The sequence below is a fragment of the Oncorhynchus nerka genome, linkage group LG11, assembly GCF_034236695.1.
Source record: "Oncorhynchus nerka isolate Pitt River linkage group LG11, Oner_Uvic_2.0, whole genome shotgun sequence".
NCBI lineage: Eukaryota > Metazoa > Chordata > Actinopteri > Salmoniformes > Salmonidae > Oncorhynchus > Oncorhynchus nerka.
In genome coordinates, this window is record NC_088406.1 from 11,799,092 (window position 1) to 11,870,921 (window position 71,830).

General features: G+C 44.8%; 3 protein-coding genes and 1 pseudogene across 3 annotated transcripts; all 4 read left to right on the top strand.

The window, feature by feature from the left end:
* Window positions 1-6,162: 6,162 nt before the first annotated feature.
* LOC115137576 (extracellular calcium-sensing receptor-like) lies at window positions 6,163-12,309 on the top strand. The gene is made up of 6 exons (XM_029673894.2): window positions 6,163-6,397; window positions 6,528-6,816; window positions 6,900-7,724; window positions 8,130-8,357; window positions 8,581-8,704; window positions 9,146-12,309. The coding sequence occupies exons 1-6, from the start codon at window positions 6,186-6,188 to the stop codon at window positions 10,054-10,056; spliced, it is 2,589 nt and encodes an 862-aa protein (XP_029529754.2). The 5' UTR covers window positions 6,163-6,185; the 3' UTR covers window positions 10,057-12,309.
* Window positions 12,310-26,985: 14,676 nt separating this feature from the next.
* On the top strand, window positions 26,986-31,240 carry LOC115136585 (extracellular calcium-sensing receptor-like). The gene is given in 7 exon segments (XM_029672123.2): window positions 26,986-27,198; window positions 27,414-27,702; window positions 27,785-28,609; window positions 29,058-29,285; window positions 29,510-29,588; window positions 29,591-29,632; window positions 30,096-31,240. Coding segments are annotated over 7 exon segments (2,586 nt in total). The 5' UTR covers window position 26,986; the 3' UTR covers window positions 31,007-31,240.
* Window positions 31,241-32,721: 1,481 nt separating this feature from the next.
* LOC115136587 (extracellular calcium-sensing receptor-like) lies at window positions 32,722-39,367 on the top strand (annotated as a pseudogene).
* Window positions 39,368-49,387: 10,020 nt separating this feature from the next.
* LOC115136586 (extracellular calcium-sensing receptor-like) lies at window positions 49,388-55,060 on the top strand. The gene is made up of 6 exons (XM_029672124.2): window positions 49,388-49,605; window positions 49,790-50,090; window positions 50,188-50,976; window positions 51,273-51,500; window positions 51,733-51,856; window positions 51,996-55,060. Exons 1-6 carry the CDS (start codon window positions 49,388-49,390, stop codon window positions 52,910-52,912), a joined length of 2,577 nt encoding a protein of 858 aa, XP_029527984.1. The 3' UTR covers window positions 52,913-55,060.
* The last annotated feature ends 16,770 nt before the right edge of the window (window positions 55,061-71,830 follow it).

The window sequence follows — 71,830 nt, forward strand, 5'->3', positions numbered from 1 at the left end:
CACAGAGAGATGGAGGCAAAGACTGACCATCCATGATAATAACATGATATTTTTAACCATGTTGTGAGACTACACAGTGTTTCTTCACATTTACTTTGGTTACAAATATTGGAGTAAAACAAGTCTATATTTTTTCTGATGTGGTAAGACTATATTCTTCAAGAATCAATTGGAATATATCATTATTTTATGACTCCAAAAATGGATGTAGCAATTGCAGATTTCGCCTGACCTTTTACTGCCGTGGGCTAAATCAGGGTCACAAAAGTATACGCCTCACACACATGTTTATGGGCTTAAAGAAAATTAGACACCTGCACCATATCAGATATCGAGTTGAAATGTATTACATTTTGAGTTTGCATCCCAATATTACACTTTAACTACATCACAGAAGACTGAAATATAACACAACTGTTTGACATAGAAACACCACGTTTATGCAGTTTCTTTTTAATAATAATGTTTATTAATTATGCAATGATTAAAAATATAAATAATATTCCACCCATGAGGCCACTAGAGGGCAATTTGGTCAGTTGACTGCAGGAAAGGGTTTTAATCGAGACTTGGTAAATAATGTTGAGGATGTTAATTCACCACAGACAGTCCATCCAGAGTAGACTGGGAGAACATCACATTTTGGTGTAATAATCAAGTTAATAATAGTGATTAAAAAACCTGTATTTCCCACCCGATTAGGAAACTACAACCCCTGCTAAATAACATGCCAGATATTATAACCTGCAGTCAACGTCCTGATTGATAGAGAGGATGCTTCTGCATGTTGTCATTGACTAATAGTGATCTATAGAGGCTGCTCTCAGTCAACACAGACAGTGGAGGGAGACAGAGTCCACGATAAGGCCCTCTATGCCTCTCGGTCACACTTAGATAGTAGTCAACACCTGTGTCTAGGCAGAGAGGCTCATACTCTGAAAACAACACCTAACCCCTAGCCCATGCCAGAATGGACATATGAAAGGATTAGATGGGTTGGGTTTAAACAATATGGTGGATACTCCATCTGGCCTGCTTCATGTTGCTTACATTCAATCTATTTTCCTTTCATAGAGTCTAGGGACAGTGGTAAGAAGTCTGACTGTCCCATTGTCTAACAGCTACCCGATACTGTCCCATTGTCTTACAGCAATCCCATGACACGGGGCGGCAGGGTAGCCTAGTGGTTAGAGTGTTGGACTAGTAACCGGAAGGTTGCAAGTTCAATCCCCCGAGCTGACAAGGTACAAATCTGTTGTTCTGCCCCTGAACAGGCAGTTAATCCACTATTCCTAGGCAGTCATTGAAAATAAGAATTTGTTATTTAACTGACTTGCCTAGTTAAACAAAGGTTAAAAAAAGACTGTCTTACAGCAGTCCAAGACTCCCATTGTCTTACAACAGTCCAAGACTGTCCCATTGTCTTACAACAGTCCAAAACTGTCCCATTGTCTTACAACAGTCCAAAACTGCCCCATTGTCTTACAACAGTCCAAGACTGTCCCATTGTCTTACAACAGTCCAAAACTGCCCCATTGTCTTACAACAGTCCAAGACTGTCCCATTGTCTTACAACAGTCCAAAACTGTCCCATTGTCTTACAACAGTCCAAAACTGTCCCATTGTCTTACAACAGTCCAAAACTGTCCCATTGTCTTACAACAGTCCAAGACTGTCCCATTGTATTTCAACAGTCCAAGAGTGTCCCATTGTTTTTCAACAGTCCAAGACTGTCCCATTGTATTTCAACAGTCCAAGACTGTGTCATTGGCATATCTGTTCACTATCCCACGTGAACCATAATGTGATCAATCACATAGCTACAGCACCCGATGACACAGGAAGGCCAAACATATCATCAAGAACATCAACCAGCTGAGCCACAGCCTGTTCACTCCACTATCATCCAGAAGGTGAGGTCAGTACAGGTGCATCAAAGCTGGGACCGAGAGACTAAAAAACAGCTTCTATCTCAAGGCTATGAGACTGTTAAATAGCCATCACTAGCCGGCTACCACCCGGTTACTCAACCCTGCACCTTAGAGGCTGCTGCCCCATATACATAGACATCACTGGCCACTGTAATAATGGAACACTGGCCACTGTAATAATGGAACACTGGCCACTGTAATAATGGAACACTGGCCACTGTAATAATGGAACACTGGCCACTGTAATAATGGAACACTGGCCACTGTAATAATGGAACACTGGTCACTGTAATAATGGAACACTGGCCACTGTAATAATGGAACACTAGTCACTTTAATAAAGTTTACAACCTGCTTCACTCATTTCAAATGTATATACTGTATTCTACTGTATTTTAGTCAATGCCACTCCAACATTGCTCATCCTAATGTTTATATAGTTCTTGATTCCATTATTTTACTATTAGATGTGTGTGTATTGTTGTAAATTGTTAGAAACTACTGCACTGTTGGATCTATGAACACAAGCGTTTCGCTACACTCGCCATAACATCTGCTATATATGTGTATGTGACCAATACAAATGGATTTGATTTAGCTACATTGTTGAGGATAGCATTCTGGAAAATGTGCATTACTTGAATAGGTATTGTAACTCTATGTATTGCAACTCTATGTATTCAAACTCTATGTATTCCAACTCTATGCATTGCAACTCTATGCATTGCAACTCTATGTATTCCAACTCTATGTATTCCAACTCTATGTATTCCAACTCTATGTATTGCAACATTATGTATTGCAACTCTATGTATTCAAACTCTATGTATTCCAACTCTATGTATTGCAACATTATGTATTGCAACTCTATGTATTCAAACTCTATGTATTACATCTCTATGTATTGCAACATTATGTATTGCAACTCTATGTATTCCAACTCTATGTATTCCAACTTTATGTATTGCAACATTTTGTATTGTAAATCTATGTATTGCAACTCTATGTATTGCAACTCTATGTATCCAACTATATGTATTCTAACTCTATGTATTGCAACTCTATGTATTGCAACTATATGTATTGCAACTCTATGTATTGCAACTCTATGTATTCCAACTCGATGTATTCCAACTCTATGCATTGCAACTCTATGTATCCAACTCTATGTATTCTAACTCTATGTATTGCAACTCTATGTATTGCAACTCTATGTATTCCAACTCTATGTATTCAACTCTATGCATTGCAACTCTATGTATCCAACTCTATGTATTCCAATTATATGTATTCCAACTCTATGTATTGTAACTCTATGTGAGCCTTACAATGCGCTCAGTGTTATTTAGCAGGGAGGCTGAAAGCTCAGTGTTATTTAGCAGGGAGGCTGAAAGCTCCATGTTATTTAGCAGGGAGGCTGAAAGCTCCATGTTATTTAGCAGGGAGGCTGAAAGCTCCATGTTATTTAGCAGGGAGGCTGAAAGCTCAGTGTTATTTAGCAGGGATGCTGAAAGCTCAGTGTTATTTAGTAGGGATGCTGAAAGCTCAGTGTTATTTAGTAGGGATGCTGAAAGCTCAGTGTTATTTAGCAGGGATGCTGAAAGCTCCATGTTATTTAGTAGGGAGGCTGAATGTTTGAAAGTTAGTATTGCGTTTGTGATTAGAAAGTGCTGTTTCTCTGTCCAGTCTGTAATGGCCACATAGTGTTGACCACTGTCAATGCCACCATGGTCCAGGAACAGGCCATGACATCCTCTGATGGAGCCAGGTGGGAGGCAGTGAAGGGGGACTCAGAGCCAAGGGGGAGTTCTGTCAGTAAGTCAGGGGGCTTGTCAGAAGGCGACGCCTACCTGGGGTATGAGGGGAACCAGAAGGAACCACGGGGGGGCATGGGGCAGGCCTCAGGCTCCTCCACCTCAACACATGTGTTCTTGAGCTCAGCTCTAACTCCCCTACGTACGGCCCTCAGAAGAGCACTCGCCTGGAAAACGATCTGACAGGCATCTGCACAAATACACAACACAAACAACCCAGGTTTTTAATTGAACCTGGCCTAAGAGCCATATCATAAGATCATTTAAACAACCACAGGGCTGTATAAAAAATAATTACAACAAATTGAACAGAGCACACTTCAATGCCTCGCTAAATCAGGCAGGCTGAATTAACTGTTCATTTAGTGTGCCTGTCAAAAGTATTATTTTAATATCCTTATCTAGATGACTATGATGGGCCTAAATTGCAAAAGAATGAGGTGATGTGAAGACTAATAATGGAAGTGAAAACATCGAATATAATTACTGCAATCGGCCAAAATTACACAAACATAAACAACTATACTGTCTGACAGATATGTGTACACACATGCAATGACTCACTGTTCGAGAGCATCAAAACTGTGATGTATCATGGGTAAATTATGACTGATCTACAAATAATATTCAATACATGTACTGTACTGTTTATAAGAATATGACAATGTGTGTGAATAGTATTTCTGTTGTCTCTTGGCGTCTTTCCTTTATATAACTGTTATTTTATATTGATGTTCAATTTAATGTCATATTTTAGGTTGTTCTTGTCTAGTACTACTGTGTACTTTGTCATGTATTTCTTTGTTTTTATGTGAAACCCAGGAAGAGGATCTGCCGCATGTGCAGTAGCTAATGCAGATCATACTTAACTTAACTCCTGAGCAGCACATTAGTGCAGACAGCATTCTAATCAGGAATATCACTCAGTAATCGTTAACGAGGACACCATCTCAACAGTCACAGGTACAGACAAATGTTACTGAAATACAGCCCCTGAACTTCACACCAAAGTTGACAGCAAAACAAAATGTATAGTCCAAAGCTATCTAACATCACAGTTATTCAACCATCAGCTCTGACAATCAGTTTTGAGACTCTGACCTGGCCCATCCCGAGCCTCAGGGCCCAAGGTCCCATGAGCCCTGACCCCACAGACTCTAGGCCTAAGGCAGACCACCCACTCAGCTCTACAGCTGACCACACAGACTCTAGGCCTAAGGCATGGTTGCCGTAACAGGAATGATGACTTCATGTTAAATCAGCCATGAGACCCCTTTTGACAGGGCGAATGGAAGCTTATAGTGTACAACAGGGAGGAGAAACTGAATGTAAACTTCACAAAATAAATGCTGTTGTCAAAACCTTTATAGCCTATCTATCTATGGGTAATAGGGTCGATGTGTAATGATTGACCCACTCAGTTTCTCACCACAAAACACCAGAATATGGCCAAAAACACAATAGTTTCCCCATGCTAAAACGAGAGTCCAGTTCATGCAACAGTGTTGACCTTACAATGAGGAAGTTTCCTTTTTCCTTAAAAATTCACTATTCACATGAAATAAATAATAATTATCAACAAAATAACAGGGGCTTTAAAATTATGGTGAACACTTGGAGACATTTTGGGGTTAAGTTGGTTGAAATCTTCCGAGAAGCCACAGTGTGCGCAGAGGGACATGTGAAAATGCTGAATTTGTACACTTCAACTAGTCTGACACATTAAAAAAATATAATGTTCATTTAATACAACAGGCTTTTGAAATGCAATATTGGGGGACAATTTCTACTTAAAATATTAAAGGGATGCAAATCGGACTCATTTCGTGGAACGACCCTACTGCTCATCAGAGACTCAACCTATACTAAACTAGTAAGTCAACATCAGACATATTTCCGTTTTAAGTTGGTTAGGAATGCACCCCCATATCCCATAAAAACTTGTGAGCAAGGTGTGTGAACATCTGTTTTCTATAAGGTTTGGTGATTAGGGTGTACACTGAGAGATTATATCTGGAGGCTAAGGTTTAGGAAAACATGCAGGGTTGAGAGGGAAGCACAACTATACACACAAAGGACTTGAATTTGACACCTTCATCCACCTGTATACTGTGTGCTGACATTAGCAGTCCTAAAACACACACAATCTGTATTCGTTATCACTCACTAAGAAAATGTGTATAACAACATTGGTCAAACTTAAATATGCAGGAGTTTGAATATATAATGTATGGTATTTGTTATAAAACTGTTGTGTTGTGTATTTTGGCAGTAGCACAGCCAAAACATAGCCCTTATGACCTCATCCTTCTCTGATTTGCTTAGAAGAAAGCGTCACAGTCTCCAGCATGCATAAAACCCAGACATTATAGGGGGTGGGGGTCAGGTCTTCCCTGATTCCTTTAGGAGGCCTCTTACAAAGTGTGTGTGAGAGAGTGTGATGCAGCTACTATGGGTGGTAGTGATGGGGGTGTTAGGAGCCTTTTGGGCAGAGGGAGAGGAGGCTCTCTGTCGGATACTGGGAAGACCAGAGTTCCCTATGCTGTCCAAGGAAGGAGAAGTGACTATCGGAGGAGCCTTCTCCATCCACACCAAAATCTCAGAGCCCCAACTCTCCTTCACAGACACACCACCTCCTCTCATCTGCTCCAGGTAAGCTCTTTCACAGTCACCCAGTCTCTGTGATGGATTTATGTGGTAATTTATGGTCATTTCTGCAGATTCACATCTTCTACCAGACGAACCTAATGCAATGCTTTTTGTTCCCCTTTTGTTTCCGCAGCATGAACCTCATAGATTTTCATTTAGCTCAGACCATGATCTTCGCCATCGAAGAGATCAATAACAGCAGTTCTCTGCTCCCCAACATCTCTATTGGCTACAGGATATATGATAGTTGTGGCTCGACTCTGTCCTCCATGCGTGCGGTTATGGCTCTGATGAACGGTCAGGAGAGGACGGTGGGAAAGACCTGCTCTGGCCAATCAGCAGTCCACGCTATCATCGGTGCCTCTGATTCTTCCTCCACTATTGTGATGTCACGATCCACAGGAGCTTTTCAAATACCAGTGGTAATGAAGTCACACATACAGTTGAACAATTCTGTCTGATGAAAAATGATTACTTATTGTCTTATTCCTCCTGTTCTATCTAGATCAGCCACTTTGCCACCTGTGCATGTCTGAGTAACAGAAAGGAGTTCCCCTCCTTCTTCAGAACCATCCCCAGTGACTTCTACCAGAGTAGAGCCCTGGCCCAACTGGTCAAATACTTTGGCTGGACCTGGGTGGGGGCTGTTAGAAGTGACAATGCTTACGGGAACAACGGCATGGCGACCTTCATGGAGGCTGCTGGTCTGGAGGGTGTGTGTATAGAGTACTCTGAGGCTATCTTATGGAACAACCCCAGGGAGCAGATAGCCAGGGTGGTTGAGGTGATTAGCAGGGCCAGCTCCAAGGTTGTGGTGGCCTTTCTGTCCCAGTGGGAGATGGATGTTCTGCTGGAAGAGGCACTGGCCCAGAACCTGACCGGGCTGCAGTGGGTAGGCAGTGAGTCCTGGATAACTATTGATCGCCTGTCCACTAGGAGGAGCTCTCCTGTCCTCAGCGGTACTCTGGGATTCACCATCAGTAAGTCTAAGATCCCAGGCCTCAGAGAGTTCCTGCTCCGGGTCGGTCCAGCCCAGGATCCCAACAACACCCTGCTCAGAGAGTTCTGGGAGACCACGTTCAGCTGCAGGTTTTCCCCTCAGCAGGAGAAAGACAGTGGGCCTAGGCAGAGGCAGTGCTCTGGGTCTGAGAGACTGGAGGAAATCAGTAACCCCTTTACTGACACTTCCGAGCTGAGGTTCTCTAATAATGTGTATAAGGCAGTGTATTCTGTGGCCCACTCCATACATGACCTGCTGACCTGCAGGCACGGTGAAGGCCAAGGTGGGAATAGGAACTGTGCACACAGAGACAGCATCGAGCCAGGACAGGTGAGTGGCTACCTCTTTCGGTCACCGAAAGTTCATTTTGTTCAACAGATTTGAAAATTGACAGACAGGTTTAAGAAATTGCCAAATATTTACAATCACACAATGTTATTTCTAAAGTACTTGAAATCTACAGTCTCAGAAAAAGGTGCTATCTAGAACATAAAGGGTTCTTCAGCTGTCCCCATAGGAGAACACTTTGAGGAACCCTTTTTGGTAGAAAAAACACTTTGAACACTTTGGGTTCCATATAAAACCTTTTCCATAGAGGGTTCTACCTGGAACCCAAAGGGTTCTACCTGGAACCAGAAATGATTCTACCTTGAGCCAAAAAGCGTTCTCCGATGGGGACAGTGATGTGTATGAATATTACACTATAATCCATGTTGATTATTTTAACTCTTGCAGGTGTTGAGATACCTGCGGGACTTAAACTTCATCATGAAGTCTGGGGAGAGAGTTTATTTTGATGAGAACGGAGACCCCACAGCCATCTATGAGCTGGTGAACTGGCAGAGAGACCAGGCAGGAGAGACTGTGTTTGTCACTGTGGGGAATTACAATGCCTCTCTCCCTAAAGGAGACCAGTTTGCCATGAATGGGATACAGATTGTATGGGCTGACAATCCCTTAAAGGTACACAGTTACACAGAAAACACATGGTAGCAGGTACAGGTACTTAAACAAAATACAGATTATTACATTAAATATATTTTGATTGATGGTAGAAATCTGTTGACACATACTGTGAGAATGAATTGAATGACTGTGTAACCAAAGGGTTTAATAATGTGAGTGAAGGAGTAAAGAGAGAGAGAGACAGGAAGAGGGAGTGAGCAGGTGTTATATTGTGTTTCAGAGGCCTCGGTCTGTGTGTAGTGACAGCTGCCTCCCAGGGTACCGCCAAGCAGAGATCAAAGGAATGCCAGTCTGCTGTTTTTCCTGTATCCCCTGTGCTGCTGGAGAGATCAGCAACCTAACAGGTGAGACAACTGATACCACAGCCGGCCCCATACTCTTAGAAAAAAGGGTTCCAAAAGGGTTCTTCGGGTGTCCCCATAGGATTAATATTTTTGGTTCCAGGTAGAACTATTTTGTGTTCCATGTAGAACCCTCTATGGAAAATGTTTTATATGGAACCCAAAATGGTCCTACCTGGAACCAAAAAGGGTTCTTGAAAGGGTTCTCCTATGGGGAGCGCCGAAAGAATCCCTTTAGGTTCTAGATAGCATGTTTTTTCTAAGAGTGTAGCCTTCTGGGAGCCCTAAGCAACATTTATTGTTGCTCTGGGGGCCACTAGCGGCCTCTGATGTCGCACTGAATGATACTAACCAAATCCACATAAAATGTAGAATGTGTTATCTTCTAGAATATAATACACAACGTGACTATAGATCAGATTGACTATAGCGTTTTCCTTGTAGACTCAGCTAAATGCACACAGTGTTCCCTGGAATACTGGTCCAACGGAGACAAGAGTCGTTGTGTCCCAAAGGTGGTGGAATTTCTCTCATTTGACGAAACCATGGGAATCCTCCTGGCTGCAATCTCATTGGTTGGAGCGTGTTTAACCATAGTGGTGTCATTGATCTTCTTTTGCTTCCGAGAGACTCCGATCGTCAAGGCCAGCAACTCTGAGCTGAGCTTCCTGCTGCTCTTCTCCTTGACTCTGTGTTTTCTGTGTTCTCTTACTTTCATTGGCCGGCCCTCTGAGTGGTCCTGTATGTTGCGCCACACAGCGTTTGGGATCACCTTTGCCCTGTGTATGTCCTGCGTCCTGGCAAAGACCATAGCGGTGGTGATAGCTTTCCAGGCCACAATGCCAGGCAATACAGTTCCCCAGTGCTCTATTCCTCTCCAGAGAATCAGTGTGTTCAGTTGTACCCTCCTACAAGTGGTTATATGTGTTCTCTGGTTAGCTCTAGCTCCTTCAGTCCCAGTCAAAAACACAGCCCACGCCACTGAAAAGGTCATTCTAGAGTGTGATGTGGGTTCAGCTATTGGTTTCTGGGCTGTGTTGGGGTATATAGGACTCCTGGCTCTCTTGTGCTTTGTGCTGGCTTTTCTAGCTCGAAAGCTGCCTGATAACTTCAGTGAGGCCAAATTCATCACCTTCAGCATGCTCATATTCTGTGCAGTCTGGATCACCTTCATACCAGCTTATGTCAGCTCTCCTGGGAAGTTCACTGTAGCTGTGGAGATATTTGCCATTTTGGCCTCCAGTTTTGGGTTGCTTTTCTGTATATTTGGTCCAAAGTGTTATATCATATTACTTAAACCAGAGAAAAATACAAAAAAACACATAATGGGGAAAAGTCATGTAAAATCACAGTAATGTAGTTTACAGAACGGAGAACTGGAGGAAAAAGGTTTCAATTTAATTCAGGGGGATGTTTTAGTATTTTTTTTATCTAGTCCAGAAGAGGGTCATGTAATTTTTCATTTTTGACATTTCAATATTTTTAATTGTTTTAGAATGAGTTGCTTATTAGGCTATATCTCCATGTACCCGATGCCGCCCTTCATCTCTGATTCTCTGCACTGTGCGCAACATCAAGTGCGTCTATAGGCTGTTTAGTATGGTCTCAATCAAATGATCCATACCGTAGGCTATAGTCCTAGGCTATACGAAGTGCATGCTCGGAGAAGCACAGTTATCTATTTTTATATAGAAGCACCATGGCTAAGAAAAACTCCTTTGCAAGGCCAAAACCTAGTAAACCTAGAGAGGAACCAGGCTCTGAGGGGTGGCCAGTCCTCTTCTGGCTGTGCCGGATTGAGATTATAAGAGTACATGGCCATTAAGGCCAGATGGTTCTTCAAGATGTTCAAATGTTCATAGATGACCAGCAGGGTCAAATAATAATCAGTGGTTGTAGAAGGTGAAACAGGTCAGCACCTCAGGAGTAAATGTCAGATTGCTTTTCATAGCCGAGCTTTCAGCGGTTGAGACAGCAGGTGCATTAGAGAAGGATAGAGAGAGAGAGAGAGTCGAAAACAGCAGGTCCGTGACAAGGTGGAACATCCGGTGAACAGGTCTTGGTTCCATAGCCGCAGGCAGAACAGTTGAAACTGGAGCAGCAGCACAGCCAAAGCACAGCCCCCACACCACGAGAGGGATAATCTCCGATAGCATCACACCCATCATTAACGGTAACATATCAAGGATTACAGATGGAGTGCTGTCAGGACCCTGACGTGTGAGACACCGCAGCTAGAAGACCTCCTGGTGATCACTCCACTAACAGTCACAGCTAAGGCTGGGGAGCCTGTGTGGAGATGTTATGGAACAAAATAACTGTCACAGTTCTCAATCGAGGGAGACATCAACTTAGGAGACATTTTCTCCTTTCACCAAAACCCAGTAGAGAGAATAAAGTAGACCTCGCACGTCAAACGTCTGATTTATGAGCCTATGTCCGGATGACACGTACATGCCCAAATATGGGCATCCGGTCAGGACATCCTGGCGGGAAGGTGTCACGTGGTTTTGCCAATATGAGTGCATCCTGTTCCTGTTGTCATTTGGGTACAGCAAGCTCATCCCTCTCTCTCTGTCTCCTACACTCAGGCTGCTGCGACCTCAGGTCGTAAATTCCTGGAGGCGATTATCTCCTCATGGCCACAGTATATAGAGAGGGACGTTTTCATAGAGAAAACAAAGGAATTTCTTCCACCTCACAGAACTTGAGGTCTGAACAACATTTATGTTGTGGAGAATGTATAAAAGATCGGTGAAGCATCTAGCTACGAACTGATCCGTTTGGTACAATTTTGTGAAACTCATGAGAGACAATACGGCCACATTACCATAACTCTGTTTATAATATAGCCTCAGTTTGGAGGCTTGCATCTAATTTCTGTACAGGATGAATGAGGAAAGATGAAACTATTTGTGAAAATATGGGATGCTATGTAATGATGTAATGTGAGAGAATTGTATTTCTGTGTAAACTTTCACTTAAGTCACTGGCACGCCCCCATGAACACAGGCAGGACTTGACGTCATGAGACAGCCTTTTTCTGCTCTTCCGAATAAAACCCCCACCTTGAGAATTCTTCAACAGACCATGTTTCTCTCAATCACGAGAGGACAAAGGTTGCAGACCAGCTTACCTCGATAAAGAGAGGGCCAAGGTTTGAGACGATGGCTGAATCTTTTAACCATCCCACGTGGTTAAACTCTTAGACTATCGATACCAACAGAATAAGAACAAGTGTTTGATTAAATTACTAGTCTGCAGCTAGGAATTCGGTATCATTGAACGTGAAGACCGACAACCTCAGAAACATCTATTCTATAACGACGTGAATGAATGTCACTCTGAACTATCCATACTAACCACGACAGAGAGAGCGAGAGGGCGGACAGACTCTCCAACAGAAACAAACTTTTCAACAGAGATCCCGACGACACACTGAGCGTAAATATATATATTGATTGCAATTGTTCCCGAATGTGCAAGGGATTAGCATTACAATTGTTATAATTATCAAATGTGTGTTGTCTTATCTCAGTCGACCCCCTCTTCCCCTTTGTACACCAAGCCGCAATGCTGGTTTATCCCACTAGGAAAACTCCATTATCTTTTCCTTGTAACTATCCACTGTTTGTTTATGCATTTCTGTGAATTACTTAGTAAGTAAATAAATGATTTAAGACAATTGATGTATGGATGACTCATAGTGAAGACTGGGTTCTTGCAGATAACCAAGAATTTACAACTTTCAGATGAGACTGAAATAAGGTGACGATTAATATTGACTGCTATTGATGTAAAATATTACTAGGTCTTTAAGAGTTTATTCGGAAGATAACAGCTCTATAAATATTATTTAGTGGTGCCCGACTCTCTAGTTAATTACATTTACATGATTAGCTCGATCAGTTAATATTAATTACAGAGAAAGGATTTTAAAGAATAGCATGTCATATCACTTAATCCGGCATACCCAAAGACCCGACACTGTTGTCACGTGTTAGAGTGTGTGTGTTATTTTATGGCTATATTGCATCTATTCCTTTGAAGTTGTCATTATGATTGATGTGTAGGGACCTCGTGGAACTGGGGAGTATGTGTTTGAACATTTCAAAGAGGATGGCCCCACACCCACCCTATTTTATTGCCTTTAGGGTTGTTGTCTATGAAGCAGGAATGTCTGGGGGGATTGTGTTGTTGGCAGACACATTATAAATAAGGCCCAGAACAACACGAGCAGCCCCAGAACACTAAACAAGATGTTTTAAATAAAACCCAGAACATTAAACAGAAAATGATGTCTCCAATGCCAATTCTCGGGGTGCTATGCATCTCTTGTCACGAATCCAATGATAAAATCCTCGAGGACATTTTGTATGATGCCCCTGAATGTTTTAAAGGAGTTTTGGATACAAGTGATGGACATACGGCTTACATATTCAAACCTGAGGATTCAACTGTGAAGATGTTCACAGACAGCGGTACCAAACCCCTTTATCATGCAAAACCCGGGAGTTTCTCCTGCACTGAGTATGAGAGAATTGCCTAAGATAAGGCTAGCGCTCTGTCAAATTGAACAGGCCCTGAGTGGTACAAACCTGCCAGGCTATGCATTGGAAGAGCTTGTGTGTGGGCGCAGTGACTTGAAAGCCATAAGGATCTTTTCAATGGCATATATTCAATGGCATATAGCCACGAAGTGAACATTTTAGCATGTGAACAATTTGATAGTACAAAAGCGACGAAGTCTGTCTGTTCATATGGCTGGGGTGATTCTGCGCAATGCACTTGCGCATAAGTTGTGCGTTGCTTGTTTGGAATATGGAGTGTGTGGGTGGAGGTTCCCTGGGGAGTTGATGTGACGGTAATAGCCAAGGTTCTCGGTTTGTCTGAAAAAACGTTCCTACAGAACGGGAGAATAGCATCTATAGTGTAATGGTTCAGAGTCCATATTGCAGCCGGGATCCTTCTTTGTGGTCTGTCAGCAGTAAACACAAAAATAGCGTTTAATATAGGGTGCACACTTTTTGTTTATATATACATTTTTTTTGTATATATATTCTTATGGATGTTATTAATGGACTTACGGGGACAATAGTGTGATGGGGACTGGCTGCATGCGTTTTGCTCTGCTGAATCCTCTAATGAAGGCTGTTCCAAACCATTTATTCCCCGGAGCAACTGGGTAAAGGATACCCTAGAAACGTTACATAATATTAACACATATTTATAAGATATATATACATTTTTTAATTATAAGAATATATGCATTTGACATATTACCTTAAAAATCATTGGCCCCAGTTTAAAAAAAAACATATTGTAACGGTTTTCTTGAGGTGAAGGAGAGGCGGACCAAAACGCAGCGTGGTGGTTATTCATGGTTCTTTAATAAAGACACTATACATGAATAAACTAACAAAACAAGAAATGTGGAAAAACCAAAACAGCCCTATCTGGTGCAAACACAGAGACAGGAACAATCACCCACAAACACACAGTGAAACCCAGGCTACCTAAGTATGATTCTCAATCAGAGACTACTAATGACACCTGCCTCTGATTGAGAACCATACTAGGCCGAACCATAGAAATACCCAAATCATAGAAAAACAAACATAGACTGCCCACCCCAACTCACGCCCTGACCATACTAAATAATGAAAAAACAAAGGAAATAAAGGTCAGAACGTGACACATATAAGTCCTGTTTAATATTACAATAATATCAAAATGTAATATCCAAACAATTCCCATAAAATACCTAACACATCCAAATCTAATATATTATTTTCACTATCTCACCTTCAGAAAGCTCCATTAGGACGGATTCACAGATGATCTTTTAGCTGTTCCGGGCTGCTAACTCTTCTGGGCTGGTGGCCTTGTCTGGAGTTTCACTTTTGCCGTACGTACAGAATGGATAGTATCTGTTGTCACTAGCTCTGCGGTCGTGTCTCTAAGGAGAGATAAAGTTCTGGGACACTGTGAAGTCCATGGAGAACAAGAGCACCTCCTCCCAGCTGCCCACTGCACTGAGGCTAGGTAACACGGTCTCCACCGATAAATCCATGATTATTGAAAGCTTCAATAAGCACTTCTCAACGGCTGGCCATGCCTTCCGCCTGGCTACTCCAACCTCGGCCAACAGCTCCGCCCCCCCCGCAGCTCCTCGCCCAAGCCTCTCCAGGTTCTCCTTTACCCAAATCCAGATAGCAGATGTTCTGAAAGAGCTGCAAAACCTAGACCCGTACAAATCAGCTGGGCTTGACAATCTGGACCCTCTATTTCTGAAACTATCTGCCGCCATTGTCGCAACCCCTATTACCAGCCTGTTCAACCTCTCTTTCATATCGTCTGAGATCCCCAAGGATTGGAAAGCTGCCGCAGTCATCCCCCTCTTCAAAGGGGGAGACACCCTGGACCCAAACTGCTATAGACCTATATCCATCCTGCCCTGCCTATCTAAGGTCTTCGAAAGCCAAGTCAACAAACAGGTCACTGACCATCTCGAATCCCACCGTACCTTCTCCGCTGTGCAATCTGGTTTCCGAGCCGGTCACGGATGCACCTCATCCACGCTCAAAGTACTAAACGATATCATAACCGCCATCGATAAAAGACAGTACTGTGCAGCCGTCTTCATCGACCTCGCCAAGGCTTTCGACTCTGTCAATCATCATATTCTTATCGGCAGACTCAATAGCCTCGGTTTCTCGGATGACTGCCTTGCCTGGTTCACCAATTACTTTGCAGACAGAGTTCAGTGTGTCAAATCGGAGGGCATGCTGTCCGGTCCTCTGGCAGTCTCTATGGGGGTGCCACAGGGTTCAATTCTCGGGCCGACTCTTTTCTCTGTATATATCAATGATGTTGCTCTTGCTGCGGGCGATTCCCTGATCCACCTCTACGCAGACGACACCATTCTATATACTTTCGGCCCGTCATTGGACACTGTGCTATCTAACCTCCAAACGAGCTTCAATGCCATACAGCACTCCTTCCCTGGCCTCCAACTGCTCTTAAACGCGAGTAAAACCAAATGCATGCTTTTTATCTCCCTCACCAACTTCAAACATCAGCTATCCGAGCAGCTAACCGATCGCTGCAGCTGTACATAGTCTATTGGTAAATAGCCCACCCATTTTCACCTACCTCATTCCCATACTGTTTTTATACTGTTTTTTTTATTGATTTATTTACTTTTCTGCTCTTTTGCACACCAATATCTCTACCTGTACATGACCATCTGATCATTTATCACCCCAGTGTTAATCTGCAAAATTGTATTATTCGCCTACCTCCTCATGCCTTTTGCACACATTGTATATAGACTGCCCATTTTTTTTTCTACTGTGTTATTGACTTGTTAATTGTTTACTCCATGTGTAACTCTGTGTTGTCTGTTCACACTGCTATGCTTTATCTTGGCCAGGTCGCAGTTGCAAATGAGAACTTGTTCTCAACTAGCCTACCTGGTTAAATAAAGGTGAAATAAAAAAATAAAATAAAATAAATATTCTGTCATTAGTTTACAGAGCGGGAGTGACGTTTTTCAGGAGACATCCTGTATACAAAAATGGTCATATAAAACCCCAGAATGTTTAGAGACCCTAAAACAACAGGTGTTTTTCTTGTCATATTCTGTCTGCCGGTATTTTGATTTCCTATAACCTCAGGGGTAGCAGCTTGGGGGTGACGATGTAAATTTATAGACCGGGGTGGGGGGGGGGGCGTTAGTATATGCGCTGATTAGAAACAACATATGTTTTAAACCGTAGGAGGTTGTCTCGACAAGATATATTCTGCCGGGGTTGTTTGACTTTTTAGCCCCCCACATCCTTGGGGGTGAGATAAATACGTATTTGAAAGGCATGTGTGGTAATGAATCGAAAGTGGAAAGCCCAATTGAAGAGACGCACACACAATCCAAAACAGCCGCACACACCATTTTGGTTTCAAACGCCCCATGCAGAGACACACACCCCCACCGCCTTTTGTTTTAAAACACACACACATATATTCTCGCACACGCACCCCCCACAAGCACCCCCCACAAGCACACCCCCATTGCAAGCACACCCCCCATTGCAAGCACACACCCCCACGCAAGCACACCCCCCATTGCAAGCACACACCCCACACAAGCACACCCCCATTGCAAGCACACCCCCTATTCCAGGCTCCCCCATTGCAAGCACACCCCCCATTGCAAGCACCCCCCACACAAGCACACCCCCATTGCAAGCACACACCACCACACAAGCACACCCCTCCATTGCAAGCACCCCCCACACAAGCACACCCCCACACAAGCACCCCCCACACACATGCACCCCCCACACAATCACACCCCCCACACAAGCACACATATTTTTTGAAAGCCTTTTTCTCCAGGCCCCTTCGTTAAAGGTGAGATACCGCTTTAAAACAAGACCTTTTTAAAACATGTTATAATTACTTAAACAATTTTACTGCGCAATATTGAAACATGCACGTATGTTTTATATATAAACATTGGTTGTACAACAGTTATATATCATTACCAGACACAGCACCAATCTTTTAATAACCTTTAAATCTTTATAACATGCTGTTGTTGTCAGGGATTTCCTCCTCTTCTTCCGAAGAGGAGAGGCGAAAAGGATCAGAGGACCAATATGCGGCGTGGTAAGTGTCCATGGTTCTTTTAATACGTAAATGTACACATGAACACTACAAAACAATAAACATGGAAAACCTAAACAGTCCTATCTGGTGCAAAGACAGAGACAGGAACATCAAGACACTAAGGACAATCACCCACAAAACACTCAAAGAATATGGCTGCCTAAATATGGTTCCCAATCAGAGACAACGATACACACCTGCCTCTGATTGAGAACCACTCCAGACAGCCATAGACTTTGCTAGAACACCCCACTAGCTACAATTCCAATACATACACACCGCATACAAAAACCCATGCCACACCCTGGCCTGACCAAATACATGAAGATAAACACAAAATACTTCGGCCAGGGCGTGACAGAACCCCCCCCTAAGGTGCGGACTCCCGAACGCACCACATAACAATAGGGAGGGTCCGGGTGGGCGTCTGTCCATGGTGGCGGCTCCGGTGCGGGACGTGGAACCACTCAATCAATGTCTTAGTCCCCTCTCTTCGCGTCCTTGGATAGTCCACCCTCGCCGCCGACCATGGCCTAGTAGTCCTCACCCAGAACCCCAATGGACTGAGGAGCAGATCGGGACTGAGGGGCAGCTCGGGACTGAGGCAGCTCGGGACTAAGGGGAAGCTCGGGAGTGAGAGGAAGCTCGGGAGTGAGAGGAAGCTCGGGAGTGAGAGGAAGCTCGGGAGTGAGAGGAAGCTCAGGAGTGAGAGGAAGCTCAGGCAGGTTGATGGATCTACCAGATTCTGGCTGGCTGGTGGTTTCGGCAGATCCTGGCTGACTGGCAGATCCCGGCTGACTGGCAGATCCCGGCTGACTGGCGGATCCTGGCTGACTGGTGGATCCTGGCTGACTGGTGGATCTGGCAGATCCTGGCTGACTGGCGGATCCTGGCCGACTGGAAGATCCTGGCCGACTGGCAGTTCTGGCAGATCCCGGCTGACTGGTGGATCTGGAAGAGTCTGGTTGACTGGCAGATCTGGAAGAGTCTGGTTGACTAGCAGATCTGGAAGAGTCTGGTTGACTGGCAGATCTGGAAGAGTCTGGCTGACTGGCGAATCTGGAAGAGTCTGGCTGACTGGCAGATCTGGAAGCGTCTGGTTGACTAGCAGATCTGGAAGAGTCTGGTTGACTGGCAGATCTGGAAGAGTCTGGCTGACTGGCGGATCTGGAAGAGTCTGGTTGACTGGCAGATCTGGAAGAGTCTGGTTGACTGGCAGATCTGGAAGAGTCTAGTTGACTGGCAGATCTGGAAGAGTCTGGCTGACTGGCAGATCTGGAAGAGTCTGGCTGACTGGCGGATCTGGAAGAGTCTGGCTGACTGGCGGATCCTGGCAGACTGACGGATCTGGCTGCCCCATGCTGACTGGCGGCTCTGGCTGCTCCATGCTGACTGGCGGCTCTGGCTGCTCCATGTAGGCTGACAGCTCTGGCAGCTTCTTACCAACTGGCAGCTCTGGCGGCTCCGTGCAGACTGGCAGCTCCTTGCAGACTGGCAGCTCCTTACAGACTGACAGCTCCTTGCAGACTGACAGCTCCTTGCAGACTGGCAGCTCCGTGCAGACTGGAAGGTCCGTGCAGACTGGCAGCTCCTTGCAGACTGGCAGCTCCTTGCAGACTGGCAGCTCCGTGCAGACTGGCAGCTCCTTGCAGACTGGCAGCTCCTTGCAGACTGACAGCTACGTGCAGACTGGCAGCTCCTTGCAGACTGACAGCTCTTTGCAGACTGACAGCTCCGTGCAGACTGGAAGCTCCTTGCAGACTGGCAGCTCCTTGCAGACTGGCTGCTCCTTGCAGACTGACAGCTCTGGCTGCTCCATGCAGACTGACAGCTCTGGCTGCTTTATGCAGACTGACAGCTCTGGCTGCTTCATGCAGACTGGCAGCTCTGGCTGCTTCATGCAGACTGGCAGCTCTGGCTGCTTCATGCAGACTGGCAGCTCTGGCTGCTCCATGTAGACTGGCAGCTCTGGCTGCTCCATGCAGACTGGCAGCTCTGGCTGCTCCATGCAGGTTGGCAGCTCTGGCTGCTCTGAACAGGCAGGAGACTCCAGCAGCGCAGTAGAGGAGGAAGGCTCTGGCTGCGCTGAACAGGCGGGAGACTCCAGCAGCGCAGGAGTGGAGAAAGGCTCCGACAGCGCTGGAGAGGCGAGGCGCACTGTAGGCCTGATGCGTGGTGCTGGTACTGGTGGTACTAGACCGAGGACACGCACAGGAAGCCTGGTGCGGGGAGCTGCTACCGGAGGGCTGGGGTGTGGAGGTGGTACTGGATAGACCGGACCGTGCAGGCGCACTGGAGCTCTTGAGCACCGAGCCTGCCCAACCTTACCTGGCTCGATGCCCACTCTAGCCCGGCCGATACGAGGAGCTGGAATATACCGCACCGGGCTATGCACCCGCACTGGGGACACCGTGCGCACCACTGCATAACACGGTGCCTGCCCGGTCTCTCTAGCCCCCCGGTAAGCACAGGGAGTTTGCACAGATCTCCTACCTGGCGTAGCCCTACTCCCTGTGAGCCTCCGCCCAATACATTTTTGGGGCTGACTCTCGGGCTTCCTTGCCAACCGTGTTCCCTCATATCGCCGGCTCCTCTCTCCGGCTGCCTCTACTCTCCTCGCTGCCTCCACCTGTTCCCATGGAAGGCGATCCCTTCCCGCCAGGATCTCCTCCCATGTGTAGCAACCCTTGCCATCCAATATATCGTCCCATGTCCAATCCTCATTGCGCCGCTGTTGCTGCCTTTGTTGCTTCTCCTGTGGCTCCTGCCTGTTGACACGCTGCTTGGTCCATTTGTGGTGGGTGATTCTGTAACGGTTCTCTTGTGGTGAAGGAGAGTCGGACCAAATTGCGGCGTGGTAAGTGTCCATGGTTCTTTTAATACGTAAATGTACACATGAACACTACAAAACAATAAACATGGAAAACCTAAACAGTCCTATCTGGTGCAAAGACAGAGACAGGAACATCAAGACACTAAGGACAATCACCCACAAAACACTCAAAGAATATGGCTGCCTAAATATGGTTCCCAATCAGAGACAACGATACACACCTGCCTCTGATTGAGAACCACTCCAGACAGCCATAGACTTTGCTAGAACACCCCACTAGCTACAATCCCAATACATACACACCACATACAAAAACCCATGCCACACCCTGGCCTGACCAAATACATGAAGATAAACACAAAATACTTCGGCCAGGGCGTGACAGTTGTAGGAAAGACTGTATTCATATAAACATTTTTTAAAGACATTTAATTTCTCCACTACAGACCGAGGTGATAGAGAAAGCGAGAGATTCCCGTTCGTTAAGGGTTGAGATATAGCATTAATACCTTTTAATTCTAAATCTTAGGTACAGACCTTTTAAAACATGCTATAATTATTTTAACATTTTGACTATTCCTTTATGACAGATAAAGGGCCCGGCTATATGTTTCTACATCCATCTGTCTCCAATTCACCATCGTCAAGACAGACTCTCTTGCTCGCAGGATATCCCACACACGCTCCGTCAAGGCTCCGTACGTTTTCACCTAATGGATAGATCAAACATCTATCCTGTAGACCATGTGTTTGTCTTAAGGATAGAAGCGGCCAGCGACGTAATTGTTCACGATTTTGGAAAAGACTGTCCAGCTTTTTCATCAGGGTTATGAATATAGGGTAATCAACACATTTAAAGCTAAACACGGGCATGAAAAAGGTTACATTCTTGCAGGCTTTGGAACATACATATGAACAGACAGACTTCGTTGCTTTTGTACTATCAAATTGTCACTTTGGATTCGGGGCTATATGCCATTGAAGAGATCCTTATGGCTTTCAAATCACTGCGCCCGCCCCACACAAGCTCTTCCAATGCATAGCCTAAGGAGAGATATTCAGGGCCTGTTCAATTTGACAGAGCGCTAGCCTTATCTTAAGCCATTCTCTAATATGCAGTGCAGGAGAAAAACTCCCGGGTTTTGCATGATAAAGGTGTTTGGGTCCGCTGTCTGTGAAAATCTTTACTGTTAAATCCTCAGGTTTGAATATGTAAGCCATATGTCCATCACTCGTATCCAAAACTCCTTTAAAACATTCAGGGGCATCATACAAAATGACCCAGGTGAGCTCCAGTACAACCAGAACATGATCTTTGCCATAGTGGAGATCAATAACAGCTCTGAGCTGCTGCCAGGGCTGTCTCTGGGCTACAGGATCCTTTTAACTTGTGCCTCACCCTCTGTGCGGGTGTCCCTGAATCTGATACAGGGCTCCGGGCAGCCGAGCGGAAATGGAGGAAAACTCGCCTCCCTGCGGACCTGGCATCCTTTCACTCCCTCCTCTCTACATTTTCCTCTTCTCTCTCTGCTGCTAAAGCCACTTTCTACCACTCTAAATTCCAAGCATCTGCCTCTAACCCTAGGAAGCTCTTTGCCACCTTCTCCTCCCTCCTGAATCCTCCTGCCCCCCCCCCCCTCCTCCCTCTCTGCAGATGACTTCGTCAACCATTTTGAAAAGAAGGTCGACAACATCCGATCCTCGTTTGCTAAGTCAAACGACACCGCTGGTTCTGCTCACACTGCCCTACCCTGTGCTCTGACCTCTTTCTCCCCTCTCTCCAGATGAAATCTCGTGTCTTGTGACGGCCGGCCGCCCAACAACCTGCCCGCTTGACCCTATCCCCTCCTCTCTTCTCCAGACCATTTCCGGAGACCTTCTCCCTTACCTCACCTCGCTCATCAACTCATCCCTGACCGCTGGCTACGTCCCTTCCGTCTTCAAGAGAGCGAGAGTTGCACCCCTTCTGAAAAAACCTACACTCGATCCCTCCGATCAACAACTACAGACCAGTAACCCTTATTTCTTTTCTCTCCAAAACTCTTGAACGTGCCGTCCTTGGCCAGCTCTCCCGCTATCTCTCTCAGAATGACCTTCTTGATCCAAATCAGTCAGGTTTCAAGACTAGTCATTCAACTGAGACTGCTCTTCTCTGTATCACGGAGGCGCTCCGCACTGCTAAAGCTAACTCTCTCTCCTCTGCTCTCATCCTTCTAGACCTATCGGCTGCCTTCGATACTGTGAACCATCAGATCCTCCTCTCCACCCTCTCCGAGTTGGGCATCTCCGGCGCGGCCCACGCTTGGATTGCGTCCTACCTGACAGGTCGCTCCTACCAGGTGGCGTGGCGAGAATCCGTCTCCACACCACGTGCTCTCACCACTGGTGTCCCCAGGGCTCTGTTCTAGGCCCTCTCCTATTCTCGCTATACACCAAGTCACTTGGCTCTGTCATAACCTTACATGGTCTCTCCTATCATTGCTATGCAGACGACACACAATTAATCTTCTCCTTTCCCCCTTCTGATGACCAGGTGGCGAATCGCATCTCTGCATGTCTGGCAGACATATCAGTGTGGATGACGGATCACCACCTCAAGCTGAACCTCGGCAAGACGGAGCTGCTCTTCCTCCCGGGGAAGGACTGTCCGTTCCATGATCTCGCCATCACGGTTGACAACTCCATTGTGTCCTCCTCCCAGAGCGCTAAGAACCTTGGCGTGATCCTGGACAACACCCTGTCGTTCTCAACTAACATCAAGGCGGTGGCCCGTTCCTGTAGGTTCATGCTCTACAACATCCGCAGAGTACGACCCTGCCTCACACAGGAAGCGGCGCAGGTCCTAATCCAGGCACTTGTCATCTCCCGTCTGGATTACTGCAACTCGCTGTTGGCTGGGCTCCCTGCCTGTGCCATTAAACCCCTACAACTCATCCAGAACGCCGCAGCCCGTCTGGTGTTCAACCTTCCCAAGTTCTCTCACGTCACCCCGCTCCTCCGCTCTCTCCTCTGGCTTCCAGTTGAAGCTCACATCCGCTACAAGACCATGGTGCTTGCCTACGGAGCTGTGAGGGGAACGGCACCTCAGTACCTCCAGGCTCTGATCAGGCCCTACACCCAAACAAGGGCACTGCGTTCATCCACCTCTGGCCTGCTCGCCTCCCTACCACTGAGGAAGTACAGTTCCCGCTCAGCCCAGTCAAAACTGTTCGCTGCTCTGGCCCCCCAATGGTGGAACAAACTTCCTCACGACGCCAGGACAGCGGAGTCAATCACCACCTTCCGGAGACACCTGAAACCCCACCTCTTTAAGGAATACCTAGGATAGGATAAAGTAATCCCTCTCACCCCCCTTAAAAGATTTAGATGCACTACTGTTCCACTGGATGTCATAAGGTGAATGCACCAATTTGTAAGTCGCTCTGGATAAGAGCGTCTGCTAAATGACTTAAATGTTAAATGTTAAATGATAAACGGATATGAGGAGGGGCCACAGAGCTGAACCAAGCCCGACCACCGTACACGCTGTCATAGGGGAGACCACCACCTCCACTATAGGCATGGCACGCACCATGGAGCCCTTCCACATACCAGTGGTGAGTCAGGGAGTGTCTGGCATGACACGTACCATGGAGTCCTTCCACATACCAGTGGTGAGTCAGGGAGTGTCTGGCATGGCACGTACCATCGACCCCTTCCACATACCAGTGGTGAGTCAGGGAGTGTCTGGCATGGCACGTACCATGGAGCCCTTCCCCATACCAGTGGTGAGTCAGGGAGTGTCTGGCATGGCAAGTACCATGGAGCCCTTCCACATACCAGTGGTGAGTCAGGGAGTGTCTGGCATGGCACGTACCATGGAGCCCTTCCACATACCAGTGGTGAGTCAGGGAGAGTCTGACATGGCACGTACCATGGAGACCTTCCACATACCAATGGTGGTGAGCTTTATGTCACTCCAGAACGTGTTTGCACTGCTCCAGTCGAATGGCGGTGAGCTTTACACCACTCGAGAACATGTTTCCACTGCTCCAGTCGAATGGCGGTGAGCTTTACACCACTCCAGAACGTGTTTCCACTGCTCCAGTCTAATGGTGGTGAGCTTTACTCCACTCCAGAACGTGTTTGCACTGCTCCAGTCCAATGGTGGTGAGCTTTACACCACTCCAGAACGTGTTTCCACTGCTCTAGTCTAATGGTGGTAAGCTTTACACCACTCCAGAACGTGTTTCCACTGCTCTAGTCTAATGGTGGTGAGCTTTACACCACTCCAGAACGTGTTTCCACTGCTCTAGTCTAATGGTGGTGAGCTTTACACCACCCCAGAACGTGTTTCCACTGCCCTAGTCTAATGGTGGTGAGCTTTACTCCACTCCAGAACGTGTTTGCACTGCTCCAGTCCAATGGTGGTGAGCTTTACACCACTCCAGTCACTCAGCATTGCACATGGTGAACTTAGGCTTGTGTGAAACTGCTCAGCCATAGAAACCCATTTCATGAAGCTTCCGACGAACAGGTATTGTGCTGACGTTGCTTCCAGAGGCAGTGTGGAACTAGGTAGTGAGTTTTGCAACTGAGGACAGATGATTTTTACACGCTACGCTCTTCAGCACTGGGCGGTACTGTTCTGTGAATTTGTGTGGCCTACCACATCTAGGAGCTGTTGTTGCTCCTAGATGTTTCCACTTCTAAATAATAGCATTTACAGTTGACTGGGGCAGCTCTAGCAGGGCAGAAATTTGACGAACTGATTTGTTGGAAAGGTGGTATCCTGTGACGGTGTCACGTTGAAAGTCACTGAGCTCTTCAGTAAGGCCATTCTACTGCCATTGTTTGTCTATGGAGATTGTATGTCTTTTATACACCTGTCAGCAACGGGTGTGGCTGAAATAGCAGAATCCAGTCATTTGAAGGGGTGTCCATATATATATTTTTTAAATGTTTTGTACATCACAGAAAACTGAAGTATAACAAAACTGTTTGACGTAGAAACACTGTTTCCCCCCCCCCAAAAAAACAAAAACATTATTAATTATGAAATTACGAAAAATATTTGTAACATTCCACCCATGCGGCCAAAGAGGGTGATCTGGCCATTGACTGCAGGAAAGGGCTACCCCTAATTTGCTCCATGGGCGCTGTACTACAATGGCTGGCCCTGTAAAACAACACATTTCACCACACCTATTTGGTGTATGTGACAATAAAACATCCTTTCCTTTCCTTAATGTGTAGCTCAATATTGCAATTGAAAAGATTTATGTAACAAACCCTACTGAAGTAAAACATGTAACATTTACAGTAAACCATGTCTACTGTCTGTCCCCTAAAGATAACTGTGTCAGTGTGCAGTGAGAGAGGCTGTACATAATGGAAAGCCTGAATGCTGTTATGACTGTGTCCCATGTGCAGAGGGAAAGATTAGCAACGCTACAGGTACCACAAGCCCAACAACCAACCTACACACAACTAAAATTGCTCTCTGTGTGTCCTAATCCAGTTTTTTTCAGGATTCAATTCCTGATTAATGTAATGTCTAGATTATGACATCATGTCTTCTACTTCTACTACAAATCATAGTAATCATGATATCCGATTGATCTGGCAAATAAAGTGTTTACCATGAATGCAGTCTCCGCGAACACAGCAATATTACCCTTAAATTTCAATTGCTTTACAATGAAGATCTTCCACGATACTTCTGCGATACAGATTTAATCCAGCCCTAAGAATTCTAGCTTTATTTGCCAAATAAAGTAAGATGGTTGACCGTAACAGGAATGATGACTTCATCTTATATCTTAATAGTTTCCCCATGTTAAAACGAGAGTCCAGTTCATGTAACAGTGTTGACCTTACAATGAGGAAGTTTTCTTTTTCCTTAAAAATTCACTATTCACATGAAATAAATAATAATTATCAACAAAATAACAGGGGCTTTAAAATGATGGTGAACACTTGGAGACATTTTGGGGTTAAGTTGGTTGAAATCTTCCGAGAAGCCACAGTGTGCGCAGAGGGACATGTGAAAATGCTGAATTTGTACACTTCAACTAGTCTGACACATTAAAAAAATATAATGTTCATTTAATACAACAGGCTTTTGAAATGCAATATTGGGTCACAATTTCGATTTAAAATATTAAAGGGATGCAAATCGGACTCATTTCGTGGAACGACCCTACTGCTCATTAGACTCAACCTATACTAAACTAGTAAGTCAACATCAGACATATTTCCGTTTTAAGTTGGTTAGGAATGCACCCCCATATCCCATAAAAACTTGTGAGCAAGGTGTGTGAACATCTGTTTTCTATAAGGTTTGGTGATTAGGGTGTACACTGAGAGATTACATCTGGAGGCTAAGGTTTAGGAAAACATGCAGGGTTGAGAGGGAAGCACAACTATACACACAAAGGACTTGAATTTGACACCTTCATCCACCTGTATACTGTGTGCTGACATTAGCAGTCCTAAAACACACACAATCTGTATTCGTTATCACTCACTAGGAAAATGTGTATAACAACATTGGTCAAACTTAAATATGCAGGAGTTTTAATATATAATGTATGGTATTTGTTATAAAACAGTTGTCTTGTGTATTTTGGCAGTAGCACAGCCAAAACACAGCCCTTATGACCTCATCCTTTTCTGATTTGCTTAGAGGAAAGCGTCACAGTCTCCAGCATGCATAAAACCCAGACATTTTAGGGGGTGGGGGTCAGGTCTTCCCTGATTCCTTTAGGAGGCCTCTTACAGAGTGTGTGTGAGAGAGTGTGATGCAGCTACTATGGGTGGTAGTGATGGGGGTGTTAGGAGCCTTTTGGGCAGAGGGAGAGGAGGATCTCTGTCGGATACTGGGAAGACCAGAGTACCCTATGCTGTCTAAGGAAGGAGATGTGACTATCGGAGGAGCCTTTACCATCCACACCGAAATCTCAGAGCCCCTGGTCTCCTTCACAGACACACCACCTCCTCTCATCTGCTCCAGGTAAGCTCTTTCACAGTCACCCAGTCTCTGTGATGGATTTATGTGTCATTGACTTGACCATTTCTTTTGACAAATAGAAAATAAAATTGGAATCATAAGATTCAAAGAAGAACTAAACCTGACAATGAAATCGGACCATGGTCATTTCTGCAGTTTCACATCTTCTACCAGACAAACCTAATGCAATGCTTTTTGTTCCCCTTTTGTTTCCGCAGCATGAACCTCATAGATTTTCATTTAGCTCAGACCATGATCTTCGCCATCGAAGAGATCAATAACAGCAGTTCTCTGCTCCCCAACATCTCTATTGGCTACAGGATATATGATAGTTGTGGCTCGACTCTGTCCTCCATGCGTGCAGTTATGGCTCTGATGAACGGTCAGGAGAGGACGGTGGGAAAGACCTGCTCTGGCCAATCAGCAGTCCACGCTATCATCGGTGCCTCTGATTCTTCCTCCACTATTGTGATGTCACGATCCACAGGAGCTTTTCAAATACCAGTGGTAATGAAGTCACACATACAGTAGAACAATTCTGTCTGATGAAAATGATTACTTATTGTCGTATTCCTCCTGTTCTATCTAGATCAGCCACTTAGCCACCTGTGCATGTCTGAGTAACAGAAAGGAGTTCCCCTCCTTCTTCAGAACCATCCCCAGTGACTTCTACCAGAGTAGAGCCCTGGCCCAACTGGTCAAATACTTTGGCTGGACCTGGGTGGGGGCTGTTAGAAGTGACAACGCCTACGGCAACAACGGCATGGCGACCTTCATGGAGGCTGCTGGTCTGGAGGGTGTGTGTATAGAGTACTCTGAGGCTATCTTATGGAACAACCCCAGGGAGCAGATAGCCAGGGTGGTTGAGGTGATTAGCAGGGCCAGCTCCAAGGTTGTGGTGGCCTTTCTGTCCCAGTTGGATATGGCTGTTCTGCTGGAGGAGGCACTGGCCCAGAACCTGACCGGGCTGCAGTGGGTAGGCAGTGAGTCCTGGACAGCTATTGATCGTCTGGCCACTAGGAGGAGCTCTCCTGTCCTCAGCGGTACTCTGGGATTCACCATCAGTAAGTCTAAGATCCCAGGCCTCAGAGAGTTCCTGCTCCGGGTCGGTCCAGCCCAGGATCCCAACAACACCCTGCTCAGAGAGTTCTGGGAGACCACGTTCAGCTGCAGGTTTTCCCCTCAGCAGGAGAAAGACAGTGGGCCTAGGCAGAGGCAGTGCTCTGGGTCTGAGAGACTGGAGGAAATCAGTAACCCCTTTACTGACACTTCCGAGCTGAGGTTCTCTAATAATGTGTATAAGGCAGTGTATGCTGTGGCCCACTCCATACATGACCTGCTGACCTGCAGGCACGGTGAAGGCCAAGGTGGGAATAGGAACTGTGCACACAGAGACAGCATCGAGCCAGGACAGGTGAGTGGCTACCTCTATTGGCCACCGATAGTTTTTTTTGTTATACTGATTTAACATTAATTTTGTTAAACTGATTTGATTATTTACTGACAGGTTTTAGGAAATTGCTAAATATTTACAATCACACAATGTTATTTCTAAAGTACTTGAAATCTACAGTCTTAGAAAAAAGGTGCTATCTAGAACATAAAGGGTTCTTCAGCTGTCCCCATAGGAGAACCCTTTAAGGGACCCTTTTTGGTTCCAAGTAGAACACTTTGGGTTCCAGGTACAACCATTTTGGGTTCTATATAAAACCTTTTCCATAGAGGGTTCTACATGGAACCCTTTGGGTTAAAGCTGGCACCAAAAATGATTCTACCTTGAACCAAAAAGCATTCTCCTATGGGGACAGTGATGTGTATGAATATTACACTATAATCCATGTTGATTATTTTAACTCTTGCAGGTGTTGAGATACCTGCGAGACGTAAACTTCATCATGAAGTCTGGGGAGAGAATGTATTTTGATGAGAACGGAGACCCCACAGCCATCTATGAGCTGGTGAACTGGCAGAGAGACCAGGCAGGAGAGACTGTGTTTGTCACTGTGGGGAATTACAATGCCTCTCTCCCTAAAGGAGACCAGTTTGCCATGAATGGGATACAGATTGTATGGGCTGACAATCCCTTAAAGGTACACAGTTACACAGAAAACACATGGTAGCAGGTACAGGTACTTAAACAAAATACAGATTATTACATTAAATATATTTTTGATTGATGGTAGAAATCTGTTGACACATACTGTGAGAATGAATTGAATGACTGTGTAACCAAAGGGTTTAATAATGTGAGTGAAGGAGTAAAGAGAGAGAGAGACAGGAAGAGGGAGTGAGCAGGTGTTGTATTGTGTTTCAGAGGCCTCGGTCTGTGTGTAGTGACAGCTGCCTCCCAGGGTACCGCCAAGCAGAGATCAAAGGAATGCCAGTCTGCTGTTTTCCTGTATCCCCTGTGCTGCTGGAGAGATCAGCAACCTAACAGGTGAGACAACTGATACCACCGCCGGCCCTATAATCGTAGAAAAAATGGTTCCAAAAGGGTTCTTCGGGTGTCCCCATAGGATAAATATTTTTGGTTCCAGGTAGAACCCTTTTTGGTTCCAGGTAGAACTATTTTGTGTTCCATGTAGAACCCTCTATGGAAAATGTTTTATATGGAACCCAAAATGGTCCTACCTGGAACCAAAAAGGGTTCTTGAAAGGGTTCTCCTATGGGGACCGCCAAAATAATCCCTTTAGGTTCTAGATAGCATGTTTTTGCTAAGAGTGTAGCCTTCTGGGAGCACTAAGCAACATTTATTTTTGCTCTGGAGGCCACTAGCGGCCTCTGATGTCGCTCTGACTGATACTAACCAAATCCACATAAAATGTAGAATGTGTTATCTTCTAGAATATAATATGCAACGTGACTATAGATCAGATTGACTATAGCATTTTCCTTGTAGACTCAGCTAAATGCACACAGTGTTCCCTGGAATACTGGTCCAACGGAGACAAGAGTCGTTGTGTCCCAAAAGTGGTGGAATTTCTCTCATTTGACGAAACCATGGGAATCCTCCTGGCTGCAATCTCATTGGTTGGAGCGTGTTTAACCATAGTGGTGTCATTGATCTTCTTTTGCTTCCGAGAGACTCCGATCGTCAAGGCCAGCAACTCTGAGCTGAGCTTCCTGCTGCTCTTCTCCTTGACTCTGTGTTTTCTGTGTTCTCTTACTTTCATTGGCCGGCCCTCTGAGTGGTCCTGTATGTTGCGCCACACAGCGTTTGGGATCACCTTTGCCCTGTGTATGTCCTGCGTCCTGGCAAAGACCATAGCGGTGGTGATAGCTTTCCAGGCCACAATGCCAGGCAATACAGTTCCCCAGTGCTCTATTCCTCTCCAGAGAATCAGTGTGTTCAGTTGTACCCTCCTACAAGTGGTTATATGTGTTCTCTGGTTAGCTCTAGCTCCTTCAGTCCCAGTCAAAAACACAGCCCACGCCACTGAAAAGGTCATTCTAGAGTGTGATGTGGGTTCAGCTATTGGTTTCTGGGCTGTGTTGGGGTATATAGGACTCCTGGCTCTCTTGTGCTTTGTGCTGGCTTTTCTAGCTCGAAAGCTGCCTGATAACTTCAGTGAGGCCAAATTCATCACCTTCAGCATGCTCATATTCTGTGCAGTCTGGATCACCTTTATACCAGCTTATGTCAGCTCTCCTGGGAAGTTCACAGTAGCTGTAGAGATATTTGCCATTTTGGCCTCCAGTTTTGGGTTGCTTTTCTGTATATTTGGTCCAAAGTGTTATATCATATTACTTAAACCAGAGAAAAATACAAAAAAACACATAATGGGGAAAAGTCATGTAAAATCACAGTAATGTAGTTTACAGAACGGAGAACTGGAGGAAAAAGGTTTCAATTTAATTCAGGGGGATGTTTTAGTATTTTTTTATCTAGTCCAGAAGAGGGTCGTGTAATTTGTAATTGTTGACATTTCAATATTTTTAATTGTTTTAGAATGAGTTGCTTATTAGGCTATATCTCCATGTGTACCCGATGCCGCCCTTCATCTCTGATACTCTGCACTGAGCGCAACATCAAGTGTGTCTATAGGCTGTAGGCTATATTCCTAGGCTATACGAAGTGCATGCTTGGAGAAGCACAGTTATTTATTTTTTATATAGAAGCACCGTGGCTAAGAAAATCTCCCTTGCAAGGCCAGAACCTAGTAAACCTAGAGAGGAACCAGGCTCTGAGGGGTGGCCAGTCCTCTTCTGGCTGTGCCGGATTGAGATTATAAGAGTACATGGCCATTAAGGCCAGATGGTTCTTCAAGATGTTCAAATGTTCATAGATGACCAGCAGGGTCAAATAATAATCAGTGGTTGTAGAAGGTGAAACAGGTCAGCACCTCAGGAGTAAATGTCAGATTGCTTTTCATAGCCGAGCTTTCAGCGGTTGAGACAGCAGGTGCATTAGAGAAGGATAGAGAGAGAGAGAGAGAGTCGAAAACAGCAGGTCCGTGACAAGGTGGAACACCCGGTGAACAGGTCTGGGTTCCTTAGCCGCAGGCAGAACAGTTGAAACTGGAGCAGCAGCACGACCAGGTGGACTCGGGACAGCCAGGAGTCATCAGGCCAGGTAGTGCTGCGGCATGGTCCAAGGGCTCAGGTCCTCCGGGAGGGGAGGGGAGAGAGAGAGAGATGGGAGAATTAGACCCCAGCATATAGACTATTGCAGCATAGATACTGGAGGCTGAGACAGGCCGGGTGAGGGGAACACTGTGGCCCTGTCCTACGATACCCCCGGACAGGCCAACCAGAAAAGATTTAACCCCACCAGCTTTGCCAAAGCACAGCCCCCGCACCACGAGAGGGATAATCTCCTATAGCATCACACCCATCATTAATGGGAACATATCAAGGATTACAGATGGAGTGCTGTCAGGACCCTGACATGTGAGACACCGCAGCTGGAAGACCTCCTGGTGATCAATCCGGCTGGGGAGTCACAGCTAAGGCTGGGGAGCCTGTGTGCAGACGTTATGGAACAAAATAACTGTCACATTTCTCAAACGAGGGAGACATCAACTTCGGAGACATTTTCTCCTTTCACCAAAACCCAGTCAGTGTGAACCCAACTTTGCAGGTCAACCCAGGAAGCATCCATTGTGAAGGGTAAGAAAGTGTTGAAAAACAGTTATTGCTTTTATGTCTATTTTTCACATATACAAACATGTATAATCACAGAGTAAGTCTAATAATATTTAAAAGAAAGTGTTGAAAACAATCTGTATCTGCCTGGGATTTCACTTCTTAAAACTGAAGTGACCGTACTAGATCTCCTCTTTGCAGGCTGGACCCAGGTGAGCTCCAGTACAACCAGAACATGATCTTTGTCATAGTGGAGATCAATAACAGCTCTGAGCTGCTGCCAGGGCTGTGTCTGGGCTACAGGATCCTTTTAACTCGTCCCTCACCCTCTGTGCGGGTCTCCCGTTTGATAAACGGATATGAGGAGGGGCCACAGAGCTGAACCAAGCCCGACCACCGTACACGCTGTCATAGGGGAGATCACCACCTCCACTATAGGCATGGCACGCACCATGGAGCCCTTCCACATACCAGTGGTGAGTCAGGGAGTGTCTGGCATGGCACGTACCATGGAGCCCTTCCACATACCAGTGGTGAGTCAGGGAGTGTCTGGCATGGCACGTACCATGGAGCCCTTCCACATACCAGTGGTGAGTCAGGGAGTGTCTGGCATGGCACCTACCATGGAGCCCTTCTACATACCAGTGGTGAGTCAGGGAGTGTCTGGCATGGCACGTACCATGGAGATGATACTAGGTGAAAATACTGTCTTGCCTATGTGCTACTTTTAACGGAATGGCAACATCAGAGCAGTGTGTTAAAATGAACTGTTTTGTGTTTTTTTGTCTTCCAGCTCAGTCATTCAGCCAGCTGTGCTTGTCTGAGTAACAGAAGGCAATACCCTTCATACTTCAGAACCGTTTCTAGTGACCTCTACATGAGCAGAGCCATGGCCCAGCTGGTCAAACACTTTGGCTGGACTTGGGTGGGGGCCATCAGAACCAACAGTGACTATGGTAACAAGGCCAAAAAAGAACACCTTTAGCCTGAAACTCTGTGGCTGTCACACCCTGATCTGTTTCACCTGTCTTTGTGATTGTCTCCACCCCCCTCCAGGTGTCGTCCATCTTTCCTATTATCCCCTGTGTATTTATACCTGTGTTCTCTGTCTGTCTTTTGCCAGTTCGTCTTGTTTGTTATTAACTCCTGCTTTTCTCAGTCTCTCTTTTTCTCGCCCTCCTGGTTTTGACCATTGGCTGTCCTGACTCTGATCCCGCCTGCCTGACCACTCTGCTTACCCTGACCTTGAGCCTGCCTGCTGTCCGGTACCGTTGCCCCACCTCTGGTTTACTGACCCCTGCCTGCCTTTACCAGCCTGTTGCCTGCCCCTGTTGGATTATTAAACGGTTGTTAATTCAGTGTGTCTGCATCTGAGAGTGGATTTACTAAATCAACAAATAACACCTGTAGCCTGTATATCTGTGGCTTTACTAAGCCAACAAATAACGTCTGTAGCCTGTGACACTGTGGCTTTACTAAACCAACAAATAATATCTTTAGCCTGTGACACTGTGGCTTTACTAAGCCAACAAATAACACCTGTAGCCTGTAACTCTGTGGCTTTACTGAGCCAACAAATAACACCTGTAGCCTGTGATGCGAGGAAGGTGGAGAAAGCAAGATTGTGTTTAAAAAGACCTCCTGGTGTTGCATTACCTCACCCATGTGAATTTCACCACTAAGCATGGTGAGAGGGTGTTATTGATGGCTATACCCTGGTCAGAATGTTGAGAGGGTGTTATTGATGGCTATACCCTGGTCAGCATGGTGAGAGGGTGTTATTGATGGCTATACCCTGGTCAGCATGGTGAGAGGATGTTATTGATGGCGATGCCCTGGTCAGCATGCTAAGAGGGTGTTATTGATGGCGATGCCCTGGTCAGCATGCTGAGAGGGTGTTATTGATGGCTATGCCCTGGTCAGCATGCTGAGAGGGTGTTATTGATGGCTATTCCCTGGTCAGCATGCTGAGAGGGTGTTATTGATGGCTATTCCCTGGTCAGCATGCTGAGAGGGTGTTATTGATGGCTATACCCTGGTCAGCATGCTGAGAGGGTGTTATTGATGGATATGCCCTGGTCAGCTTGCTGAGAGGGTGTTATTGATGGCTATGCCCTGGTCAGCAAACAGAGAGGGTGTTATTGATGGCTATGCCCTGGTCAGCATGCTGAGAGGGTGTTATTGATGGTTATGCCCTGGTCAGCAAACAGAGAGGGTGTTATTGATGTCTATACCCTGGTCAGCATGGTGAGAGGGTGTTATTGATGGCTATACCCTGGTCAGCATGGTGAGAGGGTGTTATTTGATGGCTAAGGCCTGGTCAGCATGGTGAGAGGGTGTTATTGATGGCTATGCCCTGGTCAGTGTGCTGAGAGGGTGTTATTGATGGCTATAACCTGGTCAGCATGGTGAGAGGGTGTTATTTGATGGCTATACCCTGGTCAGCATGCTGAGAGGGTGTTATTGATGGCTATGCCCTGGTCAGCTTGCTGAGAGGGTGTTATTGATGGCTATGCCCTGGTCAGCAAACAGATAGGGTGTTATTGATGTCTAAGGCCTGGTCAGCTTGCTGAGATGGTGTTATTGATGGTTATGCCCTGGTCAGCAAACAGAGAGGGTGTTATTGATGTCTATACCCTGGTCAGCATGGTGAGAGGGTGTTATTGATGTCTATACCCTGGTCAGCATGGTGAGAGGGTGTTATTGATGGCTATACCCTGGTCAGCATGGTGAGAGGGTGTTATTTGATGGCTAAGGCCTGGTCAGCATGGTGAGAGGGTGTTATTGATGGCTATGCCCTGGTCAGCATGGTGAGAGGGTGTTATTGATGGCTATGCCCTGGTCAGCGTGCTGAGAGGGTGTTATTGATGGCTATAACCTGGTCAGCATGGTGAGAGGGTGTTATTTGATGGCTATACCCTGGTCAGCATGCTGAGAGGGTGTTATTGATGGCTATGCCCTGGTCAGCTTGCTGAGAGGGTGTTATTGATGGCTATGCCCTGGTCAGCAAACAGACAGGGTGTTATTGATGTCTAAGGCCTGGTCAGCTTGCTGAGAGGGTGTTATTGATGGCTATAACCTGGTCAGCATGGCGAGAGGGTGTTATTTGATGGCTATACCCTGGTCAGCATGCTGAGAGGGTGTTATTGATGGCTATGCCCTGGTCAGCTTGCTGAGAGGGTGTTATTGATGGCTATGCCCTGGTCAGCAAACAGACAGGGTGTTATTGATGTCTAAGGCCTGGTCAGCTTGCTGAGAGGGTGTTATTGATGGTTATGCCCTGGTCAGCAAACAGAGAGGGTGTTATTGATGTCTATACCCTGGTCAGCATGGTGAGAGGGTGTTATTTGATGGCTATACCCTGGTCAGCATGCTGAGAGGGTGTTATTGATGGCTATGCCCTGGTCAGCTTGCTGAGAGGGTGTTATTGATGGCTATGCCCTGGTCAGCAAACAGAGAGGGTGTTATTGATGTCTAAGGCCTGGTCAGCTTGCTGAGAGGGTGTTATTGATGGTTATGCCCTGGTCAGCAAACAGAGAGGGTGTTATTGATGTCTATACACTGGTCAGCATGGTGAGAGGGTGTTATTGATGTCTATACCCTGGTCAGCATGGTGAGAGGGTGTTATTGATGGCTATACCCTGGTCAGCATGGTGAGAGGGTGTTATTTGATGGCTAAGGCCTGGTCAGCATGGTGAGAGGGTGTTATTGATGGCTATGCCCTGGTCAGCATGGTGAGAGGGTGTTATTGATGGCTATGCCCTGGTCAGCGTGCTGAGAGGGTGTTATTGATGGCTATAACCTGGTCAGCATGGTGAGAGGGTGTTATTTGATGGCTATACCCTGGTCAGCATGCTGAGAGGGTGTTATTGATGGCTATGCCCTGGTCAGCTTGCTGAGAGGGTGTTATTGATGGCTATGCCCTGGTCAGCAAACAGAGAGGGTGTTATTGATGTCTAAGGCCTGGTCAGCTTGCTGAGAGGGTGTTATTGATGGTTATGCCCTGGTCAGCAAACAGAGAGGGTGTTATTGATGTCTATACCCTGGTCAGCATGGTGAGAGGGTGTTATTGATGTCTATACCCTGGTCAGCATGGTGAGAGGGTGTTATTGATGGCTATACCCTGGTCAGCATGGTGAGAGGGTGTTATTTGATGGCTAAGGCCTGTTCAGCATGGTGAGAGGGTGTTATTGATGGCTATGCCCTGGTCAGCGTGCTGAGAGGGTGTTATTGATGGCTATAACCTGGTCAGCATGGTGAGAGGGTGTTATTTGATGGCTAAGGCCTGGTCAGCATGCTGAGAGGGTGTTATTGATGGCTATGCCCTGGTCAGCGTGGTGAGAGGGGGTTATTTGATGGCTAAGGCCTGGTCAGCATGCTGAGAGGGTGTTATTTGATGGGCAGGGAGACGCATTGGAGGTCTACGGCCTGGTCAACTGGCTGATGGATAACATAGGGTACATCTTGATTGAGACCATTGGCTACTATGATGCCTCAAAGCCAGAGAGCCAGCAGTTTGAGTGCTGTCTGGGCAGGCCATTGGCCTGAGGTAAGGACCTGTTAGGGAGATGGTCTGTGTAACTGTTCTGAATGGCTTTGTGTGTGACTGTGCTCCTTTAGGCCAAGTCTATTTACAGTGAACGTTTTGTATTAAAGAATAATGTATGGTTATGTGTGATTGTGACTAAATATGAGGGGTCCCTTGATTTAAAGTGCGTCTGTGTGTTCCATTTACCCAGGTCTATCTGCAGTGAGAGCTGTCTGCCAGGTACCAGCCGGGCCTTCGTTAGGAAGAAACCTGTCTGCTGCTTCAACAGCATCTCCTGTGCAGACGGGTCAGCAACACCACAAGTGAGACCTCAGGGCTCATAGCGTTTAATCTAGCCTTCATCATGTTCATGTGGGGAAGAATCTCAGCCAGCACTTTACTGGTCTATCTAAAGATGTACTCGCTGTACATAATCAAACTGTTTATGCTTTCAGATACAGCGAGATGTGCAACAAGTCAAACGAAGAGGGAGATAACTGCAATTTGAAAGGGATGGAGTACATAACCATCAGGGAACTCAAGGTTATACTTGGTAACCTTCTCTGTGTTTGGTGGGTGTCTGACAATGACAATAGCACTGATATTCTTCCACTACAGAAAGACTCACATCGTCAGGGCCAACAACTCTGAGCTGAGCTTCCTGCTGCTCTTCTCCTTGACTCTGTGTTTTCTGTGTTCTCTTACTTTCATTGGCCGGCCCTCTGAGTGGTCCTGTTCACTGCGCCACACAGCGTTTGGGATCACCTTCATCCTCTGCATCTCTTGTGTTCTGGGGAAAACAATAGTGATGTTGATGGCCTTCAGGGCTACAATTCCAGGCAGTAATGTCATGAAATGGTTTGGTCCTCCACAGCAGAGACTCAGTGTTCTGGCTTTCACTCTCATACAGGTCCTGATCTGTGTACTTTGGTTAACAGTCTCCACCTCCTTTCCTCTACAAGAACATGAATACCTACAAGGAAAAGATCATTCTAGAGTGTGATGTGGGTTCAGCTATTGCTTTCTGTGCTGTGTTGGGGTATATAGGACTGCTGGCTCTCTTGTGCTTTGTTCTGGATTTTCTGGCTAGAAAACTGCCTGACAAATTCAATGAGGCCAAATTCATCACCTTCAGCATGCTCATATTCTGTGCAGTCTGGATCACCTTTATCCCAGCTTATGTCAGCTCTCCTGGGAAGTTCACTGTAGCTGTGGAGATCTTTGCTATTCTGGCCTCCAGTTTTGGATTACTTTTCTGCATTTTTGCTCCTAAATGTTTCATTATATTGCTGAGGCCAGAGCAAAACACCAAGAAACATGTGATGGGGAAGACATCCAATGAAAAACGATATTAAAGAAAAAATTATGGGGAAAACATCCAATGATATACGATATTAAAGAAACACGTGATTGGGAAGACATCTAATGACGATATTATTTTGGGAAAGGCGTCAACCAAAGCCCTTTAGGATGAATACTGACCATTGGCCTATTCTAAGTCTTTCTATAATAAACACAGACACATCATATCTAAGTCAGTCATGGGTTAACCTCATCCACAGGCTCAATTGATACCCAAAATAGAGCCTGGAAACACTGTGCAATGAAGTGGGACTTGAAAGGGGAAGGGTTCAAATCAAAGGAGGAGAGAGAGAGCCTGCTACAGTTTGACTATGAAAATTGGAGAAAATCTCACAATGATCATATTGAGTTTGGGCATATAACGTTTACCTGTGAGAACTAGGTGCATGCTTTCAGATTTCCCCATCTCACTTCCTTGTTTAGCCTAATTCATTTGTAGAGGGAAGGTTCTAAGGGTTATGTTGGATGGTGATGGACTGAGATATCAGCCAATGTAAATCCGCTCCTGCCATGGGCTCCATTCCTGTCTCTTCATGACCATTGTTGAAAGACGGTTTGAAAGAGTAAGAGCTGGCTTGTCGACGAGATCTGTCACAGGTACATGGATGTTCAATATGTCCTGAACACACATCCAACAGCACATTATGCCAAGCAGACATATCTACATGGGTGTGGTCGCACATTATGAAAGTCAAGACAATAATGAAGCAGAAATAAAATGTATTATTTTGACTATGTTTCTCACTGCTCTACCCCAGTGGCCACTGACAGCCTGCTATGACCCCCTCAGTGACCCCCTCAGTGACTGCTGCTGTCCAGTCCAGATCAGTAGCCCACACACAAGCCCCTTACTGAGCCTCTGTCTCAAAAGGCCTGCTCTGGACAAGCATGGTCTATTATCTCATCAAAAACAACATTGACTTCTTAAACCTCTCCTCATAGGCCTGTGGGCCACAACCCAATGTGTGTCAATACACCAATGGGCATTTGGCATTCATACCACCATCAATATAAAGCAACGTCTCATTGAAATGTGTTATAATCAATATATGTCTGTACTGCATGTATGGTGTAATGTATTGGCTACCCTTCATGTAATATTACAGTGGTTGTCATAAACAATTCATATATTTCTGGATCTCCAGTCTTACTTGAATTATCACAATGCTAGAGGAATACACAAATAAAATAAAATAAACTAGAATGGTCATTTTCTATGAATTGTGTGACTTGCTTCAGCTGGCCAAATGTATATGTATGTAGTAGTAGAAGCAATAGTAATAGTAAATCAAATCAAATCTAATTTTATTAGTCACATGCGCTGAATTCAACTGGTCTGGACCTTACAGTGAAATGCTTACTTACGAGTCCCTAACCACCAATGCAGTTTAAAGAAATGCAGATAAGAATAAGAAAAATAAGTAAGAAGTAATAGTGGTAGTAGTAGCAGTAGTAGGAGTAGTAGTGGTGAGAGTGGTACTAGTAGTAGTAGTAGCACTAGTAGTAGTAGTAGTAATGGTAGTAGTGGAAGTACTGCTAGTAGTAGTAGTTGTAGTAGTAGTACTAGTGATAGTAGTACGGGTAGTAGTATCCGTAGTAGTGGTAGTAGTGGTAGTAGTATTAGTGGTAGTAGTAATAGTAGTAGTAGTGGTAGTAGTGGTAGTAGTATTAGTGGTAGTAGTACTAGTAGTAGTAGTAGTAGTAGTGGTAGTAGGTGTAGGCCTAGTGGTAGTAATAGTAGTGGTAGTAGTAGTAGGCCTAGTGGTAGTAGTAGTAGTAGTAGTAGTGGTGGGAGTGGTAGTAGTAGTAGTAGTAGAAGTACTAGTGATAGTAGTACGGGTAGTAGTATCCGTAGTAGTGGTAGTAGTGGTAGTAGTATTAGTGGTAGTAGTAATAGTAGTAGTAGTAGTAGTAGTAGTGGTAGTAGGTGTAGGCCTAGTGGTAGTAATAGTAGTGGTAGTAGTAGTAGGCCTAGTGGTAGTAGTAGTAGTAGTAGTGGTGGGAGTGGTAGTAGTAGTAGTAGTAGTAGTAGTATTAATAGTAGTAATTGTAGTAGTGGAAGTACTACTAGTAGTAGTAGTTGGAGTAGTAGTACTAGTGACAGTAGTACGGGTAGTAGTATTCGTAGTAGTGGTAGTAGTGGTAGTAGTATTAGTGGTAGTAGTAATAGTAGTAGTAGTAGTAGTAGTAGTAGTGGTAGTAGGTGTAGGCCTAGTGGTAGTAATAGTAGTGGTAGTAGTAGTAGGCCTAGTGGTAGTAGTAGTAGTGGTTGTAGTGGTAGTAGTCCTAGTGGTAGTACTAGTAGTGGAAGTAGAACTAGTGGTAGTTGTGGTAGTAGAAATGGTGGTGGTAGTAGTGGTAGTAGTAGGAGTGGTAGAAGTACTAGTGGTAGTAGTAGTAGTAGTAGTAGAACAAGTAGTAGTGGTAGTAGAACTAGTGGTAGTAGTGGGAGTAGTAGTGGTGGTAGTAGTAGTAGTTCTAGTGGTAGTAGTAGTAGTAGTGGTAGTAGTACTAGTGATAGTAGTACTAGTTGGTAGTAGTAATGGTATTAGTACTAGTAGTAGTAGAATGTAGTGGTAGTAGTAGTAGTAGTGGTAGTAGTGGTAGTAGTACTAGTGCTAATAGTGGTAGTAGTGGTAGTAGTAGTAGTAGTAGTAGTAGTAGTAGTAGTAGTAGTGGAAATAGTAGTAGTAGTAGTAGAATAAGTAGTAGTGGTAGTAGAACTAGTGGTAGTAGTAGTAGTACTAGTTGTAGTAGTAGTAGTAGTGGTAGTAGTACTAGTTATAGTAGTGGTAGTAGTACTAGTGGTAGTAGTAATGGTATTAGTACTAGTAGTGATGGATTATAGTGGTAGTAGTAGTAGTAGTAGTGGTAGTAGTGGTAGTAGTGGTAGTAGTACTAGTGCTAATAGTGGTAGTAGTGGTAGTAGTAGTAGTAGTAGTAGTAGTAGTAGACATCGTGGTAGAAGTATAGTGGTAGTAGTAGTAGTAGTATTGGTAGTAGAACTAATGCTAGTAGTGGTAGTAATAGTAGTAGTAGTGGTGGTAGTAGTAGTAGTAGTGGTAGTAGCGGTAGTAGTAGTTGTGGTAGTAGTAGTGGTAGTAGTAGTAGTAGTAGTAGTAGTAGTAGTGGTTAGTATTAGAAGTAGTAGTATGTGTAGTAGTAGTAGTAGTAGTGGTAGTAGTAGTATGCCTAGTAGTAGTAGTGGTTGTAGTAGTAGGCCTAGTGGTAGTAGTAGTAGTGGTAGTAGTGGTAGTAGTCCTAGTGGTAGTAGTAGTAGTATAAGTAGTAGTAGTAGTACAACGAATGGAAGTAGTGGTAGTAGTAATGGTGGTAGTAGTAGTAATACTAGTGGTAGTAGTTGTAGTAGTACTAGTAGTAGTGGTAGTAGTGGTAGTAGTAGTAGTAGTAGTAGTGGTAGTAGTGGTAGTAGTACTGGTGTTAATAGTGGTAGTAGTGATAGTAGAAGTAGTAGTAGTAGTAGTAGTAGTGGGAGTGGTAGTAGTAGTAGTAGTAGTAGTAGTAGTAGTAGTAGTAGTAATGGTAGTTGTGGTTGTACTACTAGTAATAGTAATAGTAGTACTAGTGATAGTAGTACGGGTAGTAGTAGTCGTAGTAGTGGTAGTAGTAATGGTGGTAGTAGTAGTAGTGGTAGTAGTACTAGTGATATTAGTAGTAATGGTAGTAGTGGTAGTAGTAGTAGTAGTAGTAGTAGTAGTAGTAGTGGTGGTAGTAATTGTAGTGGTGGTAGAAGTAGTAGTAGTAGTAGTAGTAGTAATAGTGGTAGTAGTGGTAGTAGTACTAGTGGTAGTAGTGGTAGTAGTACTACTGTGTAATTTAACTCACCGGGGGTTAGTTGCATGTGCGTACAGGGTAAAAATAGTCTCCAACAAGTTTTGAAAAGAAAAACAGAACATTCTGCCCATCGCACTCGAGAAGGCCTTGAGTCATAAATTATATTAAATTGGTAGGGGGGCGGATGTGGGAAGGCTGGAGAGACAGCCTTTGAACTGGAACGGATATGGCACGGATTGGGGCTGGAACTAAGGACGTCATTTTCAATTTATAACCTGTGTATAACCTGTATTGTGGCAGTACTCTCTTGAATAAAGGCTGTTACTTGACTTTTAAGACCGGGCTCTGTCCATTCCTATAAAATAAGGGTCTTACAAATTCTTATGAATTGAGACAGTGTTTCATTTTAATTGGGAATTAAAACAGAGGAATTAAATTCCTTTAACAAGAGTCCAGACCAGGGTCCCACGGTGTGCATTCCCCCCGAGTATGCCGATTTGGCAATCTCTTTCTGTAAAAATAAGGCGACTAAATTACCACCACATCGACCGGGAAGGGATTGTGCGATAGATCTCCAGGTAAACGCTGCGCTTCCCCAGAGTCACGTGTACCCATTGTCCCAAGAGGAGACATTGGCTATGAGACATATGTCACGGAGTCTCTGGGACAGGGGTACATTCGGTCCTCCATCTCACCCGTCTCCTCCATTTTCTTTTTTGTGAAGAAAAAGGACGGTTTGCGTCCGTGTATTGATTATAGAGGTCTAAATCCCATTACAGTGGGGCTCAGCTACCCACTACCCCTCATTGCTATGGCAGTGGAATCATTTCAGGGAGAGCAGTTCTTCACAAAATTGGATCTCAGGAGCGCGTATAGTCTGGTGCGTATTCGGAAGGGAGACGAGTGGAAAACCGCATTTAGTACCACATAGGGCCACTATGAGTACTGCGTCATGCCGTATGGGTTAAAGAATGCTCCAGACGTTTTCCAATCCTTTGTAGATGAGATTCTCAGGGACCTGCACGGGCAGGGAGTGGTTGTTTATATCGATGACATTCTGATCTACTCAGCCACTCATGCCGCGCATGTGTCTCTGGTACGCAAGGTGCTTGGTAGACTGCTGGAGCATGACCTATACGTCACGGCTGAGAAGTGTGTGTTCTCCAAACGAGCCGTCTGCTTTCTGGGTTATCGGAGATAGAGGGTGACCGCAGTAAGGCCGTGCGTAATTGGCCGACCATGGTAAAAGAGGTGCAGCGGATTTTGGGTTTCGCCAACTACTACCTGTGGTTTATCCGGGGTTTTGGCCAGATAGCGGCTCCACTTACCTCACTGCTGAAGGGGGGCCCGGTGCGGTTGCGGTGGTCAGCAGAGGCGGACGGAGCTTTCAACAGGTTGAAGGCGCTGTTCACGGATGCACCCGTGTTGGCGCATCCGGACCCCTCTCTAGCATTCATAGTGGAGGTGGACGCTTCCGAGGCTGGGGTGGGTGCCGTGCTATCACAGCGCTCGGTTACGCCACCAAAACTCCGCCCCTGCGCTTTCTTCTCAAGGAAGCTCAGCCCAGCGGAGCGTAACTATGATGTGGGGGACCGGGAGTTGTTAGCGGTGGTCAGGGCTCTGAAGGTGTGGAGACACTGGGTTGAGGGGGCTAAGCACACCTTTCTCATCTGGACCGACCACCAAAATCTGGAGTATATTTGGGCAGCTAGGAGACTGAACCCACGTCAGGCAAGGTGGGCCATATTTTTCACCCGATTCCAGTTCACGTTATCTTATAGACCGGGCTCCCAGAACGTGAAGGCGGATGCACTGTCCCGCCTTTACGACACGGAGGATAGGTCCACCGAACCTACTCCCATCCTTCCCGCCTCAAGGCTGATAGCACCAGTGGTATGGGAGGTGGTCTCTGACATCAAGCGGGCGTTACGGGCTGAACCCGCGCCTCCTCATTGTCCGGCGGGGCGGAAGTACGTGCCACTTGGTGTTCGGGGCCAACTGATTCGGTGGGCTCACGTCCTATCCTGCTCGGGTCACCCTGGGGTGAGGAGGACAGTGGGGACCCTTCGGGGGAGGTATTGGTGGCCTACCTTGGCTAGGGACGTTAAGGTTTATGTCTCCTCCTGTTCGGTATGCGCCCAGAGTAAGGCTCCTAGACACCTTCCTAGAGGAAGTTACAACCCCTCCCCGTTCCACAACGGCCATGGTCACATCTATCCGTAGATTTCCTGAACGTCTCAGGGGAACACCACGGTTCTGGTGATTGTGGATCGGTTCTCTAAGTCCTGCCGTCTCCTCCCATTGCCCGGTATCCCTACAGCCCTACAGACTGCGGAGGCATTATTCACCCACGTCTTCCGGCACTACGGGGTGCCGGAGGACATCGTTTCTGATCGGGGCCCCCAGTTCACGTCCCGAGTATGGAGGGCGTTCATGGAGCATCTGGGGGTCTCGGTCAGCCTGACCTCCGGTTATCACCCCGAGAGTAATGGGCAGGTGGAGAGAGTAAACCAGGAGGTGGGTAGGTTTCTGTGGTCGTATTGCCAGGACCGGCCAGGGGAGTGGGCAAGATACATCCCCTGGGCCGAAATGGCCCAGAACTCACTACGCCACTCCTCTACTAATGTGTCCCCCTTTCAGTGTGTGTTGGGGTACCAGCCGGTCCTGGCACCGTGGCATCCGAGCCAGACCGAGGCTCCTGCGGTGGAGGAATGGGTGCAGCGCTCCAAAGAGACCTGGAGGGCCATCCAGGAATCCCTTCAACAAGCTAGTGGACAGCAGAAAAGGAGTGCTGACCGCCACCGCAGTGAGGCCCCCGTGTTTGTACTGGGGGACAGGCTCTGGCTCTCCATCCGAAACCTGCCCCTCCGCTTGCCCTGCCGGAAGCTTGGGCCGCAGTGTGTAGGGCCCTTCAAAGTCCTGAGGAGAATAAACTAGGTGTGTCATCGATTACAACTCCCTTCCTATTATCGTATTAACCCCTCGTTTCATGTGTCTCTCCTCAGGCCCGTGGTAGCTGGTCCCCTACAGGACGGTGAGGTGCCGGAGGTCCCTCCTCCCCCTCTGGACATTGAGGGGTCTGCAGGGGCCTATGAGGGGCCTGCAGTACCTCGTGGACTGGAAGGGGTACGGTCCGGAGGAGAGGTGCTGGGTACCGGTGGGGGACATTTTGGATCCGTCAATGTTGAGGGATTTCCATCGCCTCCATCCGGATCGCCCTGCGCCTCGTCCTCCGGGTCGACCTCGAGGCCGGTGTCGGCGCGCTGCAGGAGCCGCGCGTCAGGGATGGGGGGTACTGTCACGACTCCGACCGAAGTGGCTCCCCTTCCCATTCGGGTGGCGCTCGGCGGTCGTCGTCGCCGGCCTACTAGCTGCCACTGATTCTTTCCTCCCCCTCCTTATGTGTTTATTGAGTACACCTGTTTTGAGTTGGGTATAATTAGTGAGGCTTTATTAGTCAGCCGGCCCGCCTGGTTCTTCATGCGGGATTAATTATTGTGGCCTTCTGTTTTGTAGTAGAGGAACATGTTTGTTCCTGGTCGTGCATTTTGGTTGTGAGCACCCTGTGTTGCGTTTTGTGCATTAAAGAGCACAGCATCGCACTCTATGTTTCCTGCGTCTGACTCCACACCCACGACACCCGGAGCGTTACAGGAAGCTTGCAAGCCGAAGAACACCATCCCAACCGTGAAGCATGGGGGACTGGTGCACTTCACAAAATGATGGCATCATGAGGACGGAAAATGATGTGGATATATTGAAACAACATCTCAAGACATCAGTCAGGAAGTTAAAGCTTGGTGTCACAAACTTTATAATGAGTGGACCAAAGCGCAGCGTGATCTTTGTTCCACATCTTTTTATTACTAGGTGAAACTTAGAGCAAGACGAAACGTGAAGCTACTATAGTGCTCGCAGGCAACTATACATAGTCAAGATCCCACAAAGCACAATGGGGCAATGGCTGCCTAAATATGATCACCAATCAGAGACAACGATTAACTGCTGCCTCTGGTTGTGAACCATACCAGGCCAACATAGATCATTAATCACCTAGATAACCCAACCTAGTCATTGTCACTCCCCAACCACCATAGAGAATAAGCAGCTCTCGATGGTCAGGGCGGAGCAATTGGTCGCAAATGGGAATGTGATGAAAGAAATAAAAGCTGAATAAATCATTCTCTCTACTATTATTCTGAGATTTCACATTCAGAAAAAAAGTGCTGATCCTAACTGACTTTTAAAAATGTTTTTGTGGAATGTATATCCTTCTGTATGCATTTGGGACAATCAGTTAAATTGTGACAAGGTAGGGGTGGAATACAGAAGATAGCCCTATTTGGTAAAAGACCAAGTCCAAACTATGACGAGAACAGCTCAAATAAGCAAAGAGAAACAACAGTCCATCATTACTTTAAGACATGAAGGTCAGTCAATATGGAACCTTTGCAAAAACCATCAAGCGCAATGATGAAACTGGCTCTCATGAGGCCTGCCACAGGAAAGGAAGACCCAGAGTTACCTCTGCTGCAGAGGATAAGCTCATTAGAGTTACCAGCCTCAGAAATTGCAGCCAAATAAATGCTTTACAGAGTTCAAGAAGCAGACACATCTCAACATCAACTGTTCAGACTAGACTGTGTGAATCAAGCCTTCACGGTCGAGTTGCTGCTAGTACTAATGGACACCAACAAGAAGAAGAGACTTGCTTAGGCCAAGAAGCATGAGCAATGGACAGTAGACCGGTGTCATTTGGTCTGATGAGTCCAAATCTGAGATTTTTGGTTCCAACCGCTGAGTCTTTGGGAGATGCAGAGTAGGTGAATGAATGATTTCCCCATGTGTGGTTCCCACCGTGAAGCATGGAGGAGGAAGTGGGAAAGTGTGGGGGTGCTTTGCTGGTGACACTGTCAGTGATTTATTTTAAATTCAAGGCACACTTAACCAGAATGGCTTCCACAGCATTCTGCAGTGATATGCCATCCCATCTGGTTGGCACTTAGTGGGTCTGTAATTTGTTTTTCAACAGGACAATGATCCAAAACAGGCTGTGTAAGGGCTACTTGACCAAGGAGAGTGATGGAGTGCTGCATTAGATGACCTGACCTCCACAATCACCCCACCTCAACCCAATTGATATGGTTTGGGATGAGTTGGAATGCAGAGTGAAGGAAAAACAGCCAACACGTGCTCAACGTATGTGGGAACTCTTTCAAGACTGTTGGAAAAGCATCCCTCATGAAGCTGGATGAGAGAATGCCAAGAGTGTGCAAAGCTGTCATCAAGGCAATTAAAACACATTTGTTTTACTTTTAAAACGTCTCTGGGATAGGGTCTAGTTTCCTGAATTTCCTCCTGACTGACGTGCCCAGGATATGCATATAATTGGTACCATTTGATAGAAAACACATTGACATTTCTAAAAGTGTTAAGATAATGTCTGAGACTATAACAAAAATGATATGGCAGGCGAAAATCCGATGAAAATCGACCAGAATGTTATTTTTTGAGCGCCCAGGCTCTTATTATGGAAACCCATTGTTTCTATATATATCCTTCTCCCAGATTGCAATTCCTATGGATTACATTAGATGTCAACAGTCTTTATTCAAGGATTCAAGCTTCTTTTTTAAAAAGGAAGAAGTTATTGGAGTTTTTGTTAGGAGACCACCTGAAGAAAATCAGTCTTTCGGCTTGCGAGGGAGAGGACGTGCGCTTACGAATTTTCCTTTCCTATTGAACATACTACTTCCATATGAAATTGTATAGTTTATTTACATTTTAGAGAACCTGAGGACTAAATAGAAATGTTGTTTGACTTGTTTGGACGATGTTTAGCATTAGCTTTTTGGACTCATTTGTGTGCATGTTGAACGTGTGGATTACTGAAACCAATGTCGCCAACTAAACTCACTTTTTGGGATATAAAGAAGCATTTTATCGAACAAAAAGACCATTCATGTTGTAGCTGGGACCCTTGGGATTGAAAACAGAGGACGACTTTCAAAGGTAAGTGATTTATTTAATCACTATATGTGATGTTATGAAGCCTGTGCTGGTTGAAAAATATGTTGATGTGGTGCACCTTCCTCAGACAATCGCACCGTATGGATTTGCCATAAAGCCTTTTTGAAATATGACAACACAGTTAGATTAACAAGACATTTAGCTTTTAAATTATGTAAGACACTAGTATGTTCGTTAATGTTTAATATTGCAAAAATGTATTTGTATTGCGCACCCCCCAATTACACCGGAAGTTGACGGCTTGTGTCCCGCAAGTGGAACAGCTAGCCCTAATTAACTCTAGGCAAGTAATTTAATAATGAAATCTTATTTACAAAGACGGCCTAACTCAGACAACACAGAGCCAATTGTGCGCTGCCAAATGGGACTCCCAATCAGAGCCAGATGTGATATAGCCTGGAATTGAACCAGGGACTGTAGTGACACCTATTGCACTGTAATGCAGTTCATTAGACTGCTGCGACACTCGGGAGCCAAATAAACAACTGCCAGAAGTGGAAACAACTGGCAAAGGGTTGACTACTTTGAAGGATCTCAAATAAAATATATTGTTTAACACTTGATTCCATATGTGTAATTTCATAGTTTTGATGTTTTCAATATTTTTCTAAAATGTAGAAAAATAGTAAAAATAAACAACAAGCCTTGAAAATGTAGTTGTGTCCAAACCTTTGACTGGTACAATCTGTTGAAGTGTGTCAAATATGTTTGAAAACACTATGTTAAAAGCACTGTGTGGGCTTGTCCCTAGGATTACCAAAAGACAAAGAGCTGGATCAGTGATTCACCAATCAGGGACTTCTTTGCGACCATCAGGTTACGTACCCGGGACAAACCATGAGCGAGACAAAAACCTTGTCTATGATGAGAGAGGGAGTTGGGATACTGACATACTGACAGAGGCTGGGCTACGTTGTTAATATGAGCAAAGCAGTGGACAGATAAGTGCAGATTTCTGACATTATGGAAATACAAATGTATATGTGTCATGCTGTTCCAGATGTTTCATTTTTGTGTATCAATTTCAACACACACTCATTTATTTCAAACCTATACTATTTCTTTTTATTTATGTATGTGTTTAAATCGTCATACAGAAAAACATGTGAAGGCATGACAGATATAATGTTTTATATTCACAATGTCAGAAGCCTGCAATTATCTATCCACTGCTTGCTCATAATAATAGCAGCGTAACCCAGCCTCTGTCACTATCCCACCTCCTTCTCTCATCCTGTACCCCGGGGACACAATGAACACTAGAACCACATCCCACTCGTTGAGAGGGAGTGTATGGGCAGTTCCAGCGTCTTACGGGGCACTTTCACTTCTATAAAAGAGGAACCCTTCTGTCTGCGCTCACAGAAAGAGCTGCCCTGCTGAAGGCTGGCATGGCACTGAGTACAGGAGTGGTTCTCCGGCTGCTGGTGGTGGTGATGAGGGGTATAGCTGCTCCAGCCCCAATCTGCTCTCTGCTGGGCCAACCCGCTCTGCCTCTCCTGTCTGCCGAGGGGGACATCAACATTGGGGCAGTGTTCGGTATACATAGGAATGCCCTCTTCAAGGTCCATTCGTTCACCTCCAGACCAGAGAAAGCACCCTGTATCAGGTATGTGTTGAAAAACAACTGTCTGTGGGTACTTTTAGCATTTTGGGAATATTTACACATTTTTTCTGTGATACTAAACAGAAGTATCAATTCATCTCAACCGAGTATATCAGTTTTGCTGGCATATGCGATACCTGGCTTCAACTAACTTATTTTTTTGTTTTTTTTGTTTATCACTGTCCAGTTTCAACCCACGTGAGTTCCAGTTTGCACAGACCCTGATCTTTGCCCTGGAGGAGATCAACAACAGCAGTGATCTGCTCCCAGGGCTGTCTCTGGGTTACCAGGTCTATGACTCCTGTAGCTATGCCCCCCTGGCCATCCACTCAGCCCTGGCCCTGATGAACAGCCCTGGGCCTGAGGACAGCCTGGGAGACTCCTCCTCCTGTTCCAGATCTCCAGCCGTGTTGGGTATTGTAGGGGAGTCAAGCTCCACATCCACCATCGGAATGTCATCCCTGGTCGGACCATTCAGCATCCCTGTGGTGAGACACCTTCTGGTTGTGGCTCTTTAGAGGTAGTTTCATCAATGTCAGCTATGTATGAAAGATCAATTCAAATATTCCCATTTCTTCCACACAGATCAGCCACTTTGCCACCTGTGCTTGTCTGAGTAACAGAAAGAAGTTCCCCTCCTTCTTCAGAACCATCCCCAGTGACTTCTACCAGAGCAGAGCCCTGGCAAAGCTGGTAAAACACTTTGGATGGAACTGGGTGGGAGTGGTGAACAGCAACAATGACTATGGAAACAACGGCATGGCCACATTCATGGAGGCAGCGTGGCATGAAGGGGTCTGTGTAGAGTACCAAGAGTCCATTCACCGCACAGACCCCAGAGAGAAGCTCCTGGAAGTCGTCAAGGTCATCCGGAGGGCCACAGCCAGGGTGGTGGTACTGTTCTTGACCTTGGGGGAACTCATCCCCCTGATGAATGAGATGGCCCTGGAGGGAGACCCAGGGCTTCAGTGGGTGGGCAGCGAGTCCTGGATCACAGCCAGACTGCTGGCGGATAACAAGGCCTACGGCTTCCTGAGGGGAGCGGTTGGCTTTGCCATCAGGAATGCCAGGCTGGATGGTCTGGAGGGGTTCCTAGACAAGGTGCACCCCTCCCAGGCGCCAGACAACACCCTGCTCAGGGAGTTCTGGGAGACTGTGTTCCAGTGCTCCTTCGAGGGGGGCAGCAGCACGCTGTGCACAGGAACAGAGAGCTTAGCAAAGCTGAAGAACCAATACACTGACGTGTCAGAGCTGAGAATATCCAGTAAAGTGTACACAGCTGTATATGCCATTGCACACGCTCTGCACAACCTACTGACAGACTTAAAGAATGACACAGACAGCGGCAAAAGACCAGTCTACACACCACAGCAGGTGAGCAAGCTCCAGATACGACAAAACATAAATAACATATCATATGAATCATCCCATTCTCTCTCTGTCTGTCTGTCTGTCTGTCTGTCTGTCTGTCTGTCTGTCTGTCTGTCTGTCTGTCTGTCTGTCTGTCTGTCTGTCTGTCTGTCTGTCTGTCTGTCTGTCTGTCTGTCTGTCTGTCTGTCTGTCTGTCTGTCTGTCTGTCTGGCTCGCTGTCTGGCTGGCTCGCTGTCTGGCTCGCTGTCTGGCTGGCTGTCTGGCTGGCTTTCTGGCTGTCTGGCTGTGTTGTTGAGCAGGTGCTACAGTACCTGAAGGAGGTGAGGTTTAGAGTAAAGACAGGAGAGGAGATCTGGTTTGATGATAACGGAGATGTGGTGGCGTGCTACGACCTAGTGAACTGGCAGCAGGAGGAGGATGGGACCCTGCAGTTCCATGCTGTGGGGCTGTATGATTCCTCGATGCCCCCTGAACAGCGCATTACCTTCAACAAGGGAAAACTGGTCTGGGTAGGGGGGCAGGCAGAGGTAGGACTAAATACATGTAGAATATGTTGCAAAAGCATAACACATGCAAACCTCAAACCACTGCAAATGTAAAACATGCATTCTATAATATTTACATAATCCACATAGTCTATATCAATTGTCTTCTTTTGCATTGGTAATATAACTTCCATAAGAAGTGACATTAAAATATTTCTGCACGTTTATTTATATAAAATACACCAATATTCAGACATGTTGTATTTCTCTACAGGCACCTGCATCAGTGTGCAGTGAGAGCTGTCCCACAGGCACTCGTAAGGCTGTACAGAAAGGAAAGCCTGTTTGCTGTTATGACTGTGTACCATGTGCGGAGGGAGAGATCAGTAATATCACAGGTAATATATAATGCATTTAGGGCTACCTTCAATACTTTCAAGCTCTGTCACTGCCCAACAGGATTAATAGATATCAAAAAACACATGACACAGTGACACACTGATTCATGGAATGAATGACGTTCTAATCCTTTTACAGATTCTAACGGCTGCTATCGATGTGACTTGGAGTATTGGTCAAATGAAAAAAGGGACCGCTGTGTGTTGAAACCAGTTGAATTCCTCTCCTATGAAGAAATGATGGGCATAGTTCTGGTGTTTTTCTCCTTACTGGGGTCCGGTGTTACTACTCTGGTAGCTGTGGTGTTTTCAATTCATAAGGACACTCCCATCGTCAGGGCCAACAACTCTGAGCTGAGCTTCCTGCTGCTCTTCTCCTTGACTCTGTGTTTTCTGTGTTCTCTTACTTTCATTGGCCGGCCCTCTGAGTGGTCCTGTTCGCTGCGCCACACAGCGTTTGGGATCACCTTCGTCCTCTGCATCTCTTGTGTTCTGGGGAAAACAATAGTGGTGTTGATGGCCTTCAGGGCTACACTTCCAGCCAGTAATGTCATGAAATGGTTTGGTCCTCCACAGCAGAGACTCAGTGTTCTGGCTTTCACTCTCATTCAGGTCCTGATCTGTGTACTTTGGTTAACAGTCTCCCCTCCTTTCCCCTACAAGAACATGAAGACCTATAAGGAAAAGGTCATTCTAGAGTGTGATGTGGGTTCAGCTATTGGTTTCTGGGCTGTGTTGGGGTATATAGGACTCCTGGCTCTCTTGTGCTTTGTGCTGGCTTTTCTGGCTCGAAAGCTGCCTGATAACTTCAATGAGGCCAAATTCATCACCTTCAGCATGCTCATATTCTGTGCAGTCTGGATCACCTTTATCCCAGCTTATGTCAGCTCTCCTGGGAAGTTCACTGTAGCTGTGGAGATCTTTGCTATTCTGGCCTCCAGTTTTGGTTTACTTTTCTGCATTTTTGCTCCTAAATGTTTCATTATATTGCTGAGGCCAGAGCAAAACACCAAGAAACATGTGATGGGGAAGACATCCAACGAAAAACGATATTAAAGAAACAAATTATGGGGAAGACATGCAATGATGTACGATATTAAAGAAAGATATTATGGGGAAGACATCTAATGACATACAATATTATTTTGGGAAAGGCGTCAACCAAAGCCCTTCAGGATGAATACTGACCATTGGCCTATTCTAAGTCGTTCTATAATAAACACAGACACATCATATCTAAGTCAGTCATGGGTTGACCTCATTCACAGGCTCAATTGATACCAAAAAATAGAGCCTGGAAACACTGTGCAGTGAAGTGTTACTTGAAAGGGGAAGGGTTCAAATCAAGGATAGAGAGAGCCTGCTACAGTTTGACTATGAAAACTGCAGAAAACCTCACAATGATCATAGGACTTTTAGGAAGCCCCAACTGATTCTGAGTTTGGGCATATTTCTTATTTGATTTATTTCACCTTTATTTAACCAGGTAGGCTAGTTGAGATGAAGTGCTCATTTACAAATGCGACCTGGTCAAAATAAAGCAAAGCAGTGCGACACAAACAACAACACAGAGTTACACATGGAACAAACAAACATGGAGTCAATAATACAATACAGTGTGTGCAAATGAGGTAGGATAAGGGAGGTAAGGCAATAAATAGGCCATAGTAGATACATAATTACAATATAGAATTTAAACACTGGCGTGATAAGATGTGCAGAAGATGAGTTTGCAAGTAGAGATACTGGGGTACAAAAGGAGCAAAATAAGACATTTGCATGTGAGAGATAGACGTGAACTCACTTCCTTGTTTAGCCTAATTCGTTTGCAGAGGGCAGGTTCTAAGGGTTTTGTTGGACGGTGAAGGATTGAGATATCAGCCAATGTAAATCCGCTCCTGCCATGGGCTCCATTCCGGTCTCTTCATGAGACATTGTGAGAGATGGTTCGAATGAGAAAGAGCCGGCTGGTAGACGAGATCTGTCACATGTACATGGATGTTAAATAAGTTCCGAACACACATCCAACTGCACATTATGCCAAGCAGCCATATCTACATGGGTGTGGTCGCACATTATGAAAGTCAAGACAAGAATTTTGACAAAGCCTATGTTTCTCACTGCTCTACCCCAACAGCCACTGACAGCCTGCTGTGCTTCCACAGGCCCCCTCAGTGACCCCCTCAGTGACTGCTGCTGTCCAGTCCAGGTCCAGATCAGGAGCCCACACACAAGCCCCTTACTGAGCCTCTGTCTCACAGGCCTGCTCTGGACAAGCATGGTCTACTATCTCATCCTAAACAACATTGACTTCTTAAACCTCTCCTCATAGGCCTGTGGGCCACAACCCAATGTGTGTTAATATACACCAATAGCATTTCGCATTCATACCACCATCAACACATAGCAAGGCCTCAGTGAAATGTGTTATAAAGAATATATGTGTATTTTCCATGTATCGTGTAATGTATTGGCTACCCTTCATGTAATATTATAGTGGTTGTCATAAACAATTCAGCTGTCTAACATCTCTAGATCTCCAGTCTTATTTTAATTATTACAACGCTAGAGAAAGACACAAATAAATTAATGTTAATTTTATATGAATTGTGTGACTCGCTTCAGCTGGCCAAATGTATTTGTATGTAGTAGTAGTAGTAGAGGTTGAAGTGGTAGTAGTGGTAGTATTACAAGTGGTAGTTGTAGTTTTACAAGTGATAGTGGGAGTTGTAGTAGTGGACGCAGGCCTGGTGGGAGGAGAAGTAGTGGTAGTAGGCCTAGTGGCAGTGTTAGAAGTAGTGGTAGTAGTGGTAGTATTACAAGTGGTAGTGGTAGTGTTAGTAGGCCTGGTGGTATTAGTAGTAGTGGTAGTAGGCCTAGTGGTAGTTTGCCTAGTAGTAGTAGTGGTAGTTGTTGTAACTTTAATGTGTTACAGAGTCAATGTTTAAGTTTATTCTTTGAGCTGTATCTAAAGATATTTCTTTAGATTTATTTGCATATGTAATTGTATTGGGTTGTGTTGAATTACGCTTTTTGACTGCAAGTCCCAGAATGCCTTGCGAGAGGAATGAGTGATAACGCGCCAATTATGTGCAGGTGCGAGTGATTGTGGCTGACTTTCCGACAGCATCTTACCTGCATTGCTCTGTACCAAAACAATTGTTGTTAAATGTAACGTGAACAAGTATTCTTACTAAAAGAAGCTTTCATATCAAACCCGACGTCCCGAGTCATTACTTTGAAGTTAGTTAATCTAAAAGTAGTAGGCCTAGTAGTAGTAGTAGTGGTAGTAAGTCTAGTAGTAGTAGTAGTGGTAGTAGGCCTAGTAGTAGTAGTAGTAGTAGTGGTAGTAGGCCTAGTGGTAGTAGTAGTAGTGGTAGTAGGCCTTGTCGTGTCTTTGGCTATGCCGGATTAAGTGATATGACATGCTATTCTATAAAATAATTTCTCCGTAATTAATATCACCTGATTGAGCTAATCATGTAAATGTAATTAACTAGAGAGTCGGGCATCACGAAATAATATTTATAGAGCTGTTATCTTCCGAATAAACTATTAAAGACCTAGTAATATTTTACATCAATAGCAGTCAATATTAATCGTCTTCTTAATTCAGTCTCATCTGAAAGTTGTAAATTCTTAGTTATCTGCACGAACCCTGGCTAACAAAATTGGGTTTAATTATTTATTTACTAAATACCTAACTAATCACACAGAATTACACATACACATAATAAAATCATAACTTGATTACAAATTACGTCATAAAGGAAAACGGATATGACAGCTTGTTACACAAAGGAAAAGGGCTGGGTTTGATTGAATGAGCGGGAAGACTGAGGGACACAGGGTGAAGCTTTGCTATCGTAAATACAGTATCTGATGCATTCTAAATTACCGCCCATTTGGAAAAGGATAATGCAATAAATATTTACTCTGAGCTGCGCTTCGGTAGGGTGGTGGGAGATGGAAGGCCGTGTTGCCAAACCGAGTCCTTTGAAGAATGTCTCTTGTTGTCAATTGCATACATTGTAGTAACGTCGTTGGGTGATAGACGGGATACTCTGTCTGTTCCTTCCTAACCCTTGTTGCATCTGCTGTTGCTAACTCAACAACTAGGAGTTATCACTTCTATAGTGAATCACAGTTCAAAGTTCATACCATTCGCATCCAAAGCTCACGCTGATGTTGGCTTCGTTCTGTAGTTATTATCTGAACCATTCTCACATAGGACCGTCATCCTACATCCTCGGAACAGGAGGTTATATTGTTGTCAAGGGCTTATATAGGAAGGGAGAGGAGGGCGTGTTTGAAAAGTTTTATAGCCCATGTCCTTTCACAGGGGCTGGCCACTGATTGAGCAGCCCTGTCTTATGAAAACCCACATCTAACATTTTAGAAGCTAAAATCACATTTCATCCCATCACAAATAATTTAATATTCAAACATTTAAATTGAACAACAATTCCATGTGAATCCGATAACTGTGATGTTTATACTTTCCACTGTAGAGTGTATGTCATCTGATCACTGATGAGAATGTCTCAGATGACAACCGAACTGACGTCATATTCATTAAGTACCACCACATATGTTCCATTGGTCGGATTACCAGAATATAGTTAATTTCCCCCCACCTTCTGATGTTCCCAGAATCTCTATGGTAATCCAGGGTTTTGCAAATGTAACATCAGTAGGGTAGAGAGAGGAAAAAGGGGGAAAGAGGTATTTATGACGGTCATAAACCTACCCCCCAGGCCAACGTCATGACAGTCCCCTCATGTTGGTTTCAATCTTGCGATTAACCTGCATGTTGCAAACCAACATAAAAATGGCCGTGGGTTGTCCTGGTTGTGGAGCATCATTGTGGTCCCCATCTGGTGGTCGACCCGGATAGGGTTTCTGTGAATGAAGTCCGCTCCATGGCTGTTCAGCAGATGTCCAGTTGGTGATCGCTGTTGCAGTTCCCCCTCTGGTGGTTGACCCGGGTAGGGTGTCTTCAAATGAAGAAGTCCGCTCCATGGCTGGGCACACTTTAGTACTATCTTAGATGAGTTCTAAGATAATCCCCGTCTAGGGGCCTGTCTGCTCCTCACTGTTCTCAAAGGGGAGTTTACAACTAGATTTGATTTATGCTCTGGCGGCCTCGTACGGTGCTGTCTGTAGTCTCGACCCCCCACTGGCCTCGATAAGGTTCATCATGGGTCTGGGCTACTATTCCCCCCCTTTGTGTCTCGGGACCCCCCCCGACCAGCATGTGGTGTTGGTAGCTGTGTTATTTGGGATGTAAGCAAAAACATGGTCCCGATAATTACGCATACTTCTCCCTTTTCAGCCAATAACATATCAAATGCAATTCTATTCTGCCAAGCCATCAGGCTGGTTGCTTCAGTCTGTTCTGCAAACCTTTAATAGCATCTCTGGTATAATTGTTAAAGCGCTGTTGATTATAATAAATATAATTAATCCAGTCCACGTTCTTATTGAGAGTAGACCACCCAGAAATGCTTAACTCTAATCCTTAGAGTTATCAATGTATACTTGGTCATCAAGAGACCCGGATGGAGTAGCTCTTTTTCCCCATTTGGCTAAACTTCATGTCTCGGTGTTGAATGAGTGTGAAAGGCATTCCCATATGTACAAGGGAGCATAATCCTGTCCAATCTGTCGGTAACCTCGCCCTGACATCCTTTCCCAAGAGTACCGTACCGGGCCAAACTGTAATAATCTCCTCCGGTCACTGTAAAGGGAGGAACCTGTGGCTATAAATCATGCAAGTCAATGCAACTGTCATTATCTGGCATTCCTGCTTTCGTGAACAGCTTTACCATACTGGCCTAAACTCCTCTACCCAGAACCGTACTAGGGTGTCGACCAAGACCTGGTCATATCCATCATACCACAACCCTAGATCCTCCTTCATTTCTGTTTAAAGGGTTAGGGGTATCTTTATGCAATACATCCATCTCTCCGGATTACAATCAAAAACTCTCACCTTCACTATAGTCCACCTCCTTCCATACTGGTTGAGTGGATTCATATAGCCCTCTCTCTCCAAATGAGCTATGACCTGTGTCATAGCCTGCCATGTAGTTAGAGACCCCATTTGGTCTACATAAAACTCCATTGAGAGATCCTTCCCAACCTCTACTCTAACTTCCTGTCTACCCAGATCTAGGGATCTCTTATGCTTGTTTTGGAACAAAATCCTCATCGTCTAAACCATGGGTCAAATTACCACTCTCCGCATACTCAAGTAGGACATGCTGTATCAGGAATATGGCACCCACGATAAGACAGCTCAGACGAACAGCTTCCATGTGAAGCCCCACCCTCTCCCCAAGAACACATCACTAGCAAGAGACAGACACACCTTCACTTCTATGAACAAAAACAGGGGTGATAGGACAGGGAGGATTACCTCATTCGAGAGTTGGCCCCCGGAATTCTGTTAATTCCAGTTGTCCTCTCGAACAGTGTTTATTGTTCGACAGTTTCATTGTGTCTTACCCTCCCACCGTGCGATATGAATCCGGGTAGCTCTTTCAGCTAGCTGCCAGGAGTCCTTGGTATGGTCCCTCCAACAAGCCTCTGGGACTGGATTAAGTGACTTCATCAGTAGTTCACCTGTAATGCATAAAATCCTGGACATACAGGCTTGGTTAACAAACAGTCTCTCATATGTTTTATCTGATTATATCTTTAACTTCTATGCCTTTTTATTTTAATTATTAGTTTCTTATCCAATAGGCCACTAACTTACCCACCCCCCTTTTGATATCTGGCTCTGCCCAGGTAACAACCTTATATACCCTAAATAATGACTTAGGTAGGATTAGTAAATTATCCTTATTTTCTGACATTATCATGTATGTCCCATTCTCCCATGGGCATCCATTCATCTCAATCCTGTATCAATTCTCTGTCAAGTGTCTTATCTAGTTTAAGAAGTATCTGTGCTATTTATATATGTTCTTAAATATATATATTTACCGATTTAAACAGTAATTCCTTTCTCTCCTATCTCTCAAAATGCCACTAAGCGTCTCACTGTTTGACTATCTAAAATCATTGATTTTTAGAAAAAACATGTATATAAGTGGCAATCTCTAAAGTCCTTACATTTTCTTAATCAATCTATCTTAATCCTAATAATAAACGTATATCACCACAGATGTCCTATATTCCTGTTAAATGTAATACTATTTAAAAAAAACTCCTAATAGTTAAACAGAGCCTAAACAAATGCTAACCATATCAAAATCCTTCCTACACTTACAAGCTCTTTCCTTCAGGGATCCTCAGTATTCTATCTGACAATAACATGAATTTAATATATGTTGCATAGTGTGGAATTCCTTATCTACAGTAATTTATCACCCCTATTTATTCTCAATGATAAATATGATTATTTTCTGTTGTAATATCAAATCCATAATAGCCAATTCAAAAACTTCACAGCTAATATTGTAAAACAGAATCCTGAAACACTTTCTCTTCAGTGATTCAAACAATAATTCTAAACCCCAAACAAAAACTCCATTATAATTAATTTACCTTAAAATTAGTAACCCAACTGACCACAATTCATTATACAAATGGCTTTCCCCCGGGGCTATCAAGATAGCCATGATAAGGTCAATAGGTCATACCACCCTTGTATAGTCATGTTTCATACTACCTTAGACATATTAAAGAACCCTTTATCCTTAAAATAAAATAAATCACTTGTGTAATTAAAACTCATAAAATAAAAACTCATAAAGTTCCATATGTGAGCGTGCCTCTTTAAAATACCTTGTCTCTGGGAACAGCGAAATCCCCTTAACCCGAACTTTTACTACAACAACGAAACCTAATAATTATGATAATCCCTTCACATCATTTGTTTTAAATCTCTAGATGTTTCATGTAACTCATTCAGTCTATCTTCAAATTGTCGTCCCAAAATATTTTATACACTGACATACACTCAAACCACCCTGATAAACGTGCACAGTCCCTTTAAGATAAGACATTTACTGGTTCCCCGTAATGAAAAACAGATTGTGTTTTTAGAATATGTTAACTTCTTGTTCGAATTCACTGGCGTTACCTAACCAAAAATCAATACTCGGGAAAACAATCACAACTTTTTACGATTAAACTATTCTTACGTATTTTATAGTCCAAAGCTTTGCACTATATAGCTCAATTGAATGCCTAGCAATTCCGTTGCTAGCTGTAGCATCTTTTCAGACTATCTTTACGATATTTCTCCTTTAAAAAAATGTATTTGGAATTTTTAGACACTTTTGAAAAGTAACTCTAAGCTAAATCTCCCTCTAAATGCCACAACCCATTTTCTCTGTTTAAATTTGAGGAACGATGTTGTTCAACGTAAAACGACGGCGCAAATCTGCCTGCCTCTGTAAAATACATATTCCCTATTCAGATTGAGTTCAGCTTTAAAATCTAATCAACAAAGTAAAACCAACCAAACTTCTCAACTTTCTATACCCTAACATTTAGACGTACCATGTTCTGTGCTAAATTTATTGTATGTCAGTCGATTCATAAAGAGGTATAACATCCGGATAGCACGAAATTGTATCGTATCTCTCCGTTATTCCCTACATTTAACTTTAGGTGACTTTCTCTTCTATGATACATTTATTTAAATATGACTCCCATCTCAATACATTATCCCAGCAGATCATTTTGGGCAAAATAGTGTATTACAACGAAATTGTCTCGCCATTATTTTTAATGACTTATTTTTTCAATTCAATCTAAAACACATATTAAACGTTCAGTTCATATCTTTTACAAACACTAGCCACCGTATTTTTTCAGGCAAAACATACAAATAGATGAATTACAATCTAAAATCAATTTTAGTTAACCGCCTCGGCTGAAAACCGAACCATGGATTGCCGTTTGTAAGACTGCTACGCTCACCACTATACCACCAACACTGGAACTGACGGAGATTATCCACAAATAGACCCATTTTCTCCGTTTAAATTTGTAACTCCGGCCTCTGGACAACAGAAAATAGCCCTAATTTAATGACCCAAAGTTTTCCCTCAGTTAGGATTCTCCTTAATCTCGCTCTCTTTGTATCTGACCCCTCTTTTTTTTACCCGATTGTCGCCTCTGATCTTCCCCTCAGTTAAATTACAACATTGTTGACGACGTTTGCAGGGAGTGTTACACTCCCGGGCGAAATGTCCAATTTCGTTACAATTAAAACATTTTAAATTTTTCTTTTGCCTCACCTTATCCACTTTTCTCGACTTTCTTCCCTTTTCTAACTCTATTATACCTCCCTCGGCTTCAGCAGTATCCACATATATGGGTGGTAATTCCGCAGGTCGTTCCTGCAGCCGTATTCTTACAACCACTATTTCGTCGACTGGATTACCTCTGTATTCTTGGTATAATCGAGAAGGATATAGTTTGTTACCCTCACCTCCACCCAATTGGTTAACTTTTTCATCTGTGGGAGGGGAGGGCAGCGCCTCTTGACTCTTGTTAGATTTAACATTGGTGGCGCCCCCAACTCTCTTCTTTGCTTCTGAAAGCCAAACTCCGGCTGTGTATAACCCCTGTTTATTCTGCTTTTTCACATTATTTCCACATTCCTTATGTATCTGTTTTATAAGTGATTCCAGTTTTCTATATTTAGACGGCCATCAAAATCGCATTTCTTTCTCCATCTTAGACCGAAATCAATGTTTCTCTTGTCTCTCTGTTCCATATAACGCTCGTCTCCCGTTAGTTCCGGCACTTATTTTGAGGAATTTCCACCCATTCTTAATCCTTACCGTTACTAGTAGCTATGGTATTTAATCACTTATCTATGCCTTTCTATATTTAATTTTAAATTCTATGTGCGTGTATTTCTACGAATTTGCAATTTACCGTTACTTAGTTACTTTAGTTCCTTTTCTGTCTGACTATGTGTGTGTCTCTTTAAAGATAATCAGTATGTATTTTCCTTCCTGTAAACCACGTCTATAGATGACTTTTGATCGGACATTACATTTCACCCGTAGGATATTCTCCTTGGGACTTTCAACATTAATATCTCATATCTCACTACTCTAGACTAAGTTAACCTCTCCTTTAGATATTAATTTCTTTCAGCATTGTACAGGTTCAATTATTCTGTTCGCCTAGAATTACCCTGCCTTCTCACCAAGCCTAATTTATCCTCACCTGTTTTATATATATCTTATCTGCTACTTCTTGATATTCAGACTACTTCCCATATACAGATAGACTACTCAGGTTCAAACTTTATTTAGGTATGTTTTTTGAATTAATGGCTATCCTATTTGTACGGAACTGTCACGTTCTGACCTTTATTTTCTGTGTTTTGTAATTAGTTAGTATGGTCAGGGCGTGAGTTGGGTGGGCAGTCTATGTTTGTTTTTTAGACTCCCGCCTGTCCGGCGCCGCTGCCGCAGTCTCCCGCCTGTCTGGCGCCGCTGCCGGAGCGTCCCGCCTGTCCGGCGCCGCTGCCGCAGTCTCCCGCCTGTCCGGCGCCGCTGCCGCAGTCTCCCGCCTGTCCGGCGCCGCTGCCGGAGCGTCCCGCCTGTCCGGCGCCGCTGCCGGAGCCTCCCGCCTGTCCGGCGCCGCTGCCGCAGACTCCCGCCTGTCCGGCGCCGCTGCCGCAGTCTCCCGCCTGTCCGGCGCCGCTGCCGGAGCGTCCCGCCTGTCCGGCGCCGCTGCCGGAGCGTCCCGCCTGTCCGGCGCCGCTGCCGGAGCCTCCCGCCTGTCCGGCGCCGCTGCCGCAGTCTCCCGCCTGTCCGGCGCCGCTGCCGGAGCGTCCCGCTTGTCCGGCGCCGCTGCCGGAGCCTCCCGCCTGTCCGGTGCCGCTGCCGGAGCGTCCCGCCTGTCTGGCGCCGCTGCCGGAGTCTGAGGCGCCAGAGCCCCTCAGCCCAGAGGCTCCAGAGCCCCTCAGCCCAGAGGCGCCAGAGCACCTCAGCCCAGAGGCGCCAGAGCCCCTCTGTCCCGAGCCCCTGCCCCTCTGTCCCGAGCCCCTGCCCCTCTGTCCCGAGCTCCTGCCCCTCTGTCCAGAGCTTCTGCCCCTCTGTCCCGAGCTGCCCCTCTGTCCAGTGGGGTCATTGAGAGGGGTTGCCATGGTGAGAAAGCCACGGAGGCGGACAATAAGGCGGACTAAGACAATGGGGAAGTGGGGTCCGCGTCCCGCGCCAGAACCGCCACCGCGGACAGACGCCCACCCAGACCCTCCCCTATAGGTCAAGGTTTTGCGGCCGGAGTCCGCACCTTTGGGGGGGGGGGGTACTGTCACGTTCTGACCTTTATTTCCTGTGTTTTTGTATTTAGTTAGTATGGTCAGGGCGTGAGTTGGGTGGGCAGTCTATGTTTGTTTTTCTAGGTTTTGGGTATTTCTATGTTTTCGGCCTAGTATGGTTCTCAATCAGAGGCAGGTGTCATTAGTTGTCTCTGATTGAGAATCATACTTAGGTAGCCTGGGTTTCACTGTGGTTGTGGGTGATTGTTCCTGTCTCTGTGTTTGCACCAGATAGGACTGTTTTGAGTTTTCACATTTCTTGTTTTTTTGTAGTCAGTTGTTCATGTGTACCTTAACCCATTAAAAAGAACCATGGACACTTACTACGACGCATATTGGTCCTCCGATCCGTTTCGCCTCTCCTCTTCGGAGGAGGAAATTCATTACAGGAACAAGCGTCCTAATTCTCCAATGCGTACTATATCCCTCCTTAATAACCTTCTGGCTTGCAAAACTAGGATTTATTAAGCTCTAGTTTATTTATGGTAGTGCACCTTACCACAGGTCAATTTCAGTCCTGTTTCCTTCCTATCGATTTTGGTTAAAACCCAAGGTAGAAACCCATTGTATTTGTTCAGAATATTCAAGCACATATTATTGATCAAATCCAAACTCCTTTATAACATTTAATCAATAAATATCCAAAATAATCCCTCCCAAATTCGAGAATAAAGGCTACTGACCTGCTGCGGACTGGGAAAAGCACTGTTCGTTTGAATCTGTCACCGCCCCTGTCTTCTGAGGTGAATACCGGCCTGTTTTTTTTTAAACCTCAATTCAGAGGCCAGGTCTTTAACTTAACGGGACCAGACCCGTTCGTGCACGATTTATTCGGCGTACGACCTCCAGATGGAAGGGACGGATATTTCCGGCTCGAAGGACCAATTTGTTAAAGGAATTAAATTGCTGTATGTTTTAATACCCAATTAAAATTAAACACTCTGTCAATTCATAAGGATTTGTAATTCCCTTATTCCATAATGATAGACAGAGCCCAGTCTTAAAGTCAAACAGCAGAGTTTATTCACGAGAGTACTGAATACTATACAGTTTTACCACAGGTTATAAACTGAAAATGACGTCCTTAGTTCCAGCCCCAATCCGTGCCATCTCCGTTCCAGTACAAAGGCTGTATCTCAAGCCGTCCAACATCCGTCTCCCTACCAATTTAATATAATTTACGAGTCAAGGTTTTCTCATGTAGATAAACATTCTAGCCAGTCTGATTAATTTGTACCAAGGAACAGACAGTCATTGTTCTAACTCTTGACCACATTCACACACATTATATTCAGTACTGGGATCAAGAAAGAAAATTCATACATATACAGTAACATAATAGTATTCTGATTAGTACATATACAGTAACATAATAGTATTCTGATTAGTACATCCTGATTGAAATGTATACATAATTAGTCATTATAAATACAAATTCCCTTAACAGTAGTAGGCCTACTGGTAGTAGTAGTAGTGTAAGTAGGCCTAGTGGTGGTAGTAGTAGAGGTTGTAGTAGTAGTGGTAGTAAGCCTAGTGGTAGTAGTAGTGGTAGTAGCAGTTGTAGTAGACATAGTGGTATTAGTTGTAGTTGTGGTAGTAGGCCTAGTTTTAGTGGTAGTAGTTGTTGTAGTAGGCCTGGTGGTGTTAGTAGTATTAGTGGAAGTGGTAGTATTTGTAGTGGTAGTATGCATAGTGGCAGTAGTGGTAGTAGTAGTAGTAGTGGTAGTTTACCTAGTACTAGTATTGTTAGTAGGCCTTGAGGTAGTAGTAGTAGTAGTAGTAGCAGTGGTAGTAGTAGTAGTAGTGGTAGTAGCGGTAGTAGGCCTAGTGGTAGTATTGGTAGGAGGCCTTGTGGAATTAGTAGTAGTTGTGGTAGTAGGCCTAGCAGTGGTGGTAGTAGTGGTAGTAGGCCTAGTGGTAGTTCTAGTAGTGGTGGTTGACCTAGTGGTAGTAGAAGTAGTGGTAGTAGTATTAGTGGTAGTAGGCCTAAGTGGTAGCAGTGGTAGTAGGCTTAGTGGTAGTAGGACCTAGTGGTAGTAAACATAGTGGTAGTATTTCTAGTGGTAATAGGCCTGGTAGTACTAGTGGTAGTAGACCTAGTGGTAGTAGGCCTAGTGGTAGTAGTAGTAGTGGTAGTAGGCCTAGTGGTAGTAGTGGTAGTAGTCCTAGTAGTAGTAGCAGTAGTAGGCCTAATAGTAGTAGTAGTGGTAGTAGTGGCAGTATTACTAGTGGTAGTGGTAGTAGTAGTATTGGTAGTGGTAGTTGACCTTGTAGTAGTTGGCCTAGCGGTATTAGTAGTAGTTGTGGCAGTTGGCCGAGTGGCAGTAGTGGCAGTATTACTAGTGGTAGTGGTAGTAGGTGTTGTGGTTGTGGTAGTAGTAGTCGTGGTTGTAGTAGTAGGCCTTGTTGTAGTAGTTGTAGTGGTAGTAGTAGTAGTGGTAGTAGGCCTAGTTGTAGTAGTAGTAGTAGACCTAGTTGTAGTGGAGTTAGTTGTGGTAGTAGGCATTGTTGTTATGGTAGTAGTGGTAGTAGGCCTAGTAGTAGGAGTAGTGGTAGTTTACCTAATGGTAGTAGGCCTAGCTGTTGTGGTAGTAGTGGTATTAGGCCTAGTGGTAGTAGTAGTGGTAGTAGGCCTAGTGGTCGTAGTAGTAGCTGTAGTAGTAGTAGTGGTAGTAGGTCTACTGGTAGTAGTAGTAGTGGAAGTTGGCCTAGTGGTGGTAGTAGCCCTAGTAGTAGGAGTAGTGGTAGTAGCCCTAATGGTAGTAGGCCTAGCTGTTGTGGTAGAAGTGGTATTAGGCCTAGTGGGAGTCGTAGTGGTAGTAGGCCTAGTGGTCGTAGTAGTTGCTGTAGTAGTAGTAGTGGTAGTAGGTCTACTGGTAGTAGTAGTAGTAGTGGAAGTAGGCCTAGTGGTGGTAGTAGTAGTGGTTGTAGTAGCAGTGGTAGTAGCCCTAGTAGTAGGAGTAGTGGTAGTAGACCTAATGGTAGTAGGCCTAGCTGTTATGGTAGTAGTGGTATTAGGCCTAGTGGTAGTAGTAGTAGCTGTAATAGTAGTAGTGGTAGTATGCCTACTGGTAGTAGTAGTAGTGGAAGTAGGCCTAGTGGTGGTAGTAGTAGTGGTTGTAGTAGTAGTGGTAGAAGGCCTAGTGGTATTAGTTGTAGTTGTGGTAGTAGGCCTAGTTTTAGTGGTAGTAGTTGTGGTAGTAGGCTTGGTGGTATTAGCAGTATTCGTGGAAGTGGTAGTATTTGTAGTGGTAGTAAGCATAGTGGCAGTAGTGGTAGTAGTAGTAATAGTGGTAGTAGGCCTAGTGCTATTTGTAGTAGTTGTAGTTGTGGTATTTGCCTAGTTGTAGTAGTAGTAGAAGTAGTAGGCCTAGTGGTAGCAGTAGTAGTGGTAGTTTGCCTAGTTGTAGTGGTAGTAGGCCTAGTGGTAGCAGTGCTCGTAGACCTAGTGCTAGTTGACCTTGTAGGCCCAGTGGTAGTAGGCCTAGTGGTAGTAGACCTAGTGGTAGTAGTTGTGGTAGTAGACCTAGTGGTAGAGGGCATAATGGTGGTAGTGGTATTAGTGGTGATAGTTGTAGTAGTGGTAGTGGTCGACCTAGTGGTAGTAGGCCTAGTAGTAGTTTGCCTAATGGTAGAAGTGGTAGTAGACCTAGTGGTAGTAGTGGTAGTAGCCGAAGGAGAATGGAAGTGTGGAGTGAGTTACTGTTGGTCTCTATGATGCCTCGTTACCTGCAGACAGGCAACATACATTCAACAACAACTCCTTAGAATGGACACAGAATTGTGTAAATGCATGCTAGGTGTTGTTGGCTGTCATTTATAACATTATATAGTGTAGTTGATTGTGTCACATTGGTCCCTAATGTAAACAACCCATTCTTCATTGCAGGTGCCAGTAGATATAGGACTCCTGGCTTTCTTGTGCTTTGTGCTGGCTCTTCTGGCTCGAAGCTGCCTGATAACTTCAATGAGGCCAAATTCTTCACCTTCAGCATGCTCATATTATGTGCAGTCTGGATCACCTTTATCCCAGCTTGTCTCAGCTCTCCTGGGAAGTTCACTATAGCTGTGGAGATCTTTGCCATTCTGGCCTCCAGTGTTGGTTACTGTTCTACGTATTTGCTCCTAAATGTTTCATTATAGTTTGGCCAGAGCAAAACACCAAGAAACATATAATGGGGAAGACATCCAATGATGTACGTTATAACACAACATAACATGATGACATTATATCATATAACATTATAATGTTTTTAACATATTTTAGAAAATGCCTACTATCTGAGACAGTATTTCTCAAATGTTTACGTAATGATCTGTGAGGACAACAGCTGCTGCATGTTTCCACCTTAATAAACAAACGTCACTTGTGTGTTTTTAGTGTTGTGTGCATTTAAATACATCACATTCAACAAGAGAATTGATTATTACCTTTGGTCAAATAATGGATTTTCAAACATGAACATGAGGACGTTGTCGAAGGTGGTCAGGCTATCTCAAGATGTTATTATGGGAACATTTTGACATTTGCTGTATGGTTAGTGAGAAAGTCCATATTGCAAATGTACGGTCCCTTACTAGACGTCCGAAAACGTTTGTAAAATTCGCGGACGGTGTCGGGCCGAGCGGCAGGGCCGGACCTACCGGGAAGTCATCAAATGAACTTTGTCGGACATTCGGTTTCCGTTTTATAAAATAATCAAATTTTGGTCATTTTTCTGCTGTCCCGGAAAATCCCACAAGAGGGCATAAGCAATCATATTGCTATTGGACAAAACATCACGAATCACGACGGGGCCTTATCTCAAAAACTGAAAATATTTCGAAGCCGAAACTTGGTGAGCGTAGGTTTGGCATAATGGGCAGTTGGCCCCAAACAAGATGGCGTCTAGGCCTCAACGGTTTTTGAGTTATGGCCATTTCTCTGGGATTAAAGGTCCAAAATGAAAATAGAGAAATTATTTTTCCACTTCACGTCAAAGTCAAGGAGCCTCCGGTGTCAATAAAAAAAGAACCAGCCATTTATCTATCGTCATTTAAGAGAAATCGTACAATGACAGATTGGTGATGTTCAAAGATAGGTATTTTTTGTTTTCAACGGTTACCGATCCAGTTGCAGGGTGTTCATACGAATCTTTTTAAAGTGTGCTGCGGAGCTCTGCGAGATTTCTGTGATTTTCTATGATTTTCTGAAATAACACACACTCACTAAACCCTTCATAAATAACTCAGTTCTTAACGTAAAGACTTAAAACTCAGGATTCTGTAAAGGCATACCCCAATCAGGATATGAGTTTATTTATAGCTACCTGTGCCAACCGGAAGTGCCTTAAATGGTGTCACAGTGGCAGTTTCCAAGGGTTAAAAAGGTCAGATCTTTTCAAAACTTCATATGTGTGATTAGGCAACCCCCATAAACTGTAAGTCAGTCATTTCTCCCAACAGATGTCAAAGAAAAGCTCTCTCTCACACACACACATAAACACACACACAGCAAGGATGGAGTGACAAAGTGCGGTGCTTAAAGACACACAAAGCCTACAATGGCATTTCCATAATCCCTAGGCTGTGCCGAGTTCAACGAGATATCCCGCTTGACCGTAGCTCGCTCGGTCTAAGCGCAGCGACCATTAGAAAAGTAGGCCCAAAATGAAGCCTGCCCCACAACGTCATTTGCTTTTGGGTGACAGTGAGAGAACCGTTAGGGTGAGAAGCACAATTCGACCTCAGGTACGTTCCTAAGGTCCTCCCGATCCGTGCAAGCCTAACCTTGACCGTGTGGCATTAACCCTTAATAGTTAAAAGAAGGTGTTTACTTCAAAGAGTTTGCATTGACTTCTCTCCCCATAGGAATACATTGCCTGCACCCCTAAATTCAACCTGAAGCCTATGTGGGTTATGAATGTCGTATGAACGTGTCTTCGATGACAGTCCATCAGGCCACTACGAGGTCTACCTGTGTTGATTCTAAGCTTCCTGGACCAACCGGAAGTGGTTAAAATCACCCTAAAAGTGTTTATCCATACCCTGCCTGCAGTTTGATAGACATAGTGCATTCAACCCTGTGTAAATCAGTCAGTTCTTAACGTAAGACTCAGGATTCTGTAAAAGCATACCCCAGTGAGGATATGTGTTGACTTATAGCTTCCTGTGCCAACGGGAAGTGCCATCATTGGTGTCTCTTGGGCTGTTTCGAGGGGTTAAAAAAGTCAGATCTTTCCAAAACTTCATATATGTGATTAGGCAACCCCCATGAACTGTAAATCAGTCATTTTTCCCATAAAATTTCACAGGAAAACTAAATCACACACACACACAGCTTGGAAGTAGGGACCCATTGGGGTGCGTAGACACATACACTGCCTGCATTAGTTAACCTTGTTGGAACTTTTAAAGAACAGTCAGACCTAGAGTTCCGAAACTTTAGAATGCTGTTCTAGACCTCAGGTCGATATTGCGTGGTGAGTTACGTGGCTCTAGAAGGTTCTCGGACCGAGAAACAGCCTCGTACATTTGCAATGACTTCAATTCATTTTTGCATCACGAAAATGACGACATTTAGAAATGTCCCAGAGTCGCAAGCTAGGTGCATTGCGACCGTCTCGGCCCATATAGACAGACCCCAACGTTTCTGTCCGATAGCTCATTCAAGGACCCCGTATCAAGTCATGGAAAAAAGTTGATTTTCAGCACCAATTAGGGTTTTTGCTTGGACACCAAATGACCGATCGAGCCGAAACTTGGCATTCAGGGTCGCCTCAGCTAGTCCTACACATAACATAAGAAATGGACCCGCAGCTAGAACGTAACTACGTGTTTTATGTTTTTTTATGGTTTGAACCGAAGGCGTTGTGAATTTTGGGCCAGCTCTGAAGTATGTGATAGTTGGCTACTAAACGAGTTGGAAAAAGTGGGTTTGTTGTCAGTTTGTATCAGTTTGGTGTCACAATGATATCTTATTGACTGATGGACGATGACTTGCTGGTGACTCTTGTCCATTTGCAATGTGTTTAAACAGTGAGGTACCATCACCAAAGTGACAATCTGAAATCAACCCTAACGAGCGATTGAGATGAACCAGAATCACTGCCCAGCCATCCCGAGTTCATCGGGCCAGTCAATTTCGCATTCCTACAGGATTTTTATAGCATGACAAATTCGTGATGGTACATGCCCATTGAACCATATTGCAAATGCACAGTGACGTTGCAATAGTGAGAAAACATAAACAAATGGACATAATGAAATCAACACAACGAGCGATGGAGAAGACCCACTATCAATGCTCGTACATCCTGTGTTCATCAGGCCAGTCAATGTTGCATTTCTGCAGGATTTTTAAGCATGACAAATGCGTGATGGTACATGCCCATTGAACCATATTGCAAATGCACGTGCACTTGCAATATGATTCTATAGTGAAAAAACATCACCAAATGGACATGATGAAGTCAACACAACGAGCGATTGGAAAGGAGCAACTATCACTGCCAGGCCATCCTGTGTTCATCAGGCCAGTCAATTTTGCATTTCTGCAGGATTTTTGATCATGTCAAATTTCTTATGGTAAATGCCCATTGAACCATATTGCAAATGCACGTGCAGTTTATGCATTAATATCAGAATGACCGGTAAATGCATTTACAACCATATTTTTATTTTTGGGTTACCAGGTGCCTATTTTCAATCACCAGTTGCTCAACAATGCGTATCCATCAGAATATTTTAAACAGTCCACAAAGCACTCAGGACGGCCCCCATAGATAGAGGGTCGTAGTAGGGTACTCCCATAGCGGGCATGGACAATAGGAGTCCCGGTAAATGCATTTACCACCATATTTTTTATTTTTGTGTTACCAGGTGCCTATTTTCAATCGCCAGTTGCACAACAATGCACGTGCATTTGCAAAATGATTCTATAGTGAAAAAAAATCACCAAATGGACATGATGAAATCAACACAACAAGTGATGGAAAGGAACAACTATCACTGCCAGACCATCCTGTGTTCATCAGGCCAGTCAATTTTGCATTTCTGCAGGAATTTTGAGCATGTCAAATGTCTTATGGTAAATGCCCATTGAACCATATTGCAAATGCATGTGCACTTGCAATATGATTCAACAGTGAAAAAACATCACAAAATGGACATGATGAAGTCAACACAACGAGCGATGGAAAGGAGGAACTATCACTGCCCGGCCATCCCGAGTTCATCAGGCCAGGCAATTTTGCATTTCTGCAGGATTTTTGAGCATGTCAAATTTCTTATGGCATTTGGCCCCCCAAAAAAGTGACTTTTGACTTCCTATGAAATCATATTGCAAATGGACAAATCATGTTCCTTATGCACAAGTAAAAAATATGATAATAACATTTTACAAAAGCATATTCATACAGTTCTTACACATGATTAATTGACATAAAATCGAAACAATTTCGAAAAACGGTCCAGAAAGCACTTTTTTACGAGGGTGATACGTTTTTTTTTTTAAGTTCACATTTTCGACTTTTGACTTCCTATGAAATCATATTGTAAATGGACAAAACATATGCCTTATGCACAAATAAAATAAAAAAAATAAACAATTATGATAATAAAATATGACTAAAGTATGTTGATACAGTTCTTATACGTGTGTAATTGACACAAAATTCGAAAGAATTTCG

What these genes read in the sequence shown, in the direction of transcription:
- LOC115137576 (XM_029673894.2), top strand. Translation starts at nt 6,186, where the DNA reads ATGCAGCTACTATGGGTGGTAGTGATGGGGGTGTTAGGAGCCTTTTGG. An exon ending in GAGCTTTTCAAATACCAGTG is followed by an intron (nt 6,817 to 6,899) that starts GTAATGAAGTCA and finishes TGTTCTATCTAG; the next exon opens with ATCAGCCACTTTGCCACCTG. An exon ending in ACAGCATCGAGCCAGGACAG is followed by an intron (nt 7,725 to 8,129) that starts GTGAGTGGCTAC and finishes TAACTCTTGCAG; the next exon opens with GTGTTGAGATACCTGCGGGA.
- LOC115136586 (XM_029672124.2), top strand. Translation starts at nt 49,388, where the DNA reads ATGGCACTGAGTACAGGAGTGGTTCTCCGGCTGCTGGTGGTGGTGATG. An exon ending in CAGTCTACACACCACAGCAG is followed by an intron (nt 50,977 to 51,272) that starts GTGAGCAAGCTC and finishes GTTGTTGAGCAG; the next exon opens with GTGCTACAGTACCTGAAGGA. An exon ending in GGGTAGGGGGGCAGGCAGAG is followed by an intron (nt 51,501 to 51,732) that starts GTAGGACTAAAT and finishes ATTTCTCTACAG; the next exon opens with GCACCTGCATCAGTGTGCAG.